At 47.8% G+C, this 61891-nt stretch overlaps 1 protein-coding gene across 2 annotated transcripts; it reads left to right on the forward strand.

The window, feature by feature from the left end:
* Positions 1-28958: 28958 nt before the first annotated feature.
* Positions 28959-55899, forward strand: FSCN2 (fascin actin-bundling protein 2, retinal). Of its 2 annotated transcripts, XR_014004602.1 has the most exons (6): positions 28959-31597; positions 44859-45015; positions 50458-50579; positions 52098-52265; positions 54135-54994; positions 55604-55889. XR_014004602.1 is itself a non-coding variant. In XM_081180911.1 (5 exons), exons 1-5 carry the CDS (start codon positions 30778-30780, stop codon positions 54338-54340), a joined length of 1473 nt encoding a protein of 490 aa, XP_081037037.1. In that variant the 5' UTR covers positions 28959-30777; the 3' UTR covers positions 54341-55899. The 2 variants fall into 2 exon arrangements, 1 of the variants encoding a protein (XP_081037037.1); XM_081180911.1 differs by having other exon boundaries at positions 54135-55899.
* Positions 55900-61891: the final 5992 nt, after the last annotated feature.

Genomic DNA, 61891 nt, shown 5'->3' on the forward strand with positions numbered 1-61891 from the left:
TGAAGTAAAATGGGTTCCAGTTCCCAGCTGGGTTCGAGACACCGCTGCTTTACCAAAGCTCTCATCATCCCCCAAAATCCACTTTCAAAGTCCCTTGCTTGTTTTCACTCTGGTCCATTTGCAACAGCTGATGCCACAGCTAGTGGTGACTTGAGGAACAAGTATATCAAGGCCAAGAGGCCTGCAATACATGACGAGTGCTTCGTATGACACTTTTTAATTGTTTCTGACATTTGTCCTGGGCAGGGGAGGAGGGGAAAGAGTCCCCCAAAGTCAGGACCTCTGTCCTCCAAGCTCTTTCAGTTAGTCAGCAAGGCACCAGTAAGGGGACGAGAGAGGAACCAGGAGGCAGGAGCTGGGAAGGCTCGCTCGCTTCCTGCTGCAGGCCTGACTGAGGACAGCGCGGGGCTCTGTCTCCTTCCAGGCATTTGCATGCCTTTCAGATTCTTTTGTGCTGAAGGGGAGGGCGTGTTCCCTTCGGCGGAGCCAAGGCTGCGCACAAGAGGCAGCCTTCTGCCGCTGCAGAGCCTCCCGAAAGGAGCAAACGAGAGCAGCTGCATGCGTGCAAACAGCGACAGTCCTGAGCGCCTGTTCTCGTTCAACACGGGCCTGGTGCAGAGATGCCCCACCCAAGGCAGACGGGGCGGGCATCGCTGATCGCCTGCGCAGCCCAATCCACCGCAGGCATCGCCCTCCAGGCTCGCTCCTTCCCAGCCCCCTTTGGAGAAGGCGGCGGCGGCAAGCGTGCAGCACCACCAGGGTCTGCAGACAATGGCTTTGCAAGCTCGGAAGCGTGGAGGGCCGCAACCCGGAACTGTATGCAACATAACCTCCGGCAGCAGCAGCAGTTACCTGCTGACTTGCCCGCCTGCTTCTCGCCGAGGCAACGCTGATGCTGCAGCCGGGTTGACACTTACCGGCGCGCGGAAGCGGCCAGGCCTTGCAAGGGCTGCAGGCACGCGGGGGGGGGGGGGCTAAAGGGAGCGGCGCGAGGCCAAGTCTGAGCGCGGAAAGCAGCGAAGGCTGGAAGCTCCGTCTGCCCATTGTCGGCACGCTCAAAAATTGGCATGTGCACCTGGATCACGTCATTAAATGGCTGCAACAGCAGCAGGAAGGGGGCTGGTGCTCAGTGCATTTGAAGGCAAAACGGAGCAAGGCAACACCGCCTCCCAAAGGGCGATCATCAGGCACCCTGGCGCTAGCGGAGCAGCTTGTCCGGGTTTGGCGCAGGATGCCTGGAGAGAGAGAGCTTGCAGGCAGGCGTGCACGGGAGAGGCGCCTTTCTTTCAAGGAAGTTGCCTGTAACAGGCCGCCCCTTCGCTACAACAGGCGCCATCGAAACTTGCCGGGTTCCCCTTTATTTCGAAACCCCTGACGTATGTTCTCCAGTGGTGTTTCCCCCCGCCCCGCCCCCTTCTTTTCGGTTTGGACATTTTGCTCTTAGCATCTCCAGGAAACGTGGGGCGTAAAGAGCCGAATTCTTAAGCCATCCCTGAAAACACACGCACACACCGATCTGTGTTAAGAGCGGAAAGCCCTCTGCACATGCCCAAGAGCACTCTTCCTTCTTTATTGCATATGAGTCCGCCTAGCACCGAGCTCCGGAAGCAAGTTCCGGCTGAAAAATCAAGCCACGCCGGGCACAGATCTCCCTTCAATTCAATGAATGAAATCCCAACCCGACCCTCTCCTCCCCCCTCGACGCACATCCGCCCCAGCCCCACCCCCGTTGCACAAGGGGGCACACAGAAGCAAGTCATCACCCTCTCTCTCCCTGCTGGTGAATTTCCTTCTCGGCAACAGCGCCTTGCCCCTCCTCCCGCGTGTCATTCGTTACAGACGCAGCGTGACGGGGAGGGAGCGGCGAACCGAAACCTCGTGGGTGTCTGCCGGAGCAAGGTGGTGCTGCTCGGTAGCCCAGGTGACACGGCCGACGGGGAGGGGAAAACAAAAGGCCTTTCTCCGCATGCCTATATTTGGAGATTTCTGGCCAGTGGCTCGAAGATCCGCCCTGGCCCGGCATGCTCGATAAGGCTCGCGCACCTAGGACCTTTTTTAGCAAGCGGGAGGGGCGATATCGTTCTTGCCGGCCGGTGGACTTTTAAGTCGCAGATCAGCGAGAGAGAGAATGCAGGGATGCCAATTTGAATTAAATATTGTGGGGGGGGGGGTAAGGTAAACCCAGCCGCACACAATTGATCATAAGACACAGTGCATGCACACTATTTGAATGGCAATGCCCATCAATATTTGGGGAGGGGGGGCTGGGACCTCGGCCGCTAGAAGTTGGCTCCTATAGTCTGCTCCATATTTTCACCCTCTAGGCATTATTCACAATATGTACTATTGCAGTGGTCTAAACCACTGACCCTCTTGGGCTTGCCGATCAGAAGGTTGGTGGTTCGAATCCCCGCGACGGAGTGAGCGCCCGTTGCTCGGTCCCTGCTCCTGCCAACCTAGCAGTTCAAAAGCACGTCAAAGTGCAAGTAGATAAATAGGTACCGCTCTGGCGGTAAGGTAAACGGCGTTTCCGTGCACTGCTCTGGTTCGCCAGAAGTGGCTTAGTCATGCTGGCCACATGACCCGGAAGCTGTACGCCGGCTCCCTCGGCCAATAAAGCAAGATGAGAGCCGCAACCCCAGAGTCCGCGAGTGGACCCTAACGGTCAGGGGTCCCTTTACCTTTACTATTGTAGAATCAGGTTCCAATCCTAGGAACATGCATTGTATTGGGCAGCTTTCATAATAATCAGAGGGTCTTTCCAAATGTTCCTATTTATGGGAAGGAATTAGCAGGCAATCTGCATGTAGGCCACATCTGTGTGTTCATTTGTGGAGTATGCACTTAACTTGAAAGTACTTTGTAAAGTCAAAAGGAACCTTCAACCATCAGTGATCTGCCCCGCTCTTTCGGATTAGGCCAGAAACTGCATAGCGTAGGATTCTAAATCGGAATCATGCACACTTTACTTGGACCCTGAACTCACACCAAACTCAGCAGGGCTTAGTTTAGAGTGGCTTGCACTGTGAAATGAAATAATAATTTTCGATGGGCAGGAGCACTAGCCAGGTATAGGAACCAGGTATATAGCAATGGCATGTTCTCCACCCCAGTTTACAAGGTCATGTGGCCCTTTCTGCTGTCCTTTCCTTAGATTGCATCTCCATAGACTATGATACTCCAAACACACCTGTTTACTTTCACCCAGCCTGCTGAAACCAAGCAGAAGGAAGATAAGGCAGCGGCGATTTTAAGCACATCACAGTTTTGGGAAAAGGACCTCGAATTTCCAGACGTATGGCAACCCTACCCAGAAGTGAAAAACATCCCACAAAGCAACTGGGCAGGGCGGAAAAGGGTGTTTGCAAGCTTTTTCAATGGGTGTTCCAATAATACGTGATTTCACACAAGCACACAATGACCCGGAAAATGACACACACACACCCTCACCCCATGCAAACAGCTGCTTGTACATGGAGTAATATTTTGGGACTTTGCAGAATCAAATATATGATTAACAGATAGAAAGATGTTGTTGAGTCTACGTGGAAATGATGTGAGGACTTGGATGGCCCCATGAATTGGGTATCCTGGCCCTTCCATGCAGCAATGCACATACATGTGCGCACACACATCCTTAGTGCAAAAATAACATTTGTGGTGCCAGATCATGGCCCCTTGGCAATAGACAAGTGTCTTGCTGTGTGTTAGTACATAAACCTGATGCACACACTGTGTGGTCTCCCAATTTTAATCAGTGTCCTGAGATCCTCAGTACTGAACTGGAGAGAATGAGTCTACGGCCCACGTTAAAATGAAAGAAAACAATGGGAAGAGCCTGTTGAATGCTTGGGTTAAGTCATGATCTTTCTGATACTCATCAACATGCTTTTAATTTTAAAAGGGCTGCATAATCAGTCTGCCAACCGAGGGTTACAGCAGAGGAGCACACAACTCCTAATAAAAATAATTAAAATGGTAATGCAGAGAGAATGAGCTGGGATGTTCTCACAATCTAAATAACAGGCCCAAGTATAATAGATTGCAATGCGGAGGCAGGGAATGAATCAGGTATTACCAGAAGCTCAATATTGTGGCGTGGTGGATGGTAATGTAGAGTTTCTGCACATGCACTATATATGGAGATGTCACCTGGACCCTGTGCATTATTTAGCAAACACAGTTCCTGTGCATTTTTTAAAAATAGTTTGTAAGGTTTTTGAACCATAGAGGTTATGGTAATATGAAGATCTGTGGGATTACATGCTCTGAAGGAGCTGGTGAAATACAACATTTGGATTGGTGCTGCACCTTTAACAGAGATTTGCTGCTTCCATTGGGCTTAGGTCCTGCAATAAGCAAACCAAAGTTCATCTGAAAGGAAGGACACATTAAACAAACACTGTTGTGTGCCTGCCTGTGGTGCAGCCAGTGAACAACACAGTGTGATTAAATCCTGAGCAAACTCAGTCTCACACCCTCGGTCACCCAATCAGCATCTTATCTTGCCAGTTTGCTGATTCTGCACTTCAGATCATCCCTTCAATACCTCCATATAGGGTCAATTTGGGACTGGTTTTTATGCCTCAGGGTAAAGATTGTTTGTGCTTGGCTCCTCCTGTCTTTCCAGGGTTAAGCATGGTATTGTCTAACATTCTATATGCTAAAGGAGGCAGGAAGAGGAGGCAGATGGAAGGATTTCCTTGGGTGTACCGTACTTCTCATAGGCTTATGTAGGATTCCACAATCAGCTTCCTGACAGATTCAGGCCAATTTCTTTCCTTTCCAAGCCAGCTCCGCTGCAGGGCATGCTATTGCATGACCCCTAAAGTGTTTCCGTAGCTGGAATTTCTTGCATGCTACATGCAGTTCAGTTTGAATCATTTTCTCAGAAATAAGTCTCACTGAGTTCAGGGTAACTTGTTACCTGGTAAGTTTAAGTGTGTGTGTGTGTTTAGAACTGTGGCCTTAAATTGATCCAGATAAACCAGATTCCTGCTGCTTCTCTGCACAGAACAGTTAGCTAAGACTGCAGTCCTAACCAGGTCTACTTAGAAGTTAAGCCCTGTAGACTTTAATGAGGATTACTTCCAGTGGGTTAGGATTGGAGATGAGTGAATTGTCACAATTAATGGTTTAGGGTTAGGTAATTATCGTAACTAGAGCAGTGAACAGATAAATAATTTTTAATTGCTCATGAATAAGCCTTTAAATAGACTCATTAATAAATTGGCAGTTTCCCCCAAAAGTCCACACAGGAGCTTTTTTGAAGGAAGTGCAAGCTAACCTATAATGGACCAAACAAAACTATTCAACATTTAGATTTTGTTTTATTATATTGGTGTATTTCAGCATGTCTTTGTCATGGCCTTAGGCTACTACAAAAAAGCTGATGCAATTCAATAGGCAAAAGCTGCAACTCAATGTTATAAGAAAATGCAATTTAATTCCCACCCCCATATCCCACTACAGTAGCATGCCTGAACCAAGATGGTCTCAAAAATTAATATGCCTTTAATTCTCAGTGCCACTGATTAAAATTTATCTGCACCAATAGTACCTGACCCCTTCCAATTAATCAAAGAAAGTTTTGGCTGATCAGTTACGTGATTAAACTGATTTACAGCAAGCAGCCCTAATCCTAACACTTCCCATGTTCTTTTGGGGCCTTTGCCATTGGTATAAAGGTGATTCCCAATTGTAAAATCCCCCTTTTCGAGGCTGTAGAACGCCACAAGCAGGAGCAGGAAACTGAATTATAAATCAAGCACCAAGATGCAGAGATCTATTTCTTTCCCCATAATGCTTCATGACAGCTTGCCTTGGCAGACGCTTAGCCACTGTTCTTTTAATTGCAGAGAAAGGCTGAAATTTAGGAATAACATGGGCTCTCAAAACCAGCCCCTGAATTGTGGTTCTCTATCCTGTATCTTGATGCTGCTGATAACTTGCATCCTAGCCTGGCTGCAGGAAACCCTCCCATTAGCCAAGCAGAGGTCAGTTGGTTGCATAACTATTCTCGCCCTTGCATGTAAAATGCAGATATGCGCGCTTTAGCGCTTGCTCTGCCAGCTGTGCCAGTTCTCCTGAGGACACAGCAATTCTTCCCAACAATTCTTTCTGTGGTTATCTCCCAACACCCACTCCCTTTGGGCGCATGCTCCAGCTAACTAACAAACACATAACTGCCTCTGTGCTTCGTAGCACAAACTAGGAAATCAGGAAGAGATGAACGGGAGAAGCCCCGTCGAGATGAAATTGGTCGACCTACTGAAGAAATAAGCCAGTTTGGGTCTGCGGGTGGGTGGGAGTATATTTGAATGCAGCCAAAGTGAGTACAGCAAGCTTCCATGCATTCAAAAGTTTCTAAGGACCGAGAGCAAGAAGAATAAAACCTTCAACTAGTAATAATCAAGGAAGCAATCCGGAGACTGTGCTTCCTAATATGTCTTCCTGCCCCAATTAGATGCAGATGGTTTTGTGGGACGTTGTCATCATATATATTACAGACTCAGGTGGGTGGGTAGGTGGGTGGGTATGGAACTTATTTTGCAAGCCTGGGCAGGACCTAGGCTTGAAAGCAATATTTTAAGAGATTTGTCAATGTCTGCATGGAAGTAGACAATCTTGAGCCCCAGCTTCATTTCTGTGCTTTTTTGTTTTGTTTTTACATCCTGATCCATTGGGCTATAATTATTAGTTGACACTGAAGACATTAGTCAACGTATATTTATAGTTGAACATGCACAGATTCCAAGTGAACAGGATGCTTTGCAGAACAGGTTAGCCTCAGAAGCCTGGACAGACAGTCCTGACGTGGCCTGGCTATGCTATTTGCAGTTAACCAAAACAAGTGAGTTAAGGGGCAGGGCACTAACCTTCTGCAGATAGGAGTATTTCCATTTTAGGCAGTAGCGTTCAGTTGTAAGCATTGTGCTTGTGAGCAAAGGTTGCAAAATAGTTGCTCCTCTGCAAAATGGGCAAGGTAAATGCACCCTGATTAAAAAACTATTACAGACAGTGTTGTCAAATTGTGTGTGTGCATTTAGGGACTCCACTATTATAAACCTAGAAAATTTACTTTCATAATGATGTACAGGCATGATGGCAGAGATCATCTTCAGAGGCATGTTTAGGTCATACCCTTACATGCTTTGCAAGGGCAGCACCTGATTCTTCTCCATCGCTAGAATCACGTCTCCCCTCCGATTCGTGCGTTTCATGTGCATGGTTTAAAAGCACCAGAAAATGACTTCTCTCAGAAAGGAGCAGCTTGAACCATGGGGGATGGGAGAACGGATGATTGAGGATGAATATCTCCAGCTGTAAGAAAATCGAACACCTACCAATCCCCTGTTGCAAGCAGAGTCCCTCGGGTAGGACTAGAAGCAGTACTCTTCCTGCATTTTACTTCAGCAATCATCTCCCTGGACAGATTGCATTTCTCCTCCTAAAAGGAGGAAGCTTGCTGTCTGAAGGTCTTTTTTTTTGGGCCCTCTTTAGTTTCACCCCCCCCCCCATCTGTTTCCTGTGGCTTCTTGCTGCAAATACAGATCTTCCTTTTTTATTCTGTTTCCCCATTTGATTCATCTGAAAATGGGAGGGTTCTCTGAAATCCAGTTGTCTGGAATCTCAGGAATATATGAGTTAGTGAATGATGACAGTGGCTGACCTGGAAACATTTGGGGAGTGGGGTTGTGTGTGGTTCACCAGAAAGATAGCAAATTGTCATAAATATGGGGGGCTGCTTTATTTATCCATGTGTACTCTGATAGGTCGTGCCTCTCTCCAGCTTCTCAGGCAGAGAGGTACAGTGGTACCTTGGGTTACATACGCTTCAGGTTACAGACTCTGCTAACCCAGAAATATTACCTCGGGTTAAGAACTTTGCTTCAGGATGAGAACAGAAATCGGGCTCCGGCGGCGCGGCAGCAGCAGGAGGCCCCATTAGCTAAAGTGGTCTTCAGGTTAAGAACAGTTTCAGGTTAAGAACGGACCTCCGGAATAGTACTTAACCCGAGGTACCACTGTATTTCCACTTAACGTCTGTCACAGGGATGTCCAATTTCCAAAGTTTTTGAGCTTTTTTGGGGGAGTCAGAACCAACGTAGTTGAGCTTTTTTGTGTTTTTCAGCAATCGAATATGCTTTCAGCCAGGATCGCTCAGGAACGCATCACGATCGACCGGTTGAACCTCTATCAGGTCCTTTTAGCTCAAACATGGGGAAAACCTGTGGCCTTCCAGATGTTCTTAGACTTCAACTTTCACCAGTGCACTGGTAAGGAAGGATGGGGGTTAAACCTGGACTAAACCTTCGCAGATTCCTCAGCGGCCGCTTATTTAACCAGTTAAAGCTATCCTGAACACCTCAACTGATGTGGTTAATTGGAGAAAACCCACTGTGACAGGATCTCCTGCATGTTAAAGAATTAACTGCAGCTGGATGGCCACAAGCTCCTCATCCCTGTTTTAGCTAGAGAGGCCAATGATTAAACCTAAACCACGCAAAGCATGTGTTAGGAGCCCTACCCTGAGGCATGAATAATATCCGTGGAGCAAGAATGGTAGGTATACCTCTCTGCTCCCCCTGGCAATGGGAAACTCCTTTCTCTTAGGCAGCCATGCTTACCTTTTCTTACTTATCCATCACGATGAGGCAAAGGCTCCTACCTAGACTGTACAGTTCCTCGCCTTTGGGCAAGGCAGGTGCAAGGAATCATCTGGCAAGAAATCAAAGTGGCAGCTTCAATTTTCTTTTCCCTGGTGAGGCAAACAGTAGGCTAAAAGAAGGACTGTGGGGATTTCTGCATGTCCCTCTCTGTCAACACAGAGCAATTTACCCGTGTTCATCATCATAAACACTCGCTGTAAATTGTTCAGCCGGAACTGTGATGCAGCAAAAAGGTGACTTGGCACAGTACCAAGAACGTGCAGTTATTTTGCTTCAGAGTAGTTCTGATGAACTGGTCTGCAAAACTGTTTCAGAGTAATTCTGGTAGTCACATCTGTAAGCAGTGGAGGACTCATGCGTTTTAAAGGGTGCAGGAGCTCATCCTGTCCCTCCCAGCTCCCAGAGAGAACCCAGTGCCTTGCCCCTAAGGGAGAGTCCAAAAATACAAGCAGTGCGTTGATCACTCTTTCTCTCACTCTCATTATATTTATTTTAAAACATTTTATTTTATTTTATTTTTAAAAAATTAATATTTATTAAAAAATCATTTATTAAAAACCATTATGTTTACCCCACCTTTTTCTCCCCCCAAAATGGCTCAGGCAGCAAACAACAAGGGATAAAACAATAAAAACAATGACAATGGAGATGCAGACTGGGAAATATCACAGCTTAAAACGTTTGTTGCAAGAAGAAGGTCTGAGATGGAATGTTTTGTTTGCAGTCTTGCAGACAAGTGTTGCCATTGAAACTGTTGGCATGAAGCAGGAACTCCATGGAAGTGGAGTCATCTACTGTTTTTACACCTAGTGCACCACCCAGTTAAGCTGTAGTTTTGCCCTTTTTAAGTGCTACCATATTTTGTGCCTTTCACCTCCCAAGAGGCTTATAGGTGGAACTCAATGACTGCTGGTTTTTTACAGCTTCAAAATGAGAGCAAACATGTGGGGCTATGTGGGGCTACCTTTGAAGGTGACCCGGAAACTACAACTAACCCAGAATGCGGCAGCTAGACTGGTGACTGGGAGCGGCCATTGAGACCACAACACCAGACTTGAAAGACCTACACTGGCTCCCAGTACGTTTCCGAGCACAATTCAAAGTGTTGGTGCTGACCTTTAAAGCCCTAAACGGCCTCGGTCCAGTATACCTGAAGGAGCATCTCCACCCCCATTGTTCTGCCCGGACACTGAGGTCCAGTGCCGAGGGCCTTCTGGCGGTTCCCTCGCTGCGAGAAGTCAAGTTACAGGGAACCAGGAAGAGGGACATCTCAGTAGTGGCACCCGCCCTGTGGAACGCCCTCCCACCAGATGTCAAAGAGAACAACAACTACCAGACTTTTAGAAGACAACTGAAGGCAGCCCTGTTTAGGGAAGCTTTTAATGTTAGATGCATTACTGTATTTTAATATTTTGTTGGAAGCCACCCAGAGTGGCTGGGGAAGCCCAGCCAGATGGGTGGGGTATAAATAATAAATTAATAATAATAATAATAATAATAATAATAATAATAATAATAATAATAATAATAATAATAATAATTATTATTATTTATTATTTATACCCCGCCCATCTGGCTGGGCTCCCCCAGCCACTCTGGGCGGCTTCCAAAAGAACATTAAAATACTATGATACATCAAACATTAAAAATTCCCTAAACAGGGCTGCCTTCAGATGTCTTCTAAAAGTCTGGTAGTTGTTGTTCTCTTTGACATCTGGTGGGAGGGCGTTCCACAGGGAGGGCGCCACTACCGAGAAGGCCCTCTGCCTGGTTCCCTGTAACTTGGCTTCTCGCAGTGAGGGAACCGCCAGAAGGCCCTCAGTGCTGGACTTCAGTGTCCGGGTAGAACGATGGAGGTGGAGACGCTCCTTCAGGTATACTAGACCGAGGCCGTTTACGGCTTTAAAGGTCAGCACCAACACTTTGAATTGTGCTCGGAAACGTACTGGGAGCCAATGTAGGTCTTTCAAGACTGGTGTTATATGGTCTCGGCGGCCGTTCCCAGTCACCAGTCTGGCTGCTGCATTCTGGATTAGTTGTAGTTTCCGGGTCACCTTCAAAGGTAGCCCCACGTAGAGCGCATTGCAGTAGTCCAAGTGGGAGATAACCAGAGCATGCACCACTCTGGTGAGGCAGTCCGCGGGCAGATAGGGTCTCAGCCTACGTACCAGATGGAGCTGGTACACAGCTGCCCTGGACACGGATTTAACCTGTGCCTCCATGGACAGCTGTGAGTCCAAAATGACTCCCAGGCTGCGCACCTGGTCCTTCAGGGGCACAGTTACCCCATTCAGGACCAGGGAATCCTCCACACCTGCCCGCCTCCTGTCCCCCAAAAACAGTACTTCTGTCTTGTCAGGATTCAACCTCAATCTGTTAGCCGCCATCCATCCTCCAACAGTAGTAGTAGTAATAATATTATTATTATTATTATTATTATTACTACTACTACTACTCTGTCCTGGCAGCGTTTGGTGCAACTGGAGATCTTTTTGCACCAAGCACTGCCTAATTTCATTCTTTGGTACACCTCTTTCCTTCCATTTGAAGACTCTCAATCTGCAGACATGGGTTTGTATTTGCTTTTTAAACATCTTGTTCAGTGTCTATAATATTCCCTCCCACCTTCTCTTCTTTTTTTGGGTTTTCTTTATGTTTGACATCCAACCAGGTAAAGAGTCTTGATGGACTCACAAGATTGCTTACTTCTTCAGGACCTTTGAAGAATTAGCAGAGGTATCAGCCTATTATTACTTTTTCATTTCTTCCCCTAATGGGGAACCAGGATTGTTACCTGCAGTCCCCACCTGCCTGGTCTTTGGCAACCTATTCCCAATTCGGTTAGGTGCAAGATGCAAACGAGCAGGGCCGGATTTAGGTGTGATGAGGCCCTAAGCTACTGAAGGGTACTAAAGGGTAATAGGGCCCTTTATATATCCAGCTGTCCTTTGTCAACAACAAATTGTCACTGCTTTTTGTGTTGAATATACAGTGGCACCTCGGGTTAAGTACTTAATTCGTTCCGGATGTCCGTTCTTAACCTGAAACTGTTCTTAACCTGAAGCACCACTTTAGCTAATGGGGCCTCCTGCTGCTGCCACGCCGCAGGAGCACGGTTTCTGTTCTCATCCTGAAGCAAAGTTCTTAACCCGAGGTACTATTTCTGGGTTAGCAGAGTCTGTAACCTGAAGCGTATGTAACCTGAAGCGTCTGTAACCTGAGGTACTACTGCATTGTAATTTATGGCCCTATCAGGTATCTAAAGTCATTTGCACATGTTGCCATGCAACCAGTCCATGCAGAATGTAGGCACCCTAAATATATAGAAATGAGCAAACCAGTGACATTTTAGGGAGCAGGCAAGCGGGGGGGGGCATTAATTACATCATAGGAGCTACACCATGGGTAGTCAAACTAAGGCCCAGGGGCTGGATCCGGCCCAATCGCGTTCTAAATCCAGCCCACGGATGGTCCGAGAATCAGCATGTTTTTACATGAGTAGAATGTGTCCTTTTACTGTATTTAAAATACACCTCTGGGTTATTTGTGGGGCATAGGAATTCATTCTCCCCTCCCCCCCAAAAAATATAGTCTGGCCCCCACAAGGTCTGAGGCACAACTGCTGAAAAAGTTTGCTGACCCCTGGCCTACACAACACAAAACACTGTTGCTGTATGTAGGTGTTATTTTATTTGTTTTTTATCTTATATTTTGGAAATGTACATCCAGGTTTTTTTTCCTTTAATTTTTTTCGGGGCCCCCAAGAGAGTGGGGCCCTAAGCTATAGCTTGTTTAGCTTATACGTAAATCCGGCACTGCAAACGAGTTCAGGGCTTTCTCACCTTGAGAAGTGCTGTAGAAGAGGGAATTTCAGCTTACAAAGAGCTTTGCTGGACTGAACCAAAGGTCCATTTAGTTCAGCGTCCTGTTCTTACAGGGCCCAAGAAAGATGCTGCTGGGAAACCTGGAAACAGGAGCTGAGAGCAACAGCTCTGTGCCCGCTTGTGGGTCTTAGTCAGTGGTATACAGAGCCATTAAGGTTCTGTGAATTTGTCTTATCCTCTTTTAAAACCATCCAACTTGTGGGAGCAAGTTCCATAGTTTCAGTGTGTCACTTGCCAATCAGAAGGTTGGCGGTTCAAATCCCTGCGACGGGGTGAGCTCCCGTTGCTCGGTCCCTGCTCCTGCCAACCTAGCAGTTCAAAAGCACGTCAAAGTGCAAGTAGATAAATAGGTACCACTCCGGCGGGAAGGTAAACGGCATTTCCGTGTGCTGCTCTGGTTTGCCAGAAGCGGCTTAGTCATGCTGGCCACATGGCCGGAAGCTGTACGCCGGCTCCCGGCCAGTAAAGCGAGATGAGCGCCACAACCCCAGAGTCGGCCACAACTGGACCTAATGGTCAGGGGTCCCTTTTCCTTTACTTTTACACCACTGTTAGAAGAGCAGTAGCTGTGTCCTCCTGCTTCTCACCTCCACCCAAAGCTGGTGCCCTTCCTATCTTTTGGACTACAGCTCTTAGCCGCTGCCAACGTAGCTATGACTGGGGAAGGCTGGCGACTCTAAATGGGGAGCAAAGTTATTTTTATTTATTGCAATTCAAGCCCAACCTTCATCAAATTAATAATCCTGGGGCGAGTTCACAATAAAAACACAGCCAACAATAAAACCATACAGCACATTAAATAAACATTTTAAAACCGTAATGAAAACAACACAAACTTAATAGCAGAGCAGGTAAAAGATCGATTAGTTTGTAGCCGGCCTCGTAGGCCAACGTGAGGCCCAGAGACCTTTTGCAGAAAATCCAGAATCAAGACAGTTTGGGGTAGAGCAGAATGGGGAGCCAGCATTTTTCTTGCAACATGTGGGCAAGATGGTTATTGCTCTGGAAATAAAGACAGGGCAGTTGCACGTTAGCTAACAGCAGACAGTGGAGAACTGCTAGATTTACCTTTCTGGAAGGTGCCTGCCATGTTGCTTTCATAGGCATACCTATGAATATTCTGGTTGGTGACTCTGAGAATAAGATGCTGGACTTGATGGGCCATTGGCCTGATCCGGCAAGCTCTTTTTACATTTGTGTAGGGCAGTTTGAAAGCACGTCAAAGTGCAAGTAGATAAATAGGTACTGCTCTGGCGGGAAGGTAAACGGCATTTCCGTGTGCTGCTCTGGTTCGGCAGAAGCGGCTTAGTCATGCTGGCCACATGACCCGGAAGCTGTATGCCGGCTCCCTCAGCCAATAAAGCCAGATGAGCGCTGCAACCCCAGAGTCGGTCATGACTGGACCTAATGGTCAGGGGTCCCTTTACCTTTAGGGCAGTTGTACATCAAGGCTTGAATTGAAATTTGCCAAGTTCTGCACAGGCAGGGGCTATGATTTCAGGTGCAATCGCAGCTATGTCCTCCAAGAGCAGTACATTGCTTCACTTTTGTGCTGTCTGCACTATGAACGCAGGAGAGGACACTGCTGTTTTAAGAGCACAGGTGCAAAAAAGCAAGCCCTAAAAAGTGTGTGTTTCCCGGGGGCGGGGGGGGAGCGAGGAAATGACACCGCGAGCCTTGCAGTGACCGATAGTGTCCATGCAGAAATGCATCATCTGAGTGGCAAGCTTACTGTGAAATTGCACTCGCCTTGCTTTACTCAAGTGTTTTCTCCGCTCCCAGATGGAATTCAGGAGGAACGGGTTCTGCGTGCTTGCAGCAGAAACCAGGTGTTCGCACAACTCCGATTAGCTGGAAACAGTGACGTCACAAAAGCACCCACTCCTTCCGGGAGCACTTTCCCAACTATTTAAAAATGTAACATACTTTTTAAAAGAAAAGTTTTAACAAATATAATATAAATAATAAATAATGATAACAATAGCAGCAGCAGCAAAAGACAGCCTGCCTGGAGCACGGGGAGAGGGGCAAGACAATTGATTCAGTGCTCAGTGTGCAGATTAACAATCTGCGCTTTTCATTCCAAGCATGGCAGCAAGCTGTCTTTGGCCTTAGGGGAGGGAAATGTGCTGCCAGTCTTGGGTTATGTCTCTATGCGCCCTTATATGGAGTCGCATGGTTCTGAAAGAAGGGGTATCGATTGTGCTCTACGAAATATTGTGAATGAAGGGACGCTTCAATAGTGTCTGGCAGCTTTACTGAGAATTCTAACCATTGCACGCTCTCTCTCCCCACCCCCACCCCTCACCAGATCTGTTTTTGGCTGCCATCATAAGAACAGTATGCTCAGGTCTACATCACCCTTGACAAATCCACCCAGCTTTCTGCGGACATTCCTTGGTGCAGATGGACATGAATATTGTATTAGCAGCCTTCATTCTGTACCTATTTAAAGATAAGAAAATGTCCTCGCTGCGATGCATTGTGCTACAAGGAAGTTCTGGGATGGAACACTTTCATGTCCATGGCTGTGTCCTGTGGGTGGTGATGACTGTGTCCTTGTTCTCTTCCTGGAGTCTAATTGTCCTTGTTGGTGTGTGTGTGTTTGTGTGCTTTAAATGCTTGTCCTTTGCGCAGTTGCATTGTTCTGATACGACATCATTTTGCAAAGATTTTAAAAATGAAGCAAATTTAGGAGGGTGGCAGGCAAGCAAGACCTTCCCAGTTCTCCCCAGGGAGAGGCACTTTGAGGAATGTCAAATGTGACACGCACACCCACGCTTGTGTTTTCAATGACACACAGAGACCTGGCTTAGAGGCAGAAAAGTGACATTGCACATCACTTCATGGTAGGGCCAGCCACGACAGGGCCAGTTCGAGGTCACTGAAGTCAGGCTTGCCTTTTGACTCAAATTTTGCCTGAATCTCAACTCCCTTGCTCTTGATCCCATCAGACCCTCCACCAGAAGCTCCATGGGCAGTGAGACCATCACCACCTACCTCCCCTAACAAATAGCTACCCCTCTCCCCTCCTGGCTTTCTTTGATGCTTGGTTGCCATATATCAAGAAGCAAAAATCTGGACACAAAAGTTGTTGGGGCAAAATTGCCCAATTAATCTCAAAGTTGTTGAGCTTTCTTGGGAATTTGCCCCCAAAAGACAAAGGATGGTACTCAAACACACACTTCCTGGTTCTGTTGGCGAAAACCAAGAGATATTTTTGATTTTCCATAATTCCCCCGGACGCTAATTTTGCCGGTTGAATTGGGAAATTCTGGACATATGGTAACCTTACAATGTGCTTCTTCCATTGAGTAGATAGAGAAGAGAATGAGGTTTCGTTTCTCATGATCAGGTGCTATTAAGTTTGGGCCTCCCAAGGTCTCCTAGTCAAGGACCTACAATTGCTTTAATCCAGGCCTGCATGTAGGACATGTGGGAACATTCCTTCCTGTTTGGTGGTACCTTTCCCCCTTTCCTTTTTCAACTGAGGAGTTTTAATAGGCAAGCAGAGGCTTTCCCCATGATCTACTGTACACTAGGGATGCAGAGTCTGTAGCCCTATAGATGTTATTGGACTAGAACACCCATTGTTATGTACTGAGTTGAACTGGATCCAAAAGGCAGCAGTCTGATTGGTCCTAGAACAATAGGATTCAGAATGCAGCAGTCTGATTGGTTCACAGGAGCCACCCAATCCAGCTCCAGGTGGAAGTGAATCCCCAACCTGATTGGCCTACAGGTGAATCCTGGAATTAGCCAATCACGTGGGGCCCATTGTGTAAATAATGTATATAAAGCAGACATTCTGGGGGAACTTCCATTCCTCCTCGCCACTATGAGCTGAATAAAGAGCATGAAATCCACTCCCGACTCCAAGTATATTTCACCCATCATTCCTGACCATTGACCATGCTGGCAGGGGCTGATGGGAGTTGGAGTCCAACAATCTCTTTGAGGCTATATTTCCACCACCCCTGGTCTATACTGTACACCTCTTTTGCAACAAATGTGTAGGTCAAAGGTTTACAATTCTTTTGAGTCCACGGCTCTCTTGACCAACTACATTCTTTCTGCGGCACCCCTGTGGGACTCAGGAGCCCAGTTGTGTCACCCCTTGCCTGCAGAGCTGGCAGCCTCTCACCCTTTTGCGAACACCCTTCCGGAGTGTTCCCTCAGCCTCCTCTCTTCTCCCCTCTCCTTGGGAGTCCTCTGGGCAGCTGCCGCTGCTGCTCCTGGTCTCTGAGCTGCCCCAAAGAGAGGTGCCTCCTCACACTGCCCCACAGGTGCCTGGGAAGCACCCCCTGGCCAGCCCCAGAGGCACCATTCACCTGGGGGGAGCTGGTAGCCAGTGTGGCTGCAACAACAGCTGTGCAAGCCTTTGGGAAGCAGAGACGCAAGAGGAGGGAGGGAAGGAAAGAGGGCAGAGGGCAGTGTTGCCCACAACACCCCTGGCCATCAGTCAAGGCACCCCAGGGTGCCGCCACACACTGGTTGAAAACCACTGGTGTAGGTGATGGAGGAATTCAAGTTGAAGATTGCATGGTGGAGGCATCAAAGGGAAGTTTGTGGACGAATGTTTTATAGATTTATTTTATTTAGACTTGCCTGGAGTCTTGATGGGTGGGGCAAAGCTTCCCCACCACGACCGATAGACTTGGCTCCCACTGTCTCTCTTCCTGCTTCACCATATATATTTTTCTGGTGCCACCACCAAGTTGACCCAAACTCGAGTGGTGTTTGCAGTGTCGAGGGCTGCAATAGCTATTAGTGCAAGCCATTCAGGATTAAGGAAAAAGTACTTTGCACACACAGCCAAACAGTACTGGTGTTATCTCATCTCTCCTATTAATTACTCTAAAAGGAGAGTGGCCATAATAATCTGTGTCTGTGATTACCAGTAGTGATAAACTTACTTCATTGAGGCAGGTGGAGTTAACCCTTTCTGCATTCACTTCTTTAGGAGTTTTTACGCTGCCGCTGCCGCATGGCAGCTTTGGTTATCTAACAAGGCTCTGATTTATGGTTTGTTTTGTTTTTCTGTTAGAGTCAGAAGCAGAGCCTCTACATCAGCTTCCACCAACCTGGTTGCCCTCCAACTGTTGTGGACCACAGCTCCCATCAGGTGGCTGGCTGGGGTTGATGGGAATTGTAGTCTGCAACAGCTGGATGGCATCTGGTTGGTGCAAGCTGGTTTGCATAGATGGCCCCCCAGGACCATAGAATGATCTCCTCCTAAATGTGTATAGCAGCTTATCCTCCTTGCTGACCTTTTGAAACATCACCAAGGCACAACTTTTTCACAGGAGAGCCAGTGTGGTGTAGTAGTTAAGAGCGGTGGACTCGTAATCTGGTGAACCGGGTTCACTTCCCCGCTCCTCCACATGCAGCTGCTGGGTGACCTTGGGCCAGTCACACTTCTCTGAAGTCTCTCAGCCCCACTCACCTCACAGAGTGTTTGTTGTGGGGAAGGAAGGGAAAGGAGAATGTTAGCTGCTTTGAGACTCCTTTGGGTAGTGATAAAGCGGGATATCAAATCCAAACTCTTCTTCTTCTTCTACTTGGCCTTGGTTTGGTCAGCTAGTTTGGAACTAGCTGTAGAAAGGCAGCTGCAAAATGCTTCAAAATAAATAACAAAACTCAGCGATGCATGTGTGGCCTGCGTCCTCAGATTCCAACACGAGAACTAGTAAAATATATTTTTAAAAGGACAGCACTCTCTGTTAAGGTTGCAAACTGTTCAGCCCTAGACTGGAGCTGTGCCTTTTAGAACAGCTTGATCTGTAGGCGTTGGCGTCTTACAATTTTGTCTCCATGCTGCGAAAGTCTTCAGTTGCTAATGTTCTGCAGATCAAGACACTCCTCAGTGCACGAGAGTTCCCACACCCCCTCCGCTGTATCCTGGTCGATTTTCAAGTCTGCTCTTTGTATTCCAGGGATATTTTTTAAAAATAAAAACCAGTTCTTTGAAAAAGAAAATCATTTGTTCTGGAACTGATTTGTTCTGGGAGAAGTGAGAATAAAGTTATAAAAATAAATAATATGTTTAACACCCACATACCCCAAGGAAAATTATTTTTAAAAAGCCACATACCCATGTCATAATAATAATAATAATAATAATAATAATAATAATAATAATAATAATAATTTTTATTTATACCCTGCCCTCCCCAGGCAAGACCGGGCTCAGGGCAGTTAACACCAGATATAAAACGATTGAAATACAACTTAAAAAACAAGATTAAAATACAACATTAAAATGCAGCCTCATTTCAGCAGAAACTCAAAAACTTTTGGGGGGATGAAAGCATCAAGTCTCCGCCAAGGCTAACTATCCTTGTCTGGTCCTACGTGGGCCAGAAAAAAGCCAGGGAAGTCCCCAAGTCAGGAGGGAACTTCCACTCTATGCACAGATGCACATTAGAACAATGGACCCTGTTTTTGAAAGTTGGCTCTCTTGTGACTGGGGAAGCTAATAAGAGGAGATGGGGAGAAAGGGGGCATTTATTAACCCCCTGTTTGCTATTTCCCTATGTCAAATCAAACCTCCTTAAGCAGCCCACTCCCCCACAGCATTTCAAACATGTTCTCATAGCTGCAAGGGGTTTTTCCTTTTCATTTTTAGACATGTGGTACCTTGAGTTTAAACTAATTTTCTCTGGCAACCTCTGTCCCGGATAACAGAGTAGAAGGACTCACACGCTGATTTCACACCCACTGTTGGCCAGATTCCCTCCAGGCTTGCTGTCAGGCTGCTTCCTTCTGATGGTCTCTGTCCCTTTCCTGGAAGATGGAACACATTTTAACAGCGTGTTTTGTCCTCTCAAGCTATTAGCCACACACACACTCTGAGCTGTACATCTGCAAGTCCTAGGGGTCAATGCTGATTCTCTCCTTGTGAGCAAAGCTTCCAGGAACATTGTAAACAAGGCTGCTTCTGAGAATATTGATGCAGTTCCTCAGATGGTAAATCCCCTTCTTTATTATGTGAATTTCTGTTAAATTAATAGCCATGGCTGGAGTGAAGCAGCAGCATGGATTGCTCCTATCGCCAGCACAGTGCTGGCAGTACATTTGAATCCTGTTCTCCGCTCCTGCACCTTCAGAAATATCCAAACCCTGGTCAGATCTGACAGTGCCTCTCAATCCTAGCCCATGTACAGTGGTACCGCAGGTTACATACGCTTCAGGTTACATACGCTTCAGGTTACAGACTCTGCTAACCCAGAAATAGTACCTCGGGTTAAGAACTTTGCTTCAGGATGAGAACAGAAATCGTGTTCCAGCTGCGCAGCGGCAGCGGGTGGCCCCATTAGCTAAAGTGGTGCTTCAGATTAAGAACAGTTTCAGGTTAAGAACGGACCTCCGGAACGAATGAAGTACTTAACCTGAGGTACCACTGTATTTACAAAATGTTAGAACAACCCCCCGCCCCGCCCCATGCCTAGATGCTATGCCCTTCTTCCTGCAGACAACTGAAACAGCCCTTCACAGTACAGTGGTACCTCGGGTTAAGTACTTAATTCATTCCGGAGGTCTGTTCTTAACCTGAAACTGTTCTTAACCTGAAGCACCACTTTAGCTAATGGGGCCTCCTGCTGCTGCTGCGCTGCCGGAGCACGATTTCTGTTCTCATCCCGAAGCAAAGTTCTTAATCCGAGGTACTATTTCTGGGTTAGCGGAGTCTGTAACCTGAAGTGCATGTAGCCTGAAGCGTCTGCAACCTGAGGTACCACTGTACTACTATGGAATGATTCAGAAGAAGCACAGAAAAAGATTGGGCTGCACAGCAAACCTGGCTGTACTCTGCAGCATTCTTCCTGCACGTTTTTATTCAATCCTAAATAGCCAAGTCCCTTTGAAATCACTGGGGTATACTGTCAAATATGACCCCGCCAAAAAACAACACCACCACTCTCTGAGGGTCTCCTTTCAGAAAGCAAAAACACGTTTCAGTTACATTGCATGACACAATATAATCATTTTCTGCATTATACAAAGGCTGTGATTATTCTGGCCTGCCCGGTGTATTTTTATTGAAGCTCTGTAGGGAAGTAGGTGTGGAAAAAGAGCTTCATGGGGGATCCTTGTCTTACAGCCTAGCAACACATTTCATCTTCAGCAACGAGCTTTGCCTCCCTGTACTAGCATAAAGGGAATTCTAAGTAGCAGGATCAGACAAATACTTTGTGTCTGGAATCCCCGGATTCATAGCCCTCCTTCGCACTGGATGGCAAGGGGCAAAGCACACATCTTCAGCCTCATCTGTATTATGGGAATAAATACCTACGTCGCAGAGTTATTGTGAAATGAAACAAGGGCACAGAACCCTTTGCACGTGAAAGTTGCAATGTACGTGATTAGATAAGGGTTGCCATGTTTCCTCTTTTTCCAGGACACGCCCCTCTTTTTTGGGGGTAAAATTTCTTTTTTAATTTGCCAAATGTCTTTCTGGATGAGACATAGACATAACAGGTGGTTGACCTGAACTTCCTTTCCTCTTCTCTTCCCCTGCCCCACCTCAGCAATATACAGTCATACCTTGGGTTACAGACGCTTCAGGTTGCGTTTTTTCGGGTTACGGATGCACCGAAACCTGGAAGTACCAGAATGGGTTACTTCCAGGTTTCGGTGGTCATGCATGTGCAGAAGCGCTGAATCGCAACCCGTGCATGCGCAGACACGGCGCTGCGGGTAGCGAACACTGCGGGTTGCGAACGTGCCTCCCGCACGGATCATGTTCACAACCCAAGCATCCACTGTAATCACAGCTTCTATAGCCTACATATAGTAAGGTAAAGGTAAAGGGACCCCTGACCATTAGGTCCAGTCGTGGCCGACTCGGGGCTTGCGGCGCTCATCTCGCTTTACTGGCCGAGGGAGCCGGTGTACAGCTTCCGGGTGATGTGGCCAGCATGACTAAGCCGTTTCTGGCGAACCAGAGCAGTGCACGGAAACGCCGTTTACCTTCCGCCGGAGCGGTATCTATTTATCTACTTGCACTTGGACGTGCTTTCGAACTGCTAGGTTGGCAGAAGCTGAGTCAGAGCAACAGGAGCTCACCCCGTCGCAGGGATTCAAACCGCCGACCTTCTGATCGGCAAGTCCTAGGCTCTGAGGTTTAACCCACAGCGCCACCCGCATCCCTAGTAGGAGTATATAAAATGAGAGTTGCCATAGTGTCCTCCTTTTTGCTCTTCAAAATATGGCAACAATAATGATAATGATAATGATGATGATGATGAATGATAATGATAATGATGATGATGATAATAATAATAATAATAATAATAATAATAATAATAATAATAATAATAATATCTGCTGCTGTTCTTTGTCTCAGCTTGGGAATCCCTATGCAGATTTGACAGCAACCTCCTGCTTGCTTGGCGATTAGGTGGTGCAATTTCTTATCCAATCCACCAGGTGGGTCCATGGGCTGACACAGCTCAGAATCTGCCCCCACGGCAGGGTGGCAGCCTGACATGACCTTCTTACCACAAGGCTAAGAGGGGAGAAGACATGCAGGTTTGCTTTCCGCCTCTGCAAAGGAAACTTCTATGACCCTGGACCGGAAGGGAGAAGGGGAAGAAAACGGGGGGAAAGGCAAAGATGTGTGGAGCAGAGCGAAAAAAAGACAACGCTGTGCAACCACTTTTTTGTTGTTGTTGCAAAGAGCGTTCTTGAGCTTTGCTGTGAAGAAGCTGGGGAAGGAACAATGGATTTTCAGCTCAGTCCTGCACATGTTGACTGAGAAGTAAGCCCCATGGAAGTCAGTGGGACTTATTCCTGAATAGGCATGTGTAGGATTGCACTGTAAATGTATGGAGAAGCTAAACTGACACCTGAGCCCTCTCGTTCTCTCTCTCTCTCTGAAACTGCTCCATGTGCTCCAGAAACAGGGCGAGAACCCACCAGCCTGCCAGTAACATCGCGAAGGACCGATATCTTTGCTGTAGCACAGGGAGCTGGCAAAAGATGTGAGGCCCTAACCTCACCCCTGCCAGAAACTCATTAGGCAAGCTATTGTTTTCTCCAGGCTCCCCATCAGCAACATGGGCAGGTCAGTAAAGAAAAGGCAAGGTATAAACCAGAGAGACAGAGATGGAAGTGTAGGATAGTAATCGGAGGCAGTAATGCTTCTGCATGCCAGTTCCTGGAAACCGCAAGAGAGGAGATTGCTCTTGGGTTCAGAACCTGTGTGAGGGTTTCCCATTGGGACATCTGGTTGGCCTCTGTGAGAACAGGGTTGGGCCATTGGTCTGAACCAGCAGGCTCCTCTTAGTGTTTATAGGATAGTACCAGCCTGCCTTGCAGTGCTATCGTAGATATAGAATCATAGATTTGTAGAGTTGGAAGAGACCCTAAGGACCATCTAGTCCAGGGGTCAGCAACCTTTTTCAGCCGTGGGCCGGTCCACCATCCCTCAGACTTTGTGGAGGGCCGGACTGTACAGACATACCTCATGTTACGGACACTTCAGGTTATGTGTTTTCAGGTTGCGGACCGTGGGAAACCCAGAAGTACTGGAACGGGTTACTTCCGGGTTTCGCTGCTCGCGCATGCGCAGAAGTGCCAAATTGTGCTTTGCGAATGCGCAGAAGTGCCAAATCGCACCGGCACCTGCGCAGACGTGGCGCTTCAGGATGCGAACGCTGCAGGTTGCGGACGTGCCTCCGTCACGGATTACGTCCGCACCCCGAGGTTCCACTGTATTTTGAAAAAAAATAATGAACAAATTCCTATGCCCCACAAATAACCCAGAGGTGCATTTTAAATAAAAGGACACATTCTACTCATGTAAAAACACGCTGATTCCTGGACCGTCCGCAGGCTGGATTGAGAAGGCAATTGGGCCGCATCCAGCCCCCGGGCCTTAGGTTGCCTACCCCTGATCTAGTCTAACCGCCTGCAAAGTGGGAATGAAAATGCAGCTGTCTCATATGGGGATTGAACCTGCAATCTTGGCGTTATCAGCACCATGCTCTAACCAGATCTGTTAGGCTACTAACAGATCATATATATATATGTATAGGCAGCTCTTTGAACATTTTAAATATGTTATAGAAGTGCTAAGCATTCATATTATTTTAAAAGTTTTTTTAAAAAAGAATATCCCTGTCCATTAACGGATTTGCATGCAAGAATGTACTGTCATATTTTCTTCCAATGATACATACATGCAGAGGTATTTTAATTCAACCATGGACCTAGGGGATAGCAAAAGAAAAGAAAAGAAAAGAGCCAATTGAAATATTTCTCCTAATGCCCAGGGCGAATCTCATGCGTGCGTGCGTATGTGTGTATGTCTCAGAGCTGAACTGCCTCCATGTACCCATTACTAAATGAACAGGGCCTTTTATGGTGGGTTGTGCTGTGAAGTTACACATTTTAAAATTAAATGGGGGCTTTGAGGAGAAAGGAAAGAGATAGGTGACTGTGTGCTGGACCTTTCTTCTTCCGCTTTTATTCATTCTCGTGACTTGCGAACGCTTTAACATGCTGCAGTTTGGAGGGAGAGAGAGAGAGAGAGAGAGAGAGAGAGAGAGAGAGAGAGAGCGTCATGCCCAAGGGTAAAGCAACAGTTCAGTGGCACACAGACACGGGAGCTCAGTTCCTTTATTTCCCCAGCTCTTTAATCTCCAGGACCACACGGCCGCTGCAAAATGGGGATTCAAAAGTGACACCAAACCCAGTCCTTCCTTTCTGCGTCCCTGGAAAAACAATCCTCCAGCTGTGTATCTGTTACAGTGCTCACTTAGCTGCATTAAGTGTTACAAGAGGCTGTTACACAAAACCATTGCTGTGGTGCCCAGGTAACCTACACCTGCCTAGAGGGAGGAGAACAGCCAGTCTCAGGCGACTGTAAGTGGAGCCTGTGGAGAAAGAGAACGCTCTCAAGCATGAAAAAATTATTAGGCAACCAATCCTCTGGCCCTATTTTCAGCAACAATGCCTGCCACTTGGTGCCAATGAAACCTGAGCCACCCCATCAGGGAGAAATCAGAGCCTCGGCCTCTCCAAATGCCCACCTCAGGAGACGGGCCTCCACAGGAAGCAGCGGGCCGTAAGCCCCACCATGTCATCGTTTATTAGACTCTGGGGAGTGAAAGGCTTCACATTCAGGGCCTGCTCTTTGGTTTTTTTTTTTGGCATAGGCAAAATTGGCTCACAAATTGGTGCAAAACCAAAAGTACGCGCAAGCTACATCACCAGGAGCAGCCTCAATGTCTTGGCTGCGTTTTCCACAGGACACAAACAAACAGAACACATTTTGCTAGTTTAGCATGTTGTAGGGGGACATCGCATGGCTCTTATTTGAAAACCTCCCATAGAAATAGAACTGCAGAAAATCAGAACACACCACACTCGATTTCCCCACTTTCTCTCACAGGAAGCTGCTTTGTACCAGATCAGACCATTTGCCCATTTTGCACAATATTGTCGGCACTGACCGGCAACAGCTATCTAGGGTTTTAGACAGGAGTTTTCTGCAGCCCTGCCTGGAAATGCTGCAGTATGAATCTGGGAACTTTTGGGTTGTTGTTTTTTAAAAAAATATTATTTGATACTTATTCAAAGATGCACAAAAATACATACATATTACAAAGTACCTTTTTATAATATACTGAGATAAAACAGCTACAGTGGAACCTCGGTTTTTCAGCGTCTGGGAAGCTGAACATTTCGGTTTTCAAATGCCGAAAACCTGGAAGAAATTGTTTGTTTTTGAACGCGCCTCGGAAGTTTAACGAGGAGCATTTCTCCGTTTTCTGGAATTTGCCAGCCGTCCATTGAGCCTTGGTTGTCGAACGTTTCAGAAGTCGAACAGTCTTCTGGAATGGATTGTGATTGACAACCAAGGTTCCACTGTAAAAAAGGTAAAGGGACCCATGACCATTAGGTCCAGTTGTGACTGACTCTGGGGTTGCGGCGCTCATCTCGCTTTATTGGCCGAGGGAGCCGGCGTACAGCTTCCAGGTCATGTGGCCAGCATGGCTAAGCCGCTTCTGGTGAACCAGAGCAGCGCACGGAAACACCGTTTGCCTTCCCGCCGGAGCGGTACCTATTTATCTACTTGCACTTTGACGTGCTTTCAAACTGCTAGGTTGGTACTTAAGTCTAAAAGAAAACAAAGTAAGAACATGAGAACTTTTGCATGTGCTCTACCCCTGCGTTACAGTCCCTTACGTATTGCGTTTACATATACAACACAACTTTAAATTTACAATATGAAACTGAAATCACCCTTCATCTCCAGGTACTGTCAGGAACTGAATGGATGAAGAGGAGTGGTTGGAGATACCAGCCAGGGAACCCCCAAGGCAGTGCCGTAGCTACAGGGGGAGCGCTAGGCGGTTTTTTAAATACCCCAGATGAAGCCTCCAGAGGGGCGTCATTGAGGCTCCCAGCCTGTTTGTTTGTGTACGCAAATGTGAATGGGGGTGTCTTTGACCCAGGTGAAACAAAGGCTAGTTTTGCCCCAGCCCAAGGGTAACCCCAGAGGAGGAAGGCTCAAAGCCAGGGGATTGGTGGTGGAGCACTAAGGAGAGGTCAGAGGGAGAAGAGTGGGGGGGAGGAGGTGCTGGATGCTGGAGGGGCAGCAGGGTTTAGTGAGCAGGAAGAGCATGTGACAGGAAGCAGTTCAGACTCCGAGGCTGAAGCAGAGGAGGGGTTCAAGGGACTGCTGTCTCCCTCTCCTGCTGTGAGAAGCTCCACAGCCCCGTCTCCAGGAACAGAATAACGAGGAGAGTAGAACAGAGGCTAGAGGTGTGCAGACATTGTTTGAAACTGCTTGGGAAACATCCGGGAAAAGAGGAGCCTTAGAGAGGGCAGAAGGGAGGGACCTTCAGTTCCGGCAACTGCTCCATAGGGGCAAGACCTACTGGGAAGTGTTGCTGAGACCACTAAGCCGAGCTGTTTGTTTGTTTCCTTAAATGAACTCTAGTGAAGAGTTAACTTCACTAACTACTGAGATCTGCTTCCTTTATTGCTGACCTGCGTCTGACTCCAGCCCCGACAAATGCCAGGAATAAAAAGTATGATATAAACTAACCATGCGCCCAAATACAATAAAACAATATCATCCTAAACAAACAAATGGAGGAAATGAAAACAACCAGAGCAGAATACACAATAAAGGCATGTGCACACTGCATGATACATACCCTCCAAGTGTTCCTATTTTCCAGGGACAGTCCCGGAATTACAGAAGCTGTCTCGGTTTCTGATTTGATCCCAGAATGTCTCGGTTTTCCTTCTTCCTCCCTTTCACATCTTGGAGAACAATTTAAAGTGGTGCGTGCGTGTGTGCATGTGTGTGTCTAGGTACTGGTGCAAAAATGGAGTCCTATTTAGCCTGAAAATGCTTGCACCAAATGAAGGAAATGGTGAAGCTGGCATACAAAGCCCTTATAATTTTGAAGGTGCGCCTCCTTTGGGAAAGTGTTCCACAAATGTTGAGTCCCCACAGAAAAGATCTGTTCTCATGTCCGTCCCCCCTCCACACCTCCATCAGAGGTAGAAGGGTCGGAGATGACTAATGCAGGGTCTGGGTTGGTTCACATGGAGAGAATTTTTGTGTTTGTGGGAGGGGGTTTATTGGCTTGTTTCTGTTGTGCGTTTTGTGTTCTAATTTTGTATTTTCTATGTTGGAAACTGCCCTTCAATCTTTGGATGCAGGGCAGTATACAAATTTAATAAATAATAAAGAGAGGCAGTTGTCAATCTGGACTGAAGCAGAGGGAAGTTCTGAGGCTCAGAATGCCTTACTAAGTATGAAACTTTATAAATACAACAGTTCAGAGGAGGAAAGATGCTCTTTCTTGAATCAAAGGCTGTTCAGATTCCCTTGACCTTGTTGTACTCATTAGCCTAAAGGAAAGGGCTGTTATCACATAGGCTTGGGGTGTGTGTGTGTTGAAATCCTTCTCATTTTTCATTGTTTTTTTTTGACCCACTATTAAAACAAAACAAAACAGAGAGACATAACAGAACATGTGGCAGCTTTTTACATATTTTGACTTCGCTGGACGGGAGAGAAAGATATCCTATTAAGAGACGGAAACAGGCTGTGCTAGCGGAAATATCTGTGGTTTCCTTCAAGCAGAAGTGAAGGAACTCTCCACTCATCGAAAACAAAGGGCTTCCCAGCTACAGCTGGGAGGTTGATTCTGTGGACACCAGGTTCACACGTGCAGGGCAAGCTTCCTGTTTGTTCCAGCACAAAAGGGATAAATCAATACCCTCGCAGGCTACTGAAGACAATAACTGACTTCCTCTATCCAGCAGCCAGGAGGTGGAATGAAGACTCGGATTGTAAGACACTTCTAAGCTAGGATGGGTAGAGAGGAATAAGGCAAACTTGATGGAGGAGATGAGCAAATTAACAGGAAGGTACTGGGCCTCGTGGGAATGAAGAAGGTCTCTCCATGCCATCTCTAGCACTGATGTATCAGGTTGGACTCGATGGCCCTTGTGGTCTCTTCCAACTCTATGATTCTAGGTAGGGTTGAGACAAAATTTGGAGTCCCCTTTTAACAAATGTTTGACCAGTTTCCCATTCTGGTGAATTTTGGGGGGCAATTGACCAACGACAAAAATGTTTACCTCATGAGTTGCATTATATCTGCAGTCCCCAATAGTATGGTGAGTGCACTCTGTTCTCCTAGGTTTCATGTGGGCAGGGCCGTCTTACCCATAGGGGCTAGGGGTGCGGGGCACCCAGGCGCTGGGCTGAGAGTCCGGGGCCCGAGAGTTGAGTCTGGGGAAGAGCCCGCCCGTTGGTTGAAGCACCGCAGTGGTCTCTTCTGCTCTGCACCGCGACTTTGGGAGCGACCGAGCCAGTGAGACGCTGAGACGGCTGGCCGGTTACACCCTCCTGCGTGCCTGGGACTGGGCAACTGGGAGGGGGGGGCACCGGGCAGATCTTTGCCCCCTGGTGCCGCATATGCTTAAGACAGCCCAGCATGTGGGTGTTTTTTTTTTCTGACCTGCTTCCTCCCACCTTCACAAAGCCTCTGTAGCGAATTTCCGCCTTTCACCTTCTCTCTTCCCCATGGCTAAGGAAAGTTGTCTTGGGCCTTACCCTACGTCACATGTGTACCTGATCAAACATTTCTCCAGCACATAATTTTTAACTAGGGTTGGGGGGGCTTTTTTGGACGTTAGCCACTGACTATGCTGGCTGGTGCTGATGGCAGCTGGAAGAGTCCCCATGCCAGGATGCAGTTCTTAAGACTTCTCATTCAAACAAGGAACCTGTTAGGCTTCCCTTGGGCAAATCTCTCTTGCCTCCATGCAATGATGGAGGTGATGTCTGCAGCCTCCTTCATCTGCAGCGCCCCCGCACCATATCCACAACATTCTCAATAAGGGTAGCCAAATGCAAAAGCAGGCAGGACTTCTGCACCTTTAATAGCTATGTGATGCAATCTGCCCCTGCTAAAATCCCCTCTTCTACACAACTATTAAAGTTGCAGGCGCCCTGGCCACTTTTGCATCCAGACACCATGCCCCTCAATGTCACTTAAAGTCCCAGAGGCAGATTTTCAAGAGACTGCAGAGCGACGATGGAGTCGGGAAAGCCATCAACAGAAGGAAAGTCAGCGGATCCAAACAAGTTGTTCCCTTGCACAGCGTGACTTGCATGTTTACTCAGACATATGTCCCACTGTGTTAAATGGGGCTCAGTGAACATAGGACAGCAGCCTTAGTTGGGGACACAGAGAGCAGTGGTGCATTTTGTGGGTCAGATTTATTCTGATCACTTGGGATCTCGCTGCTGCCTGTTTCATAAGAACCACTGGGCCTTCGCCATCTGCCGGCATGTTTTCCCCAACCCTATTTTTGCTAACTGTCAACTGTGGTATTGTCAACCCAACCCTCCCATATGTTAGCAACTCTCTCTCTCTCTGGCTAAATGGAAGGATCTTAAAAAGTACAGTATCTGTTCTGAAGTCATGGCAGCGGCGGGTGGTGGAGGAGAGCAGAGCAGGCCTTGCTGTTGTCTACAGAGGCAGCTAGGACAGCCAAGCTATTCTGGGTGGGTTTCACCTCTGTCATTCAACAACTTCTGCTTCAGCAGATTCCAACTTGCTGGGTCTAAATCCATCCCCATTCTTTCAAGTTGCATTTATCTGAGCTGCAGTGCAGCCCTGGACGGCCCAGCCTGCCTTCTTCCCACCCTGGTTCGATTCTGAGCTAGGCCTCTCAGCTAGGCCGCCCCATCGGTTTCCTAGGGGGGCCAGGCCACTATTATCCTTTTGACAGAGCTGTGGATTTGGGGTTACGGAACAGATGGAGGCAAAGGGGCCAAAGGAGGATGAAAGGTTTACACTAATAGAAATGCCCAGCTAATTGTTAAGGAGATTAGAGGCTGGGCCAGGCAGGCACTCTCGGCTTGGAGGTGACCTGCCGCATGGAATCAGAGAGCCCACGGTAACGTTAACCAAAGCGGCGCTAAGAAAAATAAATCCTCCACCAGGGAGAGGCGGCAGATTGAGTTGCCGCTTGAGCGTTCTGGCCTTAGCGGTGGGATAGAAAGGCGTTTGGGGTGGATCAAGCCTTAGAAGAAGGGAGACAACGCAAACGAGAGACACAGATACAGTGCAGAGCACTACAAGCGCAGAGAGCAGGCCGGAGCGGAAGAATAGGTCTCATCAAAAGGCCATTGTGTAGCCTGTCAAAGCCCCCCTCCCTTCTTTGTGGCTTCTGTAGAAGCCCCACTATTGGTTACAGGAGGCCGGCAGCTCATTGAAATCTTTGTAATCCTAGCTGCGCTAATTAAGCAAGGCTGCGGGTGCTTAAGCATGTACATTTTTTTCTGAGCATTCTCTCCTCTCCATCCGCACCCCACCCCCTCTCCACACTGGAGAAGATGAGGAGGAGGAAGAGGTCAGTGTGAGCCACGCAGGAGGCAGCAGCACTGCCAGCAGGGGGGACGAGGCAGCCAAACGAGATTGGCTTTACGGGCAGAAGATTAAATGTAGGAAGAGCTGGTGCACACACACACACAGAAAGAGACTGGGAACTGGGGCAGGTGCACGTCATTGGGTCTTTGACTGAGGTGTAAGGTTCGTTTGCACTAATCCAGATCGCTCGGCTGGCTCGGCTGTGCCTATGTGAGCGTGCACGTTTCCATACCCCCAACGAAGGACTGGGAAGACCTTAGGTGCCCACCCCAGTCCTTGGGACTATATCCGCTGTCCGGACAGAAGATGCCAACGAATGGGATCCACCAGCTTCTGAAGATCCAGTTTGGCTTGATTAACTCTGACAACAGGTACCTGACGGCAGAGAGCTTTGGCTACAAGGTCAACGCCTCAGCGCCCAGCCTGAAAAGGAAGCAGATATGGACCCTGGAGCAGGACGGAGACAGCTCCGTGGTCTTCCTGAAGAGCCACCTAGGTAGGTACTTATCTGCCGACAAGGACGGCAAGGTCTCCTGTGAAGCCGAGAAGCCGGGAGGTGATGGGCGTTTTGTCATTGTCACCCAGTCGGACGGGCGCTGGGCGCTCCAGTCAGAACCCTACAAGCGTTTCTTTGGCGGTTCCGAAGACAGGTTGTCCTGCTTTGCCCAGACCATCACAGAGACGGAGCTCTGGGCTGTGCACTTGGCTATCCACCCCCAGGCCAACCTCTTGAGCGTGAGCAGGAGAAGGTATGCGCACCTCAGCGCTCAGGAGGATGAGATCTCCACCGACAGCAACATCCCTTGGGGTGTGGACTCGCTCATCACCCTCACCTTCCAGAACAAGAAGTACTGCCTGAGAACCTGCGACAACCGCTACCTGCGCAACGATGGCACTCTGGTCAAGGAGCCTGACCCCCGCGCAGGCTACACCCTGGAATTCAAGGCGGGCAAGCTGGCCTTCAAGGATTGCGATGGGAAATACCTGGCGCCCATGGGACCTACCGGCACTCTAAAATCTGGCAGGAGCTCCAAGCCGGGCAAAGATGAACTCTTTGATCTGGAAGAGAGCCACCCGCAAGTAGTTTTCGTGGCCTCCAATGGCAGATATGTCTCCATCCGGCAAGGTAAACCTTTCTGCTCTGTGGGACTACGCATAGCCAGGGAATATTCCTCTCCCCTTCTAGTTCCATAGCCATAACATGGGTCTTGTTTGTTCGTCCGCTTTGTACAATGGTAATACGCTTGTTCTTAGCCACAGGTGACTCACTGAATGCATATGGTGGGGGGTGTTGATGATGGTAGTTGCCACCATCAGTTTCCTGATGCTTCTTTGCTTCAGGAGCTGCCTCCCTAATCCTCATGCTTGGATAGGGAAGGAAAGATGTGTCTCATGGCGTCTATTATGGTTCCTTGCTGGTCTCGCATCAAGTCGATTATCTGTTTCTAGTACAGGGCAGGTGTGTTGTGCTCATTTGCACAAATAAGGATCTAGGAAGATGTTGTGGGGAAGAGATGAGTGCAGGGTCTGAAAGCCAAGGACAAGTGCAGTGGCACCGGTGGAGAAGAGGAAAGTCTGCTTTGCTCTCTATGTTTTGCTACAGCTTCTATGGCAGCGTGTCAGATTGGAAGTGCTTCTTGTCCACATGATAATCAGTATGTCAGCAGGCATCCCTGCTGCTTAAGAAACAAGAACAGTTGCAGGCTCTGTCTTATATTCAAAGGATGGGGCACAGGGACAGATGCAGAACCCACTCTCCTGTGATTTTGCTAATACTGGCATGGTGGCTCCATAGATAAGCCAGTGGGTCTGGCGGCTGTTTAGCAAGAATGACACTCATGTGAATTTACAGGCTTCTGATTCTGCGCATGCACACCAGAGAGTGGCCCTGCTGGAATGGATTGAGATTTTTACAAGCTCTCTCCAGCAACAACTATTAATCTGAGTGGCGTGAGGACAGATGATGTGCTCGTTACATTTAACTTCCTTCAACACAATTAGGCAATGGCACTTGGATTCCATCATCTACTGCTGTCCTTGGTATTAAAAAATTATAATCAATTTTATAACCTTCTTCCTATCAGTCGGTGCAGCCAGCTCTTTCATTCTTCCTAGGTTGCTTTTAGTGCCGCCAACAGTGTCCATCAAACATCTGCCCAGTGTCCCTGAAGGGGCTGTTCACATTCACAGCTGTAGTTGCCCATTCCTACGATTCCCATGTCCTACCCCAACATTTCTAGGAAATGCTCTTCAGTGAACCATTCTAGGCGGCCTCCCCCTGCCCAGAGATCAATGGCGCTCCGAAAGGCCTTATGGGTAAAGAATGAAAGGCAACTCCAACCTTACATCTTTCCCACATGGCTCCAGAACTGGCCCTTAAGGACCACATTTCAATCAGCCCCCAAACAAAAGAGCAGCAGCAATCCCCAACAAAGCTATGACCCAAATGTCTGAAGGTGCTACAGAGTGATGGTTTCACGTTGAGAAAATATTCTTTCCCCAAGGTTTGTCTGTCCCCCCCGTTCTGAAATTCTTTCCAGAGGGAGAAGGCTATTCCCCCATAACTACTTCTTCCCATGCACCTAAGAGAAAACTAACTGTAGTCTCCTGTTTATTTTCATTTATTTATTGCATTTATATACCACCTTCATCTTCCAAGGATCTTGAGGTGGTGTACATGGTTCTCTTCCTCATTTCATCCTATGTGAGGTAGTTTAGGTTAAGAGATGGCGGCTGGCCCAAGGTGACCCTATGAGCTTCATGGCTGAGTGGGGATTTCAACCCTGGTCTTCCAGGTCCTAGTCCAACTCTCTAACCATTACGCCATGCTTTTTTCCTGACCTGTGGCACCTTTGGGTCATTATAGTGGCCACGGACTATAGCTTTAAACACAGGGGGGCAACCTTTCTGGGGTTGAGGGCCTTGTTCAATTGGGGCTGGAGGATGCCTATTGCAGGTGGCAGGTGAGGCCAATGCAAAAATTGGGTGGGACAGCCCTTCTCTCTCTCTAGCTCTCCCTCTCCCTCTCTATTCATCCACCATCCTTTCATTTTCTCTCTTCCCCCTCTACCACAGGTGTACACAAGCACCCACGTCTCTTCCCTTTATCCATCCATTCTCCATTCATTCTCTTCCTTCGTTTTCTCTCTCTCTCTTCAAGTGCCACCACAGGATTTGGAAGGCCTCATGCAAGCCTTGACACTACACCTAACGATAACCAAAGAATTGCCCTCCCAACCCATTTGCTTAACTGCAACACCAACAGTCTGTTGAAAACAGAAAAGGCTGTGCCCTGTTTCTGCTATGGTTGCCGCATTTTATGCTAACCCAGCTCCCGTGCCTCAAACAGGGTTCTCACACAAACTTAAGCAAGTCAAGCTTTCCTCATCACTATCTTCATGACAGGGAAAGCTTCACTGTCTTCATGAGCCAGTAAGAAGAGGGATAAAAAGCTGGTGGACAAATGAATCAGGTGAAGCAAATCGATCTGGAGTAATCACACTCTGCTTCTGTACTCTGAAACTAGGGTTACGTTCTTTTGAATAAAAGCTGGCCCTGATCCTGTGCTTTCAAAGCAGCCTGGCAGGAAGAAATTAAATAGCTGAAACTTTTTTGTGACATGAAGACAAACTGATGGGCAGGTCTCCATCGGCTCCATTTCCGAAGCGCCAACGTTGTTTAGAATTCCTAGCCCACATGTTCATTTATTTCTATTATAAATTTATTTTTATTTAAAGGGTTTTAGGCTGCCTTGCAGGGCAATGTCCTCTCCAGGTATATGCAAATATATAACAGATAAAAAGGCAATTCCAATAAAATAATGTACATAACAAAATTTTGACCAGCACAATAGCAAACAACTAGCATTCAGTTACTATAAATTAATTAATCTTTAAAACAATACATGGCCCAACATAGAAAGAGTTAAAACAACAATCTCCAATAACTAGCAGCCTAAAACCAACACTCTGAGAAAGCAGCTACCTTAATAAAATAATCTTAATTAAAAGCCAATCAGAACAGATGGTTCTTCAAAGGCTTTTTCAAGGTTGGCCCTGACAGGGCCAGTTACAAATCCCTTGGAAGCCACCACTGAAAAGGCCCTATATCTGGTGCACACCTGCTTATATACCATTCATTTAATGCACCCCCCCCAAGTATCCTGGGAACTGTAGTTTGTTAAGGGTGCTGGGAATTGTAGCTCAGCACACGGTGAACTGTATTTCCCATTATTCTTTTTGTGTGTGCGCGTATTCTTTAAATGTATGGTGTGTACACAACCTAACTGATCTTTATTTGTGTAAAATATTTATATACTGCCTTATGGGGCTATCTCCAGGCAGTGTTGGCGGTCTGATCTTAAGGCCCAGACTGTTACATGGTCCTTCACATAACTGGGTCCTGGGCTATTTAAGACATAGGTCGCCAGCCTTTGGGGGCCCTATGGGCACATACATAGGCAAACGAGAGAAACTTGTTGTGGGCCTCACATACACACTGCAACTAAGCACACATTGCAGCCTAACCTATGGGCTACAATATATACTGCTTCTTTCAAGTCTAATTTCAGCAGAGGGAGGGGAAACACCATGGAAGGTGTTCGTGAATTCCATGTTCGCTTGTGGGCACCATGTTAGTGACCCCACCTGGTTTACGGCTCTAGAACTCGAAGCTAACATTTTGAATCTGGCCTGGAAATGCTCCGGCAAGCTGGCACAGTATTGGTATATAATATGGTCTAAATGTCTACCCTCAAAAGACACCCTGAATACCAGCAGAGGTTTCTGGGTTGTCTTCCAGGGCAGCACGCCATAGAGCACACTGCAGTAGTCTAGTCTGGATGTAACTAGTGCAGGTTTGATTGAGGCAAGGTCTGCTTTCTCTAAATAAGAGTGCAGTAGGTAAAAAGCAACCACAGTCATTTGTGCTTCCATAGACAGCACCAAGCCCAGTCTTTACACTTGGTCTTTACAGGGGACTGCACAACACCCACCCCATCCCAACCACTTGTAGCCCCATGTCCGGATCGGCTTTCCTATCTACACAACAGCTTGTCTGGATTAACTATGCATTAAAAGAGTGGGGAAATTGCACCTTTGGCCATTGTTTAATATACCCCTTTTGTCCTGTTTTACAAAAGTGTGTCTAAACTGTATTAGGTGGGCAGCTAATCCACTGTATTCCTGCCCTTAGTTGCTTATCTGGCCTTCATTACTGTAATGCAGTATGGGCCTCTTCTCTCACAGTGATTAGCGTAATTATTTTCTTAGCTTCCCCGCGGAGTTACCAGATGTTTGCATGTTAATTCATTTAAATAAATGCAAATTTAAAATTCACATTGCCTGGCATTGATAATTAGCCTTTTTAAAAATAATAATAATAATCAAAAATCCCCAACCAGAGGAAAAAAGACTGATTTAAGCATACTCATCCAGAAGCCACTCCTCTTGCCCCAGAGAAAAGTGATCGGATATGGACCCTTCTTCTTTTCAATGCTGTTTTTAAGAGTCCAAGCTCTGGGAGACAATTCTAGCCCATCACTCTTCTGATGTTCTGGTGGCTATTAAATGCCCCAATTCAGAAGCAGGTTAAGGCTGTCAGCTTTTGAATTGGCTCCTATAGGGGCCCCTTTAACAACAGTGATTGTCAGCTGTGACAATGGAGTGCAATTTGATTTTATATCTATATAAAGTACCTTTGCATTTTCTTCCAGTTACCTTTTTTGAATTTGGAATGTGAGTGGGAAAATGTGGAGGGGATTAAGCACAGTGTAAATTTATTCATATCTACTCAGAGATATGCATTCTGTGGGACTTACTCACATGTAAGTGCTTATGGGATTTCAAATATTGACCTAAATATGGAAAAACAAGGAATAGGGGGCCTCTAGGGTGTCCAGATGCAAAAGAGAACAGTGCTTCTGTACTCTTTATTAACAGCTTGGTAGAAGAAGGAATTTTGCCTGGTCATCCTAGGGCCATGAAACGTATGTCCTGAAATTTTTTTATTTTCACTCTGTCCTGATATGATCTCCAAAACTATGACAAATACCATCCTCATTTTAGATTTTTCTCTGTGTGGAATCATGAGGGTCATGAGGACAGGAACTTTAATTTAAAATCAAATAGAAACCCATATTCTGAAAAGGGAACTATACTAGAAATTTAAATCTTGCGTTGTGTCGTAAGACTCTAGATGCCTTTTCAAGGGTAGCTGTTTCTGGAAAAACAACATGTTGATCTCTCCCTTTTCTTTCTTTGGGCATTGTGGAGGCAAATATGCAGGAGGTTGCTTTGTTTCTGAGGTGAAGGAGGGGATTTGGTGTGTATTGCATGTTTTTCCTCAACTTTAAAATTCAGGTAAATACGTTTTGCCAGCAGAAAGGTTGCAACCGTGTGTGTTTAATGAATTAATGAATTAAATGTTCCGAAGAAGACACCAGCGGTCATCAACTGTAGAAAAATTGCTTTATTTAAAGCTTAAGAAGGAAGATCTTCAGCTTCTACAGCAGCCAACGAGCGCTTTTGAAATGAACTGTACATGTATTTGCATGTTGTATGAAAATCAGATAGTGCAGTCTGATTTCCTCAAGATGACCCACTTCATTGTATTCTTCCTCAGCTAGCTTAGGAATCGTGCGATGGGCAAACAAACCCTAGCGGTACATAAACCAACCAGATGGGAGCTGAGTGAGTAACAGGTGGCAACAGGAAATGCCACACTGCCAAAGGGCTTGTGTCCGTTACTATAGCAACCTGGCCTAGGCCAATTTCTGGGGGAAAGAGGAGCTACCCAGTCTCCCATGATCGAAAATATATAACGTGATCTTCCGGTCAAGCTTGAAAGGCCATTCCGTCCGTAACCCAACGAAAGAAGGGGAAAATCCAAGTCTTGTGAGGGAAGGGAACTTTTTTTTACTTTGTGGCCCAAAGTGTCATACATCAAACTGCAAAAATAGGGCTTATCGCTCCGCAGAAATTAATAAGGTTCTTTCCCACCTGTTATCTTGAGGGAGGGGGAAATTTCACTGTAAGCTGTTAGTCAGGAAGTTGTTGTTTCCAACCTCCCCTCAGCCACGAATTTACCACTAGGCTCTTAGGCAAGCCGCTCTTTCTAAGCCTCAGCTACTCATCTGCAATATGGACATAACACCCCTGCGGACACGCCTTAGCTTTGAAGGGTGGTTGCGAAGTGTTGAGAAGGATCTGAGATAACGTGTGTGGAGAAGCTGAAACAAGTGAATGCCCCCAATCAATCAATCAATCAATCCCACCATGATCATCAAAAGAAACTTTATTATTTCCCCTCCTCCCTAGGTCATTTAGTAGGCTGTTTACAGTACAGTATAGCCATGCTTTCTTGAACCAATCGTCCTTTCCATTTTAGCCTAAAAATGTAGTTCATGGGTATGTGTGAACACAGATGTAGCTGACCCTACATAGAAGTTGCTGTGGTGTGTATTCCTCTTAAAACTGAATGTGCACACACTTGTATACTTATAAAGCAGTGGACCTCATTCATAGCATGGAACCCAGGTGGCTTTTGCTTTCCTTCAGCCCTAAAATGCAGCCTTTTGTCTCTGGGAAAGCAGTCGTCTTCCTATGGCCAACGTGCCCACTTCTAATCTTGCATGTTCTCTGCGGTGTGTCTTCATGCGTGTCCTAGGCCACATTCGCTGCCACACTATGTGTCAACGAGCACTAGTTTAGACAGCTTTACAAAGAGGATTAGGCAAATGCAAGGAAGGCAGTTCTAAAAATAGCAGAGAGTATTGTGGCACCTTAAAAAAACAAACTGTGGCATAAGCCTTCAGGAGCCACAGACCATTTCATCAGATGCATGAAGTATCACCCTGCATTGGTAAACATGGTGGAGGTGTTGGGGAATGTAGAGTTGTGAGGTCAGAGGGAGATGAGAGGCAAAAGGAACAGAAAGTGACCTGAAAGCAAAATTGATATAGTAAGCTGCAGCAGTGTCTGTGTCGGTTCTGCCCCACCAAAGTGGCTGTCACTGATACTAGTTGCTGTGGACTGTCTGGGGAGTGAGAAACAAGCGGCAGAGGTTGTTTTCTTCATAGTCTACTTGCAGGCTTCCTAGAAGCATCTGACTAGCCACTGTGGGTAATGAAAGGTCGGACCAGGTAGTCTCTTGCATTGATCAAGCAGGTATCCTCTTGCAGATACCTTCTGAATAGGGACCGTGACGTTGGTGGTGATGAGTGAGGCCAATTCTTCTCTGCTGTTTTGTGACTTTTTAAAAATTCGTTGGCAACTCCCCTAGTAGGCTGCTGCAGCATTCAACTCTTCTTCAGCATATTGGTGTTTCGTTTTTAGTCCATTGTCACCGTCAGTGACCTCTTATTTCAGAAACTCTAATATGTTCAATTAAAAACAAAACAAAACTCCTATACTTGCAAAACCAACATATGGGTCCTTGTCGTAGTGGCTAACCTCCATAGATTATATGGAGGGGGTTGGGTTTATTGTTGTGTTGTGTCCCCATTTCAGAAGCTTTGCCGCTCATGAGTAGGCCAATTACAAGAGCAGCTACTTACGGGGATTAATCAACTGCACTTTGGTCTGCACGGGCTCTTCAACTTGAATGATTTGAAGCTACCCACAGGATGTGCTTGCGAATTCCTAAATGGCTCCCTCTGTATCTCCTTAATCCCAGCCTCCGACCCCCTTTGCCCCAGTCTCCCCCCGCCAGCTGTTCCAACCAGCCACTTCATCTCTTTGAGTAGGATTATCCCACATTTAAGTTCAGTCATAACCTGTTTTATGCTGATGAAACCCAGCAATGTTTATCACTGCCCTCCGGAGGGAAGAGCTTGGATGTGGCTGACAGGCCCAGAAGCTAGTCTCTTCTGCTAGGGTTAATATTATATTGTCAAACTATTACAATCTCATCCCACTTGGCCCTATAGATACTAGCCACAGCCTTCCCTCTGCATTTTTGCCAGGTCTGGCCATACCCATTGGGATGGTGGGATGCCAGAGATATCAGTATGTTGGCAAGAGACTTGCTTTGTTGGCAATGAGCAACAGCCAACACAGAGGCTCACAGACCTCCTTTGCCTGTTCCAAGCCACTTAGGAGCTGGTGACATTGGCTGGCAAGTTATTAATAGGGGGCTTGTGTGTCAGCCAGATGGAAACAACAGCAATCAGATTAATGAGGATAATTAAAGTGATTGTTGGAGGATTTGCTAGCAACGCAGGAGTGTGAGAAGGGGGTGCCTATGGCTCAGTGAGGTGGGCATAATTTTAGCAGGGATCGTTAATGCCCCTTCAGCTTGGAGGGTTAGCCAACTTCCTTGTCAATTGTAACCTGTTTGACAAGAGTTTGTGTGGAGATTCTGATGAATACCTTCCCTCCAGGTATATGGTTCCTTGCACTGAGGAATCTAATCAAAAGTAGTTTGCCTGGAGGGGTCCACCACACCAGCCTTCCCCAATCCGGAACCCTCCCAGATGTTGTTGGACTACAACTCCCATCATCCCTGACCATTGGCCACGCTGGCTGGTGATTATGGAAGATGTACTCCCAAGCATTTGGAGAGCATCAGGATGGAGAAGGCTATACAGTGGACTTGACCATGGCTGGTGCTTATGGGATGCGTCGAGAAAATGTAGCTTGCCCACTAAGGTTGGCTGTGGAGTCTGTTGGTAAATGAAACCCTGCAGACAAGGGCAGCAACAATGCGAAGCAGCAAAACTGACTCAGGCAGAGGATTCCAAGGAAGATGTTATGACCAACCCAATATGTTTTTCTGCCTGTGGCGAAGGATGAGACAGTGCTACCCCCTTCTGTGTACGAAAGCTGATTGTGTGTCAAAGCTGAATAGACGGGCATTTGAATCCTGCTTCAACTCTGACGCAGTGGCCTCTACTGCACTTGAAAGCAGCAAGCCAGGCTAGGGGATACTCACTAGGTATGCCACATGGCACACAGTTTTGCTCCTTCAGCATTTGATGTCTGAGGTGGCCACCTCAGAGTGCCTTATGGTGAGGCTGGCCCTGGGAAGTCCCATCTTCCTGTCTCTATGTGAGTGACAGTCGTTTTAAAAAGTGATAAGATTGTGGATCCCACAATCACCACATGTGTACAAGTTACCCTTGACTCTCTGTGTGTCATATTGGTAGACACACACACACACACACACACAATGAGAAATCATGACTTTTCCCTTCCTCAAGGCAACACTCCCAAGACAATCAGAAGAAAGTATAATTGTCAAACTGCAAGGTTTTCAAACTGTGATCCATGGACCACTGGTGGTCTGCGAGCTCCATTTAGGTGGTCCACAGAAAAGGGTTAGCAGACTCTCCAAGTGTCCTTATTTTCCAAGGACACCCCCTATTTAGAAAAGCCGTCCCAGTTTCTGATTTGATCCCCGAATGTCCCACTTTCCCTTAGGATGTCCCTATTTTCATTGGAGAAATGTTGGAGAGCATGGAGTTATCCAACCCTCATGGCATCTGAAGGCAATCCTGTATAGGGAAGTTTTTTATGTTTTATGTTTTTATATATGTTGGTAGCTGCCCAGAGTGGCTGGGGCAACCCAGTCGGATGTGTGGGGTATAAATAGTAAAATTATCATTATGGAATGAGACACCCCTATTTTCATTGGAGAAATGTGGGAGGGTATGGGTTTATGCATGGTCCTGCACATGATTTAGTTATTTTTACTAATGACAGAGTTTTTTCACCAGGGTCAGATTGTCAAGCAGGTAAACAAGGCTTTTGCTGAGGGCCCATGATTTTCATAATAGGGACTAACACAGTCTATTTCTTTTTTTCTAAAAATGAACAAATTAAAAGAGTTATTCCTCAGTGGCCTAACTTGCAGCCTGATATTTTCATAATAAGGTGCTGGTTTTGATTATGATACTGGTGCTGAATGAAAACACGCTATTAAAATACGAGTTATGTGCTTTGATCTGTAGGGGGGGGGATATTTAGTAGCCCACCAAAATTCCTAGGAATTTTGAAGGAGAGAGAGAGGAGAGTGAACCACTGGCCAGGCGCGTGTGCTCCTGAGGAGCCAGTTATGGTGGATCATACAATCCACTTGAAAAGAGCTGTGTTGCAGAGGTAAGAGCTGATTAAATGCCAGGCAATGGAGTAGACTTACCCATGTGGATTCTCATTTAAACCAGGTTGGCCTTACCTGTATTGTATACTTTTACCATGCCAGGAGGATCCCTAACCCTGGTGAGTGCTGAGCCGCCATGCTAACATTGCAAATGTGGTGGCTGAAGGGGCTGGTGGAAAGAAAACCAGGGTTGAATGAACCATTAGGTTCATAACACTTTTGGCCCTCATATATTTATTTTTTTTAGGCTGCTATTTCCCCAGCTCTGCATGGAACTCACTGGGTGACCTTGGGCCAGTATCTGTATCTTAGAGGCATAGTGTCTGGTGGGGTGAAGCCACAACAATAACTAGCCAGCAGTAGCATCAGTTCTGCATACTGAGAAGGTGAGGTCAGGAACCAGGCAAGGCTTGGACTGTGTGGTTGCATCGGCAGACCCAATCCAGCACTGTCGCTGGTGCATATGCATAGCCCTGGCCTTAGTTCTCCCGCTGTTAACATTATCTTCCTTACAGTGTCATTGTTGTGAGGAAATCCATGTACGGTATGTATGCCATCTTTGGAGGAATGACATCATCTATCCTTTTGCTACAGACAAAGCCAGGGTGTGTGGAAATGTTTGATTTATCGTTGAAGATTCCCCCACCCCTTTGATTTGAATAAATTTGTTAATGTTAGCTCATTGGTTTGTCAGCTTTATGGCAATTTATTTACTTCGGAGATTGTGGTATGTGCTACTTAGTTCTTTCCCTCTGATTTCCTTAGGCTCCTCATATGTTTAAAACAATAGGCACATGGGATACTAAAGAGATAAGTTACTCTAACTTGCTTCTTGTTGGAATCATAAATTACGTCACAAATCTGGCAGGAGGACAAAACCAGCCCTGGGTGAATCAGCTGACAACAAAGCATAGCACTCGCATTAGGCCATTTATTTTTTTGACAAAGATCACAGATCTGCTAAATCTCTGGTCCCAGGCTGAAATTGCCTCTTGGAAATAATCAGGGCAGGTTGAGGAATGGCATTAACACCTCAGCCAGCCTGACTGTGGCACTATAGCCAGATGAACAAGGACTTAAAAAGAAAGAAAGAACGAACAGGTCAAGAATAGGTTTGCAGAGTATGTGAATGTACATTGCATGCATAGGAAAGCTGAAACCGATTCAGGAGTCTCTTGATGTTTCGGCTTTTACTTTGAAGCAGCTATGGAAGCTATGGTTTTGATCAGAGCTTTGGGGAATTTTCCCACTACAATACTGCTGTTCTGGGGGGGGGGGGAAATATAATTGGAGCTTCCCAACTGGAGCTTTAAAACAATTGCAGATCACATTTAGTTTCAGAGAGGGGGAGGGGGAAGAGTAATCCATGAGGTCGGGGCGGGGAGGGAGGTTGCAAGAGAGAGATTGAGAGATCTTAATCAATCGCCTGCAGTCACTCTTTGGTGATCTGACTGCCAGCAGTGAGCTTCATGGGGAATTGACTAAGCAAGTTCTGTGAATCACACACCTATGGCTAATAAATAAAAAAAATTAGGCAGTTCGTAGGAAGGCTGCATTTGAGGTGGTGTAGACAGGGCTCAGGCGCGAGCTGGCTAGAGCTGACCAGAGAATAGTGGAGTGTTTTCTTGGGTGGTTTCCTGCCCATGCTTGCCAACAGAATGTTAAGAACTAGATAATGACATGTCCAATTGGTTTCTAGCCAATCAGGAAACAAATCCAAGTGCCAACTATGACAATCAAACCAGTGAGAGGCACTTGAAAACTACACACCTGTCTTCTATTTGGCGTTGTCCAGTAGACAGAACCAGGGACCTGCAACAAAGTACGGCGGCGTGGAGTGCTCCTGTTCAGTGTTCCAGCCAGCCATACCCTTTTCCAGGATATTCCGTTCCATCCTCTCCTAGTTTTCAGTTTCCCCACCCCTAAACAAATACTCAGCATTCTATGGCAACTGAGCACGCTCAGCCCTGATTAGATTGTTTGAGGTTCTTTCCCTCCCCTCCTTAATTTGTATTTCTGCAAACTTCGGGATTCCTCAAGCCTATTACCGATTCCTTCCTCTTACGAATTTTGGCTGCATAAGCACCGTCACTTGGAGAATGAATTTTCTATTAGCATATAGGATGTTGGACCTGGATTAAAGTTTAGCTTTTGTCGTGGACTTAACCGGGTGGCTTAGAGAAAATAATTATATCTCTACTGCAGATCCCCATCACAATGGAATGAAAGTGAGTCACACACATCTCAGGGCTTTTGTGAGGGTGAATTGAGATAAAGCCCTGCTATCTGTGTAGTGCCCTAAGCCTTATGGAATGCTAGCAAGGATGTGATGACCAACAGCAGCCCCCCAAGGCACAGAGGATGGAGAGGCAGAGGCAAGTTAGTGGGGGCCACAAGCTAAACATTCAAGCAGCAATTGTGTGAACTTCTCCCCCCACCTCTGCATAAGTAGTAGGTATAGGGGCAGGGGTCCCAACTTGAATAAAATGTTGGGAGGTGGGCCCAGGTAAGTCCTGCCCCGCATCATCAATTACATGATGCGGTGCGCACACACCATTTGAATGGCAATGCCCATCAACATTTTTTTGGGGGGGTGGCTGGCCTCAAGTATTTTATTGGGGGGCAGCGGCAAAGCCTCCTCGGCCCCTAGGAGTCGGCTCCTATGTATAAGGCCCTCAATCTCAAATGTGACTCTGGTGGGAGGGATAGGGATTTAACCTATTGCCCATTACTGTGGTCTTGATCTGGATCAACCACCCACACCTATTTACGTGAGTTTTTGTTTTTAATTCATGTAATTGCTATTTTTGTGAACAGAGTCACATTTAGCGTGACCCTTAAGGCAAAAATAAAGGAAGAGTGTTGTTGTTTTTCTGTTGTTCATATTCTCAGAATTTACTGTTGGTTGTTACTCACATTTTATGAGGCTGTCCGTAATTAATGAACCATATATTTACTTTTTATTCCCCTCCCCCCCGATAATTAGTTACACCTTCTCCATCTCTCTTTTGTGCGTCTGAAGGAACGCCTTCAACTAGATAGTTCAGTTTGGTTAGAGTGTGGTGTTGATAACACCAAGATTGCAGATTCGATCCCCACATGGGACAGCTGCATATTGCAGGGGGTTGGACTGTATGATCCTCAGGGTCCCTTCCAACTTTACAATTCTATGATTCTAAGATGGACCTCTGCTTGAACCCTTCTCACAGGTTTTCTTATCTGGTTTCATGACTGACAGTGGAGCACGATGGATCTAAACAATATGAAAATATGTCCTTTCTTCCTGCTAGGTGTCAACGTCTCAGCCAATCAGGATGAAGAGACACACCACGAAACCTTCCAGATACAGATTGATAAAGAAACCAAGAAGTGCATCTTCCATTCCAACACGGGCAACTACTGGACCTTGGTGTCGCATGGGGGAATTCAGGCCACAGCCACAGAAGTGTGAGTTAGGTTATGTCCTCATGTCACTAATGGGGCCCTAGAGCATTTGGGGCCTTGGAAGTCTGATGGCAGTTTTGGCTAGACATAACAGAAGGAGAGCCAGGGCATGGAGAGAATGGATGCAAGACTTAGAACAGGGCTTCTGGGAAGGAGTGATGGGTGCATAAGCACATAGAAGACCTCTACCGAGTCAGATCAGTGGGCTATCTGTTCCTGCAGCCCATTTTTCACAGCAGCAAGCCAGTGACTCTGGTTTGCCCCCAAGCAGGACTTGAGGCAAATACAGTTGCCTAAACTAATGTCCATCTGTCAGGGGTTCAGGAGCAGAGGCGAGGGCAAGGGAGGAAACAGAGAGCGAGGGGGAGGAGGCCGAAGAAAAGATGAGTGATGACGACGACCCGAGATCTCCGAGTCTTTCCAGTGAATCAGAAGATTCACAGAAAGGAGCGCCAGTGGCCAGAGCAAGGGGGGAGCCTAGGGGGACACCCCAGGAAGAAGGGTCCAGAGGGGGCTCAGAGGGCAGCAGTTGGAAATCGGGGCCAGCGTCACCAACAGAGCGCAGTGGAGAGGAAGGGCGCCAGGTATCGAGCTCTGGCAGCTCGCAGCAGGGGGGAGGGCATGAGTCAGGAGTGGCCACACCTCCATCGGGGAGCGAAGAAACGGTTAAGCGGAAAGTGGAAGGTTGGGCGCGCGCGCCAAGTTCAAATGCACAGGAAGGTGGCGCAGTAAGCAGCCCGGAAAGGGAGCCAGGTCCTAAAGCCCGACGCAAGGAGACAGAAGGGTCCGGGGGGTCAGCGTCAGAAGAGTCCAGGAAGGAAGAGACCGCGGGGGGCAGAGGGACCCAGAGAAGAACGGTCAGGCGGAAAAGGTGGAGTAAGGCTAGGGTATTAAGCTGGTGTACAGGGGGCGGAGACTCAGACGGAGCTTCGCCGGTCTAACCCATAAGACGTAGAGCTGCACGCGGCAGCTTGAGAATGGAAACTGTAACTCAATAAAGACTTTTATAAAGTGAACGCTGGCTAGCGTGATCCTCTGTGAGCTAGGATCTGGAAGCAGCTCTGACACCATCAATGCTTCCTTTTGTGTGTCTGGAAAGGAAAAGCGTGGTTTGGGCACAGCATTGCAGACATACAAGAATTTGCACATATGTTTGAGAATCAGGGACCTGGAAGTGAACAGCATAGCCATTCAGAGAAGGCAGGATAATTCAGGATAATGTTCAGTATGGCACCAACATTGATACCAACTGGGAAGGCAGCAGAGCAGCATCTCTCAAGGGTAGCTAGCGAGTCTCAGGCAAAAGTGTGCATACATAACCGGGCTAAATTAGGATGTTTGCGAGCTTTTTCCAGACCTGGGACCCACTGTCAGCTCGAACACGGAGTTTGGGATTCACTGCTGAATTTTTTGAAACACACTTATAAGAAACAAATAATACTGCAAAATAGGACATATATCTCACTACTGAATTTTTGATAGTACATTTGTACAGCGGTTGTGACTCATCTTAGGTTGGCTGCGCAAGCCACTAGTCAGTGGGACCCAACTCACCAGTTGAAGAACTAGATGATCACAGACAAGGCAGGCGTCCTCAGCCCTGGTGCACTTGCCCAGGGTAATTTGCTGTGTGTCCTCTATTCCTATAGCAGCACCTTTAGCGACAGAAGTGGAATGTAAGAGAGAGAGGGAGAGAGGACTGCCATTGTCAGTAACTTCAAGCAATTAGGGGAACCTAGGAAGCTGCTTTGCACTGAGCTAGACTATTGGTCCATCTAGCTCAGAATTCTCCTTCATGGATCACTGCCTTGCCGTGGCGAAGGGGCTTGAATAACTCAGAGAAGCTATGAGCTATGCCGTGCAGGGCCACCCAAGATGGACAGGTCATAGTGGAGAGTTTTGACCAAACGTGATCGACCTGGAGCAGGAACCGGCAAGCCACTCCAGTATCCCTGCCAAGAAAACTCCATGGACAAAGACAACAGGCATATAAAAGTTATGACGCTGGAAGATGAGCCCCTCAGGTTGGAAGGCGTCCAACATGCTACTGAGGAAGAGCGGAGGACAAGTACAAGTAGATTCAGAGCTGATGAAGCGACTGGGCCAAAGCCGAAAGGACGCTCAGTTGCGGATATGCCTGGAAGCGAAAGGAAAGTCCAATGCTGTAAAGAAAAATATTGCATAGGAACCTGGAATGTAAGAACCATGAACCTGGGTAAGTTGGATGTGGTCAAAAATGAGATGGCAAGAATAAATATTGACATCCTGGGCATCAGTGAACTAAAATGGACGGGAATGGGCGAATTCAGTTCGGATGACCATCATATCTACTACTGTGGGCAAGAATTCCGTAAAAGAAATGGAGTGGCCCTCATAGTCAACAAAAGAGTGGGAAAAGCTGTACTGGGATACAATCTCAAAAATGATAGAATGATCTCGATACGAATCCAAGGCAGACCTTTTAACATCACAGTAATCCAAGTTTATGCACCAACCACTGGTGCTGAAGAAACTGAAATTGACCAATTCTATGAAGACTTACAACACCTTATAGAAATGACACCAAAGAATGATGTTCTTCTCATTATAGGGGATTGGAATGCTAAAGTAGGGAGTCAAGAGATAAAAGGAACAACTGGCAAGTTTGGCCTTGGAGTTCAAAACGAAGCAGGGCAAAGGCTAATAGAGTTCTGCCAAGAGAACAAGCTGGTCATCACAAACACTCTTTTCCAACAACACAAGAGACGACTCTACACATGGACATCACCAGATGGGCAGCATCGAAATCAGATTGATTATATTCTCTGCAGCCAAAGATGGAGAAGCTCTATACAGTCAGCAAAAACAAGACCTGGAGCTGACTGTGGCTCAGATCAGCTTCTTATAGCAAAATTCAAGCTTAAACTGAAGAAAGTAGGAAAAACCACTGAGCCGGTAAGATACAATCTAAGTCAAATCCCTTATGAATACACAGGGGAAGTAAGGAACAGGTTTAAGGATTTAGATTTGGTGGACAGAGTGCCTGAAGAACTATGGATGGAGGCTTGCAACATTATACAGGAGGCAGCAACTAAAACCATCCCAATGAAAAGGAAATGCAAGAAAGCAAAGTGGCTGTCCAACGAGGCCTTACAAATAGCGGGGGAGAGAAGGCAAGCAAAATGCAAGGGAGATAGTGAAAGATACACGAAATTGAATGCAGATTTCCAAAAAATAGCAAGGAGAGACAAGAAGGCCTTCTTAAACGAGCAATACAAAGAAATAGAGGAAAACAATAGAATGGGAAAAACCAGAGATCTGTTCAAGAAAATTGGAGATATGAAAGGAAAATTTCATACAAAGATTACCATAATAAAAGACAAAAGTGGAAAGGACCTAACAGAAGCAGAAGACATCAAGAAGAGGTGGCAAGAATACACAGAGGAACTATACCAGAAAGAAATGGATGTCTCGTATACCCCAGGTAGTGTGGTTTCTGACCTTGAGCCAGACATCCTGCAGAGCGAAGTCAAATGGGCCTTAGAAAGCACTGCTAATAACAAGGCTAGTGGAAGTGATGGTATTCCAGCTGAACTATTTAAAATTTTAAACAATGATGCTGTTAAGGTGCTACACTCAATATGCCAGCAAATTTGGAAAACTCAGCAGTGGCCAGAGGATTGGAGAAGATCAGTTTACATCCCAATCCCAAAGAGGGGCAGTGCCAAAGAATGCTCCAACTACCGCACAATTGCACTCATTTCACACGCTAGCAAGGTTATGCTTAAAATTCTACAAGGAAGGCTCAAGCAGTATGTGGACCGAGAACTCCCAGAAGTGCAAGCTGGATTTCGAAGGGGCAGAGGAACCAGGGACCAAATTGCAAACATGCGCTGGATTATGGAGAAAGCTAGAGAGTTCCAGAAAGACATCTACTTATGCTTCATTGACTATGCAAAAGCCTTTGACTGTGTCGACCACAGCAAACTATGGCAAGTTCTTAAAGAAATGGGAGTGCCTGATCACCTCATCTGTCTCCTGAGAAATCTCTATGTGGGACAAGAAGCTACAGTTAGAACTGGATATGGAACAACTGATTGGTTCAAAATTGGGAAAGGAGTACGGCAAGGCTGTATATTGTCTCCCTGCTTATTTAACTTATATGCAGAATTCATCATGCGAAAGGCATGAATGAATCCCAGGCCGGAATTAAGATCGCCGGAAGAAATATCAACAACCTCAGATATGCAGATGACACAACCTTGATGGCAGAAAGTGAAGAGGAATTAAAGTACCTTTTAATGAGGGTGAAAGAGGAGAGCGCAAAATATGGTCTGAAGCTCAACATCAAAAAAACGAAGATCATGGCCACTGGGCTCATCACCTCTTGGCAAATAGAAGGGGAAGAAATGGAGGCAGTGAGAGATTTTACTTTCTTGGGCTCCATGATCACTGCAGATGGTGACAGCAGTCACGAAATTAAAAGACGCCTGCTCCTTGGGAGAAAGGTGATGGCAAACCTAGACAACATATTAAAAAGCAGAGACATCACCTTGCCAACAAAGGTCCGTATAGTTAAAGCCATGGTTTTCCCAGTAGTGATGTATGGAAGTGAGAGCTGGACCATAAAGAAGGCTGATCGCCGAAGAATTGATGCTTTTGAATTATGGTGCTGGAGGAGACTCTTGAGAGTCCCATGGACTGCAAGAAGATCAAACGCATCCATTCTTAAGGAAATCAGCCCTGAGTGCTCACTGGAAGGACAGATCGTGAAGCAGAGGCTCCAATACTTTGGCCACCTCATGAGAAGAGAAGACTCTCTGGAAAAGACCCTGATGTTGGGAAAGATGGAGGGCACAAGGAGAAGGGGATGGCAGAGGACAAGATGGTTGGATGGTGTTCTCGAAGCCACAAACATAAGTCTGACCAAACTGCGGGAGGCAGTGGAAGACAGGAGTGCCTGGCGTGCTCTGGTCCATGGGGTCACGAAGACTAAACGACTAAACAACAACAACAAAGCTCAGAATTATCTGCAGATTCTAAACTTTGGGTGGACAGACTTGTGGGATCTGCTTTGGTCTTTATTAGAACCCTGAGATTCACCAGGCAGTCACACACTGCGAATGATGGAGCAGGGTGCCTGTCAGCGTGTTCTTAGCTTAGGAATTACCAGAACCAGGCTTACAAGTTCTTCCAGTCAAGGAACCACTCCCCATTTCCCCCCAGGTATTCCTTCCTGCCCCCCGCCCCTGCCAGCAACCTAATGGGGGAGAGTGGCAATTTGTTGCACCTGCTACACAATGTGGTGTCCTGTGCACAAAACCCTGTTGATTTCAGGAAGACCTACGCCCATGCAAGTGTGTGTAGGGCTGCACTCTCTGAATGTTAAATACACAATAGGGAAGAAAGAGCAAAATGATCATTCATTATCTGACCAGTGCTCCCCCCCTTGCTTTGTTCCCGCAGATCTGCTAGCACCATGTTTGATATGGAGTGGCGTGGACGCCGGGTAGCCCTCAAAGCTCGCAATGGCAAATATATCTGCACCAAGAAGAATGGACAACTGGCAGCTGTCAGTGATGCAGTGGGTGAGTCTTACAATGGGATGCCATTGCCGCAATTACGGGGGCCTAAACCTGATAAAGGGACGCGGGTGGCGCTGTGGTGTAAACCACTGAGCCTTGGGCTTGCCGATTAGAAGGTTGGCTTTTCGAATCCCCATGACGGGGTGAGCTCCCGTTGTTCGGTCCCTGCTCCTGCCAACCTAGCAGTTCGAAAGCACCTCAAAGTGCAAGTAGATAAATAGGTACCACTCCGGCAGGAAGGTAAACGGCGTTTCCGTGCACTCCTCTGGTTTGCCCCATGACCCGGGGCTGGCCCCATGACCTGGAAAAACTGTCTGCGGACAAACATCAGCTCCCTCAGCCAGTAAAGCGAGATGAGCGCTGCAACCTCAGAGTCGTTTGCAACTGGACTTAACTGTCAGGGGTCCTTTACCTTTACCTTTACCTTTAAACCTGATAAACCAAGGACCACAGTCTGTGTGTTGTCAATAAAGCTGCTTGTCTTCCGCTATTTGCTGCAGCTTCCTTATTGAGAATGGTGGCTGGAAGAGGTAGGCGAGCCAAAACCATGCCCGATGGGCATCAGGAGAGTACCTAAATCTGTGTTATATGGAAACTGGAACATTGTGGGGCAAGATCACAACGAATGAGCCAACGGAATATATTACAAGTATAGCTGAGGCTTTGTTGCTGGGACAGTCAGAAGCTGAGAGCGGAGAAAAGGCTGTGTAGATATGGAGCAGTTCCAGAGGAGGCTATATTGAGAACAAATGAAACGAAGAGTTTGCCGGGCAGTTGGGAGGAAGTCACTTTTGCTAGAGCACAGACCAACCAAGATTGAAACTGGAAGTTACTTGACTGGAAGTGGGGAGGCAGCAGCAGCAGGCCAACAAGTATGGTCTTATCCTAAGCAGCTGTAAGGTCCTCAGACACACCTTGCAAGTCAGGAGAGCAGGTGGCTATAGCCAGGTGTCAGAAAAGACCACCTACTGAAGTCCTACTGAAAGTGACACAGCTGTTCAGTGCAGCTTAAAGCTGGATGGCTTCCAGGTGCACCTGAGATGAGCCCAATAGCAGGAAGGCCACTCCGGTCAGACTCTGGCTTTAGCTGCAGATGCCAATTCAGTATGCCAAAGCAGGAGGAGAGCACTAAGGTGATGCCAGAGCAGTTTCAAAATAACGAGTAATCAATGACATAGTTTGTCCAGGATTCTTCCGCATTTGCAACTCTTAGGACCAATAATGGCAAGGAGCTCGCAGAAGTAGGATGAAGCCCAGTTGTAACCTCAGAAACTTAACTGGAAGGGGGAATTGAAAGCAGACTGCTCCTGCTTACAGAACTCTTACTGAAAAGCAAAAACGTTAGCTAGAGATCTGCAAATTCAGGCTACTGAAAGCACGTATGTGGCTGGGAGAGCAATCCTGGACTCACTCGGGCTGAAGTCTGATGCAAATGTATTCACAAATGCACGTTTTGGATCCCTAGCTCATCACAGTCACATTAGCTTCCGAACTCACTGACCTACAGTTATCTGACTACAGGGGAGGATGAGGAATTTGTTCTCAAGCTGATCAACCGGCCCATCCTGGTCCTTCGCGGGGCTCATGGCTTCGTGTGCTACCACCGCAACTCCAACTTGCTAGACGCCAACCGTTCCGTCTATGATGTCTTCCAGATCATCTTCAATGACGGCGCTTACCAGATCAAAGGTAACTCACTAACTGGCTGCAAACTGGGAGCTGGGGAGGGAGCTCATCACATAGTGAAATAATTTTGGACCATATGTCGGAGGGATGCTACGAGAACATTTGTTTCCCAGCTGTGAACGCAGCCCCTCCAACTTCCACCTAAAATCCTGGAGAGCCACTGCTAGCCAGTGTAGACAGTAATGTGGTAGGTGGGCCCAACGGCCTATCTCTGTATAAGGCAAGTTCCTATGTTCCAACTGACTGCAAAGTCAGATCCCCCCATGCGCTACCACAGTAAGCTATTTGTGCAAAGCAGTTCCTATCATTTGGAGAACTTTAACCTCACCATTAGAACCCATTGCCATCCTATAACAAATCCTGGGTGTAAGGCCAAAAAAGTATCATCAGGCGTGGGGGGGGGAACCCCAAGGTTTGCAGGAGTACCCAAATAAATATATATTTATGCGGGTGCAGGGGGTGAAAAACAGCCCAGTGAGGATTGGGCAGTGGCACTGTTTAAGCAATAGACTGCTAGGCAAAAGTCTGGGGATTTTGCAGCCCTCTCATCCCTCAATGGTAGCTGGTCATTGATGACAAGCAGCCACACTCTAGAAAGTGGCATGGCTAGTATCTGAAGCTGCAGCTGTGGTGTTTCCTTAACAGTAAAATTCCCCTGAGTGCAAGAAGAGTGGCAGCAAGCCCAGCCACTCAGATGCCATCACTGGGGAGGGCATCAGAACAGCAAATGGGTGGGCCCTCAGAATTTACGTTTTTCCCTAAAGTGCCTAGAACAGTCTCAAAATTAATAAAAGCACTTATGGCCTTTTATCATGCTGTGATTTGGGATTGTAGACACATGGGGAGCCTCACAAGTAGTTGGCAATGTGGGACTGCCTCCATGTGGACCCAGGGGGTGGCCACGTTTGCAACTGGGAGAGCCCCACTGTTACAGATCCAAGGGCCAATGACCCTGCTTTTTCGCTGTATTTGCTTCGACTTCCCCTGCAGCCCAGCTTGGCTTGCTTTGCTCTGCACCAGGTAGCATGATATGGTTCCGCCAGTTCTTTGCTGTGGTTTCAGTCGTGTGTGTGTGTGTGTGTGTGGATGTGTGGATGACTGGACCAGTTATGGCTCAGCAGCTCTTTTAAGGAACCTGTGGCCAAGGGATGATGGGCATTGGGAGCCCAGATACATCAGCAAGGCCACATGTTCCACATCCCTGTTCTATCCTTCCTGTCCTAGAACTTCAGATTTGTCCCCCAAACGGATCTCTACCTGCCACAAACTTCAATCCCATGCACCTTTAAGAGAGGGAGGGAGGTGGTGGTGCCTCTATGTGCTCAATTACATGCAAGCTTTTAACCTTTAAAGCCCTATACGGCCCAGGACCCTCGTACCTACAGGACCACCTCTCCTGGTATGTCCCACGGAGGACCTTACGGTCTTCAAACAAAAACATCTTGGAGGTCCCGGGCCACAGAGAGGTTAGGCTGGCCTCAACCAGAGCCGGGGCTTTTTCGGCTGTGGCCCCGATCTAGTGGAATGCTCTGTCACAAGAGACTAGGGCCCTGCGGGACTTGACATCTTTCTGCAGGGCCCGCAAGACAGAGCTGTTCCGCCTGGCCTTTGGCCAGGGCACAAACTGACTCCCTCCTTTGGCAATCTTCACAGAACTCTAGCTCAATGGTTGCCATTAATCTGATTTGAACTGATTTTATAATGAAATGATTTTAGAATGTTGTATCATTTTACTGTTGTTAGCTGCTCTGAGCCCGGCTTCGGCTGGGAAGGGCGGGATATAAATAAATTATTATTATTATTATTATTATTATTATTATTATTATTATTATTATTATCTCCCACTGACACCTGCTCCTTCAATGCTCCTAGGCCTCGGTGGCAAGTTCTGGTATGTGGCCACCAACGGCACCGTCTGCAGCGACGGCGAGATGTCGGAGGATTTCTACTTTGAGTTCCGCGAGTGCAGCCGGGTGGCCATCAAAGGGAAGAACGGCAAATACCTCCGCGGCGACCAAGCCGGGACCCTGCGCGCCGATGCCGACACCCTGCACCGGGCCACCCTCTGGGAGTACTGACGCCGTGCCACTTGCTGAGTAGCACCGTAGATGCTCTAGCTTCCGCCACGGTAGCCGAGCCAGCTCAGAGCGGACACAGAGGTGGGGTATTTGACGGGGAGGGGGAAGTTGAGTGTTCCCACCTGGACTCCAGAGGCACGGTAATATACCCCCATCTTCCTCCGTGGAAAAGGACCTTGCTGGGAAGGAGGGGTGGGGGGGACCTCTTGCCCTATTTCCCATAGTCTTAATCTGTCTAACCTTAGAAGCAGCACCCTAATGCACAGCTCCCGGGAGGGTGCGACACTGATGTACCCAGGATTAAAGCGATAGAGGCTCCGTTTCAGAACCAGCGCAACATTGCCTGTGGCTGTCTTCCCTTTCCCCTGCTCCGCACCTGAAACAGAAGATGACAAGTTGCAGGTTTCAGGGGGCCTTGTGGAACGTGGGAAGCTCCAACTTTGCTTGCTCTGCTCGCTGTAGCTTAGTGTGAAGGATTCACTGCAAAAGGGGCAAAAGGAAAGGGTTAGTTGGAGATGCTCACAGGGCACAATCCCCACCTTTGCTGAAGTAATGGAAGTTGGAAGCCCTTTTCTCCCCACTCCCTCTAAGTTAGGAGAGCAGTAGAAGATAGAAAGCAGCCTTCATACTGAGCCAAAATCATTGGTACATCTAGTTCAATACTGTCCATGCCGACTGGTAGAATGCTGCAGGGTTTCCGGCAGTGGAAACTCCCAGCGTTACATGCAGATGCCGAGGACTGAACCTGGGGCCTTCTGCATACCAAGCAGGTGTCCTCCAAGAAGGAGGAAACCTTCTCCCCTAATCCTTTCTCTGCTCTGTCCAATGGATGACCTGCAACTCCTCAGATCCCCCTCTCCCCAATTTTCTCTTCCCTTCTTAGCAAGAGCTCTAGTTCTAATACTCGCTTCACCTACAACTCTGGAACAAAAACAGTATCCTGAGGGTTTTTTTTGGGGGGGGGGAGCAGTGGCTGTGGGCCCCAGCAGCTGCATGTGCAGAGATGGAAGCTGAGTGCTGTTTAGAAGTCAAGGCAGTCGGGAGGGTCTTGGCAGGGCTGGAACATCTTCCATGGGGTGGTCTAGCCACAGACAATGGGCTGTTTTGGGTAACATTCCAAGAGGAGGGGGAAAACAGAGCTGGTCTCCAAAGGATGCAAAGATCTGGAGGAAGAGGAACCGTAGTTAGACTAGCAGAGGTCTTCATATGACAGCTGAGAATCCCAGGCCCCGGAACACGAGACGCTTAATCTCAGGGTTGTAGGTTCAAACCCCATGTTGGGCAAAAGATTCCCGAATCGCATTGTGTTGGACTAGATGACAATTGTGGTCCCTTCCAATTCTGTGATATGATAAAGTCTACGGTATGACCACCCCTCTAAGTCATTTGCGCAAGTCCTAAGCTACGCGTGGTCTCCAAAAACGCCTCCGTTGTCCTGCTGCTCTGTTCAAGGGCCTCCCCCTCTTGCACATGCTGCACACCTTCCACAAATAACCTAAAGGGGAAGGAAGCTGCCTCTATATAGAGCTTCCTGTTCCGACAGCTGCATATGGCGGCTGGCTAGGAGCTCCTTTCCACAGACACAACTTCCCTCGCCACCACCTGATGCACAGCGAAATGTCAGGAAAGGAGGCCCTGCTTGAGGAGGACAATGGGGTCGAACAAGTAAAGGCCTGTGAAAATCTTGCTGGAAAGGGTTTTGTTAAAAAGTTTCACTCAAAACCCCCCCACCCCACTTCAGCCCATTTTCAAAATCTATATCCCTTGTGGATTTCCCTCCTCTTAGTATTAAGATGGTGCTAGCCCTGACCTGGGCATGGCCAAGATTTATTTTAGGGGGGCAGGCTTTATGTGTGTAGGGGACAGGACCGAGTTATGTGTGACACAATTGGTCAGTTAGTTTTATTTATTTATATACTTGATTTGGGGGGCAGCTGGCCCCCCCGGCTACACCCATGAGCCCCCATCTAGTTCCAATGGGGGGCAGGAAGTTTTCTTAGGAGGGATGGCATCCCCACCATACTATATTTAAAAATAAAATTCAGAGAGATATATAGACGTTTCCATGCTGGAGGAAGAGTAGAAGCCATAGCTTCCCAAGCCACAGGTGATTTACCAGGGGTGCCAACTTAAAATATTGAGGGGTAAGCCCAGGTAAGCCCCGCCCCACATAATCAATCACATGACACAGTGCACACACACTATTTGAATGGGAATGCCCATCAACTTTGTGGGGGCCCAGCCCCCTCAAATATTTTATTGGGACCCTAAGAGTTGGCTCCCGTGTGACTTATGGACAGTCGTACCTTGGATCCCGAACGCCCTGGAACTCAGACGTTTTGGCTCCTAAGCACCGCAAACCCAGAAGTGATTGTTCTGGTTTGCGAAGGTTCTTTTGGAACCCGAATGTCTGATGGGGCTTCCACGGCTTCTGATTGGCTGCAGGAGCTTCCTGCAGCCAATCAGAAGCTGTGATTTGGTTTTCGAACATCTTGGAACTCGAACGGACTTTCAGAACGGTTTCCGTTTGACTTCCAAGGTACGACTGTATTTGGTATCCTGCTCTAACCCTGCTCTCTTCAGAAGCATTGCTGCGTCTAGGTGGTGCCGGTGTGGTATTAACTTTGTTGACCCATACAGATTTTTCCTTTTGTGTGTGTGCAAAAGCAAATGGCAGTATCCTGCGGAAAGGCCCTCACACCTGGTTCACAGCTGCACCGGTCACCCAAGTACGGCAGCTGAATGTCTCAAAGGCATAGCAGCATCTATTCCTAGCAGCAGCAGCAGCAGCAGCTAGTGAGCACCCTAGGCAGAGGGGTGGCTTTGCTGCTTTGTTTTCTAGCATCCATCCGTCCCATGATGGGATGAGGAACCACAGGTACTTAACCTTTCGCCAATTAGAAGAAACAGCCCGTGCAGCCTGAACCTACCCCTCAGGAACGAAAAGCCTCAGGGAGCCAGGGGACTTCTGGCTCCCTCCCTGCTCCCAAACACTAAATCATGGGTAGGCAAACTAAGGCCCGTGGGCTGGATCAGGCCCAATTGCCTTCTGGATCCGGCCCATGGACTGTCCGGGAATTGCTGTGTGGATCGCCAGCGCGTGTGTTCTTTCCCTCTCCCTCCCACAGCGCCACCGTCTCCTCCCTCCCTCCTCCTGGCTTCTCCCTGCCCTGCCTAGAGGAGGAAGGAGGCTGGGCTTTGTTGGTGCCAGCAGCAGCAGCGCCGAGTGGCCACCATTTAAAGCAGCCCCTTTCTGGACTCCTTTTGCTCGCCACTCATCGTCCCACTGCCACTGCCAGCCCTGGCCTCTCACAAGACACAGGTAAGCAGCCACTGGGGCTCGTGGGGCTCTTGCATCATTCCACCTCCCCAGATATAGTCCGGCCCCCCACAAGGTCTGAGGGACAGTGGACCGGCCCCTTGCTGAAAACGTTTGCTGACCCCTGCACTAAATGATGGGGCCTGTCACTCCACAGCCATTCCATGTGACTCCCACTGCTGCCACTTCTTTCCCAGGTGTCCCTCCACACGTTTGCAGGCCTTTGGGGTGAGGAAAGGGGCAACGCTCAGAAGCCTGATAAGCTACCTGAGGCGTGCATCAACATTACAGAGTAATATGACTGAGCAGTCAGAATAAAATGCAGATAACCCGTGCCTCACTAAATGCACTGTTTTCACACACTTGGGGGAGTGGGACTCTGCTACGCCTCTTCCCTGTTGTGTATTAGTGAACCTCCCCAGGAGGTGATTTCATCTAAACAGGGAAAAGGGCATTCTGTGGCCCTCCAGATGTGGCCACTGGCTAGGGCAGGCACCCCCAAACTCGGCCCTCCAGCTGTCTTGGGACTACAACTCCCATCATCCCTGACCACTGCTCTTGTTAGCTAGGGATGATGGGAGTTGTAGTCCCCAAACAGCTGGAGGGCCGAATTTGGGGATGCCTGGGCTAGGGCATGGGTGTAGCCAGGATTTATGTTGGGGGGGCAGGACACCCACCTGTCATCATCTTCTGTCTGGTTCTGCCTATGGCTCAGTTGGGTTGCCAGTTGTGTCGCTAGAACACACATTTGACCTCCATTTCAAATATTCTGAATATTTCTGCTTTTAGTTAAGTATTTTTATTTATTTACTTGATTGGGAGGGGCAGTTGCCCCCCTGGCTATGCCCATGGGCTAGGACTCCAACTGTCTTCAACCAGACAGTATGATAAATGGTTAGAGACAAGGAGAGTTGCAATATCTGGAGCCCCCGCGGCCCCCACCGCCATCCTCCCTCCCGATTTCCAGGATCCTATACAATACTCAGAAGGGGAAATCCTTGCGCAGCAGACAGAAGGGCTCTCCTCATTGGCCCAGCTGGCCACAGCCCATATAAAGGCAACTCCGGGGCGATCTCTGTAGGAAAGGGAAATGGAACCAGCTCGGACAGCGCCATATAAGGAGAAAATAGTGACAATACCAACGAGGGCGTTTAGTCACCGTGAGCGGCGAATCAAACCACCCCTTGCGCTTCCTGTTCAGAAAAATCATAGCATGTGCAAATCTGAAACAGACCCGGCGAAGCCTGACGAGGCACAAGGCCTGTACTTATATGGAAGTGAATCCCCGTTGCACTCAGCGGCAATTACTGCCGACGCATGGGGAGGATCGGGCTGCACGCTTTAAAAAACGAACAATAATAATAATAATAATTGTATTTTATTAATTGGGTTGTCCCCGCCTCTTTTAAACGCACTTGCAGGGGCTGCTACTGCTGGATTTCGTGGCGGCATGAAACCAGAAAGTGGGGCGCAGCTGGTACAACGTGTAGGAGGGGGGCGCAGGGTGGAGGATCGCGGGCAAACTTGCAGCTGCGTCCACTGCCGGCTTCAGGTCTCTTTTTAGCACTGCCTGGGTGCGCGGCGCGTGGAAGGAGGAGCGACTTGGCTCCAGGTCCGCGGAGAGAGGATCGCCAGCACATTGCCCCCTCGTCTGCTAAAATGTTGAAAGTGGATCCCGGAAGCAAACTGGAGTTACGGCAATTGACGGGTTAACTGGTTCAGCTTCAGCGGAGCTGCAAAAAGAAGCGGCGACTCCCCCTAGGGGCAGCTGGTGCGCGTTGCAGGCCACTCGGAAAAGCCTGTCGCTCAGCCGGCGAGGTCGAAAAGCCGCCCCCACCCCCACCCCACCGCCAGCAATGCCCTTTATCCACAATGGCAGTTTCCACCGTGGCTGTTGCATCTCCAGTAATCCGGAGAGGGTCTCCGTGCCCTTTTCACTTGATGGCATTTCCATGAGTTGAAAGATGAGTTTTACTCCTTGGTCTCCTGCTGGGCAAGATACCAAGGGAGTCTAACATAAGTACTGTACTCCGATTTTTGAATTTTGTTGCGAGGGAGACATCAGATCCGGCTCGTAGAAGTCCTAAAGTATATATATATAATGTTGACAGAAAAAAAATGGGCACCGCGGACACAATGCAGGTTTTGCAACCACAGTCATTTTAAGGCTCGCATGGAGCTAAGCTGGACCATGGCTCGCGTATTGTTACGCACCCCGTTCTCCCCTTTCACATGTTTTGAAAACCCAAACATATAATTTAAAGCGGTGGCTGCGTGGACACCTTAGGCTTAGAAGCGGATGACTTCCTGCATAAGAATCGTGGGGACTGTAGTTTGTCCAGGGTGCTGGGAATCGCAGCTCTGCTTGGGGAAACTATAGTTCCCAGGATCTTGCGCATAAAAGTATGCTGGGATAACTCAGTCGGTAGAGCATGGTCGTGGGTTTGAGCCCCACGTCGGGCAAAAAATGGTTCCTGCACTGCAGAGGGTTGGACTAGACTGGGGTCTACAATTCTGTATTTCTATGCCTAAAACCCTCCAACTACGTTGGCAAACGGCAAGGAAGCATTATCCCATTCAGTAGTGACACCAAAACGGACACGCGGGTAGCCGCTTGCTTCGGTTCACCTAAGGGACAATCGGAAGAGCTATGCAGACAAGTGAGCGAGAGATCCAATGCAGGATTGTGACGGCTTTCTGCAAAGTATGGCTGCCATCCTAAGCACTACAACTCTCATAAGTGAGAGCAAGCGCGGTTAGCATTCTGCTGTGAAGACTGGGAGAAGGAAGCTGTGTGCAGATAATAGCGCCCCCCGCTGCCCAAATGCAGTATGATAAAGCCATCCTTGCTCACTGTGGCCTTTGCCCATATTTTTTTCCCGAAGTGCCACAGCAATAAGTAACCCCAGCTTGTTGGAGACCATGGCAGGCCACGGAGGTCCAGAGGAGCGTTTGCACTGTGGGTAGCAACAGCTCTGCCATGCCGCAGGTTCCCCATACCTGTCCTGGGACTTGGAAAGGAGGCCTGTTAAAAAATAGCTGCAGGAGCTGCGGGAGGGGAGGAGCAATTCAACTTCTGGCGCTCAACAGGTTCCTTCCAGCATTTTTTTTGCTGCTTGCTTTCGTGGTGCTGATGCGAGCGGAGCGCCTCTCCCGATACGGTAGCAAGGAAGAGAGATCCGTGCGCAATGAACGTGCTGCCACCTGCAGCATGAGGCGGAGCACTGGAGCCGGGAACGGCTCGGCGGCAGTGGCTTCAGCTGGAAGCCCCACCGATCACCTTCCAGGTTATCAGATCCAGGGACGGCGAACATGAGACGTGCGGCATGTACGCTAGAATATATGATGGGCTGTGCTGCGACTTCCCGTGCTCAGCTAAGCAGCCGAGAGCCTCCCTCCCGGTTCCAAGTGGGTTCTTTATTTTGCAGGCTCAGCACCGGCGCTGCCTGCAGGGAAACCGCTCCGCCTGCGGGAGAAGAAGGGCAGCATCGCGGTGGCATGATTAACCCTGCCCTGCTGGAAGCACCCATGCAGGGCACCCAAACCGGCTGCACCCAGTGCCGCTGTTGGCGCACAGCTCCCTGCGAAGCGCTTTGAACCAGAAAGTTGGAAGGGACCCCGAGGATCACCTAGTCCTGGCCCAACCCCCTGCAGTGCAGGGATATGCAGCCGTCCCTTACAATGGATCGAACCTGCAACCTCGGCGTCTTCAGCGCAACACTCTAAGCAACGGAGCTGCTATCCAGCCCAATGAGGGCCGCCTTTGCGCGCGGCTCTTGGGAAATCCGAGAGGCAGGCAGGGCAGAGGCGCACGCGCTCCCGGAAGCCCCTCGGCTGTTTTCTGCCACGGGGCGGTGAAGCAGCAGCCGGGCAGGAATCGGTGGGGCAGCAGCAGAGCTGCAAGCAGACGAGAGCTTCCAAGTCAATTAGTTTACAGGGAGAAATGCCATGGAAGCAGAGACCCAGGATTTTCTCTGGGATGCTGGGGAGCCTCTTCACAGGGCAGAGGTTTGGGTACACAGAATAGCAGGTTCTTCTGGCTCCCGGGTTCTTTTGCTAGTATTAACCCAGCTAGTGCTGCGTCTGAACGCCCCAGTTAGCAACTCTTTCCAGTTTGGACACAGGCTGGCAGCGAACAGGACTCACAGGCTTATGGTCAGACGGCCGCCTGCTTCATTAAAGCTCCTGCTCTGCTTGCCTCCTTTGCAACTGGAGTGCGGGGAGACAGGACT

The sequence above is a fragment of the Podarcis bocagei genome (genome assembly GCF_964188305.1).
Source record: "Podarcis bocagei genome assembly, chromosome: 2".
NCBI classification, from domain to species: Eukaryota; Metazoa; Chordata; class Lepidosauria; order Squamata; family Lacertidae; genus Podarcis; species Podarcis bocagei.

Excerpts from the sequence above, each read along its gene's own strand:
- FSCN2 (XM_081180911.1), top strand. The coding sequence starts at position 30,778 with ATGCCAACGAATGGGATCCACCAGCTTCTGAAGATCCAGTTTGGCTTG. Across the intron at positions 31,598-44,858 it reads ATATGTCTCCATCCGGCAAG|GTGTCAACGTCTCAGCCAAT; the intron begins GTAAACCTTTCT and ends TCTTCCTGCTAG. Across the intron at positions 50,580-52,097 it reads AGCTGTCAGTGATGCAGTGG|GGGAGGATGAGGAATTTGTT; the intron begins GTGAGTCTTACA and ends ATCTGACTACAG.